Source organism: Ornithorhynchus anatinus, chromosome 1 (assembly GCF_004115215.2).
Source record: "Ornithorhynchus anatinus isolate Pmale09 chromosome 1, mOrnAna1.pri.v4, whole genome shotgun sequence".
Lineage (NCBI taxonomy): Eukaryota > Metazoa > Chordata > Mammalia > Monotremata > Ornithorhynchidae > Ornithorhynchus > Ornithorhynchus anatinus.
The window spans coordinates 177455330-177527418 of NC_041728.1; positions in this window are offsets into that span (position 1 = coordinate 177455330).

Genomic DNA, 72089 nt, shown 5'->3' on the forward strand with positions numbered 1-72089 from the left:
TCATCCGCTCAATTGTATATATTTTTTATTACCCTATTTATTTTGTTAATGAGATGTACATCCCCTTGATTCTATTTATTGCTATTGTTTTTGTCTGTCTCCCCCGATTAGACTGTAAGTCCATCAATGGGCAGGGACTGTATCTGTTGCCGATTTGTACATTCCAAGCACTTAGTACAGTGCTCTGCACATAGTAAGCCCTCAATAAATACTATTGAATGAATGAATTTGTTAAGCGATTAGTATGTGTCAGGCACTGTAGTAAGCCCTGGGGTGGATACAAGAAAATCAAGTTGGACACATTCCCTGTCCCATGAGGGGCTCACACTCTCAATCCACATTTTACAGATGAGGTAACTGAGGCACAGAAAAGTAAAGTGACTTACCCAAGGTCACACAGCAAGGAAGTGGCGGAGCCAGCATTAGAACTGATGATCTTCTGACTCTCAGGCTCGTGCTCTGTGCACCATACCATGCTGCTTTCCCGCTTCTCAAGATTCCTTGCAAGTGACTATTGTTTGCCTCCCCCTAGTCCCTTAGGCCAGGTGGACAAGGTGAGTTGTGATTAGAAATTAAAAGTCAAGTGAGACAAATGAGTCCCCCCAAACTTGACTGTAACAGCAGCAAATAGATTTGTTTTCCAGTGTTTACTGGGAAAGCATAAACTCAGGTGTTCAGGGATATTGATTTCCCCTCAGATCCTTTTAGGTACTACTCAAAGGCCAGTCTCAATTAAAGGTAACTCACCTGAACTTTCACCTCACTCAGAATGTGTACATTATAGAATTGAGAGAGAGCGAGGAGGAGAGTGAGAGAGAAAGAAAAACAGAGAAACACATGAAACACAGAGTCCGGCAATCAGAAGTGGAGTATTCTATTTGATTCTTGATTCTATTCATTCTATTATTCTATTATTTTATTTATTCTATTCCTTGATTCTATTTATTCTTGAGTCTATTTATTTGCTATTTTTTATTTGCTATTGTCTTAATGAGATGTTCATCCCCTTGAGTCTATTTATTGCTATTGTTCTTGTCTGTCCGTCTCCCCGATTAGACTGTCAGCCCGTCATAGGGCAGGGACTGTCTCTATCTGTTACTGATTTGTACATTCCAAGTGCTTAGTACAGTGCTCTACACATAGTAAGCGCTCAATAAATACTATTGAATGAATGAATGAATAACTCCTAAAGCAGAGGCTTTGAGAAAACCATGAAACAGAAATAAATATGGTGCCAGCCAGGAAAGGAAGCTAATTCTTTAAGAGTAATTATGATGGCATTTGTTAAGCGCTTACTATGTGCCAAGCACTGTTCTAAGTGCTGGAGAGGTACAAGGTAATCACTTTGTCCCACATGGGGCTCACAGTCTTCATCCCTATTTTACAGATGAGGTAACTTGAGGCACAGAGAAGTTAAGTCACACAGCTGATAAGTGGCAGAGCGGGGATTAGAACCCATGACCTCCGACTCTCAAGCCCATGCTCTTTCCACTGAGCCATGTTGCTTCTTTAGATCATGGTTTGAAGGAAGAGGGACATCTTGACTACCGCATCTACCTCCTCACTGACCCCCTGGCCTCCTGTCTCTCTGCACTCCAGTCCATACTTTATTTTGGTGCCCAGGTCATTTTTCAATAAAAATGCTCAAACCTTGTTTCTCCACTCTTCAATAACCTCTTAAGGATTGCCCAACCAACTCCTCACCACTGACCTTTAAGCAATCAGCTCACCTCATCCTATCTCACCTCAATAATCTCCTACTCCAGCCCAGCTCGCACACTCCACTCCTCTCGCATCATCTTACTCACTGTGCCCCCATCTCATCTATCTCACCGCCATCCCTTTTCCCACATCCTCCCCTTAGCCTGGAACTCCCCCCTCCTCCATATCCACCAGACCACCACTCCCTCTTCCTTCTAAGCATTTCTAAGGTCACATCTCCTCCAAGAGGCCCTTCCCGGATTAAGCCCCCGTTTCCCTGGCTCCCTCTCCCTTCTGCGTCATCTATGCAGACTTGGATTTGTGACCTTAGGGCATCGATATTCACCCCACCCCCAATCCCAGAGCACTTAGGTTCATATATTTATATATTATGACCTTTAAATGCTTACTCTATGCCAGATGCTGTACTGAACGATGAGATAGATATATAAAAGGATTGGATTTATACAGAGAAGCAGCATGGCTCAGTGGAAAGAGCACAGGCTTAGGAGTCAGAGGTCATGAGTTCTAATCCTGGCTCCGCCACCTGTCAGCTGTGTGACTTTGGGCAAGTCACTTAACTTCTCGGTGCCTCATTTACCTCAACTGTAAAATGGGAATAAAGACTGTGAGCCCCACGTGGGATAACCTGATGACCTTGTATCCTCCCCAGAGCTTAGAACAGTGCTTTGCACATAGTAAGCACTTAACAAATGTCATCATTATAATTACTATAATAATAATAGTGTTAGTATTAAGCACTTACTATGTGCCAAGCACTGTACTACTGTAGTCTCCCAAGCATTTCGTACAGTGCACACAATAAGTGCTCAATAAATATGACTGGGGTATTTGTTAAGCACTTACTATGCACTAGTTACACAATTCTCTCCCACCCCCCCCTCCCCCGAGTCATTTTTCTACGAAAACACTCTGCCCATATTTCCCCATTCCTCAAGAACCTCCAGGGGCTGCTCATCCACTTCCGCATTAAACAGAAACTCCTCGCCATCGCCTTTAAAGCAGTTCCTCACCTTGTCCCATCCTACCTCACCTCACTGCTCTCTATTACAACCCAGCCCGTGCTCTTTGCTCCTCTAATGCTAACTTTTTCAATACACCTCGATCTCATCTATCTTTCCGTCAACCTCTCGCCCACATCCTGCCGTCCTAAACTGCCCTCCTGCCTTATATTCGATAGGCAATTGCTCTCCCCACCTTCAAAACCTTATTGAAGGCACAGAGGCCTTCCCTGACTAAACTCTCTTTTCCTTTTCTTCAACTCCCTTCTTTGTCACATTGACTTGCTCCCTTTATTCATTCGCCCGTTGCAGCCCCACAGCACTTATGTCCATATCTGTCATTTATGTACTTATGTTTAATGTCTGTCACCCTCTCTAGACTGTATGCTCGTTGGGGGCAGGAATATGTCTGTTTATTGCTCTATTGTCCCCACCCAAGTACTTAGTAGAGTGCTCTGCTCACAGTAAGTGCTCAATAAATATGATGACTGACTGAAGTAGAGGGTCAGTCAGGATTCAAATTGTAACTCTCCATAAATTTTGGCAAATATGGCCCGGAGAATCAGCAAACACAACTAATAGTGGTTTGTGTTGCTAGGCATTTAAATCACCACGCACATGGGAAAATTCCAGGGGGGCTGGAAACCTTGGGGGCTAGTGGGACCCCTATGGGTGATGTCCCGCTCCAGGTGGTACCTCACTTAACTGTTCTCTGCCTCAGTTTCCTCATCTGGAAAATGGTGATACTAAGCACAGAGGTGAAGACCAGATAAACGGTTGGGACACACTCTCTGTCCCACATGGGGCTCCCACTCAATAGCAAAGAGGGAATAGATTTCATCTTCGTTTGTTACTGAGAAGAATTCACTCAAAAAGGATGGCAAGAGAAAATTCAGAATGAAATCCCCCACCAAAAAGCAAACCAGAAAAAGCAGAAATACAGCAGAAAGCCAGCCCTTTTATTGCTTTGATTAATTTTTCTCCCAAGGATCCAGTAGGTGGTAGAGAGGTTTCTTATCCCAGGTTGGTCTGATTCCAGGAGAAAAGTTGAAAACACCACTGTAGCTTCCCTCAGTAAAGTCTGGGCTGGAAAAAAAAAAAGCTCAAAGCTTAGTTCCACTCTCCAAGACAACTCTCTGAATTCAGCTCTAACCAGAACTGCTCTTTAACCACCCTGAAATGGGATTAATTAGCCTCTTTGCCTGCTGGGATGGAGTTTACAGTCTGGAGTCTGTCGGTCAACCTTATTCATTTATTTTTCTTCTCTGAAGCTGATTGGATGTTTGGAAGCTGACACCCTCCCTCCAAAGATGGTTTGCCAGAGTGCAGTACAACAGAGCCTAATAACGATGTAGTATTTGTTAAGCACTCACTATGTACCCAGCACTGTACTAAGTGCTAGGGTAGATACAAGACAATCAGGTCCCACATGAGGCTCACAGTCTAAATAGGAGGAAGGAAATGCACTGGATGCCTATTTTACAGATGAGGCAGCTGAGGCACAGAGAAGTTAAGTGACTTGCCCAAGGTCACACAACAGGGAAGTGGCAGAGCCGGAGTTAGAACCTAGGTCCTCTGATTCTCTGGGCTCTAACACTTCAGTTTTGAGTTCAAGTGATTCCCAAGGGAGAAATTTTGAGTGCCCTTATGAACATGACAAGAGTTTGTGAGAGCTTCACAGGTCGCTCTCCATCGATGGTCGTTTTATATAGGGGTGCTCGGTATCTTTTAAGATCACTGCGATAGCTTAATAGGGAAGAGTTTAGGAAAGGGAAGGGGTGGAAAAGTGAGAAGGAGGAGAAAGGAGGAAGCAGACAGTGAAGGTAAAGGTAAAGAGAAGCAGCATGGCCTAATGAATAGAGCAAGGGCCTGGGAGTCAGAAGGACCTGGCTTTTAATCCAGACTCTGCCACTTGTCTGCTGTGTGGTCTTGGGCAATTCTCTTGACTTCTCTGTGCTTTGCCTCATCTGCAAAATGTGGATTGAAACTGTGAGCCCCATGTGGGACAGGGACTGAATCCACTTAGTACAGTGCCTGGCACATAGTAAGCACTTAGCAAATGCCATAATTATTAAAGGGTGACTTGAGAAGAAGAGAGAAGAGAGATTTTCAAGAAGTGGTGAAGGGAAGAGTGGAAGAAAACAGGTCAAAGAATTAGCAGAAGTGAACAATGGGTGGGGAGATATTTATTTGTCCTTAAACATGATCAGGACCCTATTGGGGAAGAAATGTTAGAGATGCTAAGTGGGTCTATCAATAAGTGGTATTTATAACAATTTACAGTTTTCAGAGCACTTTATGAAATATCAAAATACTGTATCATATTCATAATAATGTCTGTCTCCACCACTAGACTGTAAGCTCATTATGGTCGGGGAACTTAACAGTTATATTGTTGTATTGTACTCTCCCAAGAATTTACTACAGTGCTCTGCACATAGTGATTGATTAACTGATTGATTACAATGCAAAATGGAGGTCAAGATGGGCAGCACTGTCATTCTTATTCCAACTGGCTGCCAAAGCCCCTATCATAGATAGGATAGCAGCCTAATAATATCTGCGGTGTTGATTAAACGTATTTTATGGGTCAAGCACTTCATTAAGGCTGGGATGGGCATAGGTCAGATACAGTTGAAGTTGGAGGAAAAACAGGTATTTGACCCTCATTTTGCAGATGAGAGAGCTCATTATGTGCAGAAAATACATTTGCTAATTCTGTTTTATTTTACTCACCAAACAGTACAGTACTCTGCACATAAATGCATAAATACTCTGCTCAATAAATACCACTGATTGATTGACTGAGGAAATTGAGGCACAGATAAATTAAGTGTATTTATTGAGCACTTACTGTATGCAGAGCACACTGTACTAAGCACTGGGAGAGTTCAGTACACCAATAAAATGTGTCATCTGAATCTCAGGCCCAGGCTCTGTCCAGTAGATCTCGCTTAATGATCCATTGTTCTAACTCCCCTGTCAGAATTGCCACAGTTTGATGTTCTTCCATAAAATTCAGCAAGAAAAAGTTAAAAAAAAAAAACTCTCAAATCCTTTACAAGTGTGCCTTATCCCTTGAGCCCACAGCTAACTTGTGTTGTTTATGTCAAATGGATTTCATTTACCTTGCAGCTTTGAAGCAAGGCAGCACAGCTGATGGAACTTGTCTCTAAGGTGCTGCCTCAGCACAAAACATTTTGAAATTTCCAAGTAATTTAATATAGCTTAAATGGGAAACTACCTCCCTTATACAGTATCTTTCATTCTGGACAGGAGAACAGTGGTAGGGCCCCATCCATGTTGTGGGATTTACTTTCATGGGCTGAATCTCTTGGGGTCTGGTCCGGGCTGCTGTGGGTAATGTCTAGCTCCCGGTAACTCCTCAATTAATTTCTTTCTGTCTCAGTTTCTTCATTTGTATAGTGGGAATTCAAAGACTATTTCTCCCCACCCAGCCTCCCTCCCACTACTTAGACTGTGAACCCCATGTGGGACAGGGACTCTGCCCAACCAGATTGCCCTGAATCTACCCCAGTGCAGAGCTTGGCAAACTGTAAGCTGCGAGTCTCAGTGGAAAGAACATGGGCTTGGGAGTCAGAGGTCATGGGTTCGAATCCCGGTTCTGCCACTTGTCAGCTGTGTGACTGTGGGCAAGTCACTTAACTCCTCTGTGCCTCAGTTACCTCATCTGTAAAATGGGGATTAAGACTGTGAGCCTCACGTGGGACAACCTAATTGCCCTGTATCTACCCCAGTGCTTAGAACAGTGCTCTGCACAGAGTAAGCGCTTAACAAATGCCAACATCATAATTAGTTATCCTTTTTTATGGTATTTGTTATGCGCTTACTCTATGCCAGTCACTGTACTTAGTGCTGGGCGAGATACAAGCAAATCAGGTTGGACACAGTTCATATCCCACATGGGACTCACAGTCTTAATCCCCATTTTACAGATGAGGTAACTGAGGCACAAAGGAGTGAAATGACTTGCCCAAGGTCATACAGCATTCTCGTGGCAGAGCCATCATTAGAACCCATGACCTTCAGACTCCCATCCTCTATCCATTAGGTCATGCTGTTTCACCAGTGCAGGCTGCTTCTTATTGTCAATGTTGTCTTTATTATGATGACCAGTTCACCTTTTGGAGCAAGTGAAAAACTGCTTTGAGACAGTTAGGTGAGTGGGGAATAGAAATGGAGGCATATCTGTTCCTCAAATTCTCCATCCTGTCCCCCAAACACCCAAACTCCTCTAGACTGCAAGCTCTTTGTATCTAGGGAATATGTCTGTTTATTACTATTTTGTACTCTCCCAAGCTACCCTCTCAGGATCACACCTGGAGAGTTTCCGGTAGTCTACCAGTGTCGGCTACTGGAGAGAAAGTCAAGAAGAGGCCTACCCACTCTATTCCTAGCTTGGTCAGTGGCTAGCAAGTGACAGGCAATCTGCTACAAATCAAAACTCACTTGTGCTGGGCAGCAGCGACACGGGAGAGAGTCGAGGGTGGAGAGTGGAGACTCAAATTTGCTACGCAGAAGGCGGAAATGGTAAACCACTTCTGTATTTTACCAAGGAAACTCTATGGATACACTACCAGGATGATTGCAGATGGAGAGCGGGGTCTTTTGGGAGAGTCCATGGAGTCTCTATGGGTTGGAAATGACTCACCAGCATAAGATGAGTCTCCCAAGCGCTTAGTACAGTGTTCCATACACACTAAGCACTCAGTAAATATGATTGACTGACAGGCTGAATTGTTTTCATTCTCAGTCTCCTTCATGGGCTCCTCCCCTGCCTCCCACCCCCTAACTGTGGGAGGTCCCTCAAGGTTCCGTTCTCAATCCTCTTCTTTTCTCCATTTGCACACACTCTCTTGGAGAACTCATCTGGTCCCAGTCAAATGTATTTATTGAGCACTTACGTAGTGCAGAACACTGTACTGAGCTCTTGGGACAGCCCAATACAACAGAAAAGAGACACATTCCCTGCCCACAGACAGCTTACATGGGATGCCACTCCATCCACGTTTCCCCACTCCTCAAGAAACTCCAGTGGTTGCCCATCCACCTCTGCATCAAATAAAAACTCCTCACCATTGGTTTTAAAGTCCTCATTCACCTTGCCTCCTCCTCCATCACCACACTACTCTCTTACTACACCCAACCTGCACACTTTGCCTCTATTATGCTAACCTTCTCACTATGCTCTGATCGCATCTATCTCACCATGGACTCCCCGCCCACATCTTTCTTCTGTCCTGGAATGCCCTCCCTCCTCAAATGCGACAGACAATTACTCTCCCCACCTTCAAAACTGTATTGAAGGCCCATCTCCTCCAAAAGGCCTTCCCTGACTAAGCCCTCCTTTCCTCTTCTCGAACTCCCTACTACATGGCCCTGACTTGCTCCCTGATCTCATCCCTCCTCCCAGCTCCAAAGCATTTAGGTACATACCTGTAATTTATTTATTTCCATTAATGTCTGTCTCCCTGTAATTGTTTTATTGCACTCTCCCGGTTACATAGTATAGTGCTCTGCACACAGTAAGCACTCCGTAAAGACGATCAAATGAATGTATAGGAACAATTTCAGAACCAGTCTGACACCTCCTACATGAATCTCAACTAAATCCTTCTTGCCACAGTCACCCACTTGCTAGTAATACCACCATCAATTTCTATGGAACAACTTGGTGTTCACCTCAAAGCCATTCAACTGAGGGATGGGTGACATTATTTCACAGGTGGCCATTGAGCTGACAGGCATAAGAACCCCACTTAGAAGTAGCGTGGCCTAGTGGATAAAGCAAGAACCTGGGAGTCAGAAGGACCTGGGTTCTAAACCCAGACCTGTCACTTGTTTGCTGTGTGACTTTGAGCAAATAAATTCACCTTTCTGGGCCTCAGGTACCTCAGTTATAATTATTTATACTAATATCCCTTAATGCCTTCTCCCCTTCTAGACTGTAAGATAGTTGTGGGCAGGGAATATGTCTGTATATTGTCATATCGTTCTCTCCCAAGCTTAGTACAGTGCTCTCTGCACACAGTAAGTGCTCAAGAAATATGATTGAATGAATGAATGAATGAATGAATGAATGAATGAATGAATGAATGAATGAATACCTCATCTGTAAAATGGGGACTGGGTAACATGGGAATTAAGGATGAGAGCCCCATGTGGAGTATGGACTGAGTCCAACTTGATTAGCTTGGTGGGAAGAGATATCCACTTGTATGGACCTTATTGCTTAGTACAATGTATAGCACAAATACAAATACCATTACCAAACAACAAGCAGACATTAATATAAATAAATAGATGATAGATCTGCATATAAGTGCTGTGGGGCTGGGCCGGGGAGAGAGAACAAAGGGACCAAGTCAGGGAGATATAGCAGTTTTCATCCTGAATTTACATATGAGGTAACTGAGACCCAGAGAAATGAAGTGATTTGCCCAAGGTCATAAAGCGGGCAAGCAATGGAGCTTGGATTAGAACCCAGGTTCTTCTGACTCCTACATCTGGGCTCTATCCACTAGGCCATCCTGTTTCTCTATGGGCAGGGAATGTTTCTGCTAATTCTTGTGGTATTGGGCTCTCACAAGAAATTACTACTGGCTCTTCACCAAGTAAGCACTCAATAAATATGATTGATTGATTGATACCTCTAAGGGTTAAGGGGAAGCCATTCACTTTTTAAAAAAATAAATGACATTTGTTAAACGTTTACTAAAAATGCTAGGCACTGTTTGAAGCACTGGGGTAGATACAACCTAACCATATGGACAATCATCATCCCCATTTTAATATGAGGTAACTGAGGCCCAGAGAAGTGAAGTGACTTACCCAAGGTCACACAGCAGACAAGTGGCAGGGCCTAACTTTTTAAAGCCCTGCATTTCTCAAATTCTAATGTCAGGAATTCATATCCTAATAAGTGAAAAACTATGGTGGCCTCTATAATCACAGTTGAGACCTCAAGGACACTGAGGCACTTAAAAAAGCTCTGCCAGAAAGATTCCTTTCAAGGAAGTGTTTTATTAATTGCTGTATCTGGAATTTAGCATATCTGCTAATATGCCCATGTAGATTTAGTTGTAAAGCACCAACAAAGAATACCATAGGAACATAAAGAAATAGTGCTGGCCCTGGGGCAAAGCAATACAAATTATCTCAGCATATAGTGTAGCTGGAGAATGTATGGATAGAGAGAAAATTAATAACAGAGGAGGAGAGGGCAATAAATACATAACGTTATTGCTAAAAGAATCCATTTGGATATTTAAATTAAACACTCTGGTGCTTTTCAGATTAAACGAGGCTATCGATCTTACCATTTTGTAAAACTACAATGGTATCAAGTAAATGTTTTTTCATGGTGGTAATGGACTTTTTGCAAATTTTGCACAAGCTTCTCTCTTGCCATTCTAATAAATTGTGGTGATACTCTTTGGGTCATTCTGTTTGACTAGAACAGGCTGGGGTCTATCAATCTTTGGAAAGGAGATATGTTTGGGTGGGTTTTTTTAGCATAAACAGAGAAGCAAACATTCAACTTGTCATAGAGGATGGAAATTAAACTGTTATTCATAAGGTCTCTCTGCAGCCACTTGAGTGGATGGAGAGACATGAAGATGGAGAAAGATAGAGTGGAGCATTCTTCGTTGCTTGGGCTAGAACTGTGGGAGCTTCTTGTCTCATGAAACTTAACTTGAATTGGACAATTTGTTTTATAGGTGAGAGTGAACCCCAGCTGCTCCAAGCTTTCACTGTGTTTGCCTCCTAAAAATAAAGTACAAAACGATGGCATTTCTTAAATATTATGTGGTGACTGTTAATATTTCACTGCACAGTGTGCCCGAGAAGATACAAGATAATCATATCAGACACTTCAATTGTATTTATTGAGCGCTTACTGTGTGCCGGGGACTGTACTACGCACTTGGGAGAGTACAATTTATTTGTTTTGATGTCTATTTGTATTGATGTCTGTCTCCTCACATCCCTAGGAATGGCTCCCCCAGCCCAGCCTGCACCCCAGCTAGACTGAGAGCTCATTGTGGGCAGGGATTGTCACTAATTGTTGTATTGAACTTTCCCAAACACTTAGTACAGTGCTCTGCACACAATAAGTGCTTAATAAACACGATTGAATTCATTGATTCAATCGTATTTATGAATCCCCTTTAGAATATGGGGACAGTGCCCGCTTCTGAATACAATATTCAATAGATATAACAGACACATTCTTGACCACAGTGAGGTCATGGTCTAGAGAGGGAGACAGACATTAATAGACTTAAATAAATGACAGATGTGTACATAAATGCTATGGGGCTGAGTGGAGATGAATAGAGGGAGCAAGGCAGGGTGATGCAAAAAGGAGACGGAAAGGAGGACTTAATCAGGAAAGACCTCTTGGAGGAGATAGGCCTTCAATAAGGCTTTGAAGGTGGGGAGAGTGATTGTCTGTTAGAATTGAGGAGGGAGGGCGTCCCAGGCCAGAGGGTGGGTGTGGGCGAGAGGTCAGCGGTGAGATAGACTAGATCAAGGTACGGTGAGAAGCTTAGCATTAGAGCAGCAAAGCGTGAGGACTGGGCTGTAATAGAAGAGTAGCAAGGTGAGGAAAGAGGGGGAAAGGGGACTGAGTGATGGAGGGAGGGTAGAAAACATATATCTTTTTTACAGATGAAGAAACAGAGGCCCATAGAACTCAAGTGACTAGCCCAGGGTCACAAGGCAGGCAAGCTGCCGGACTGGGATTACGACCAAGGTCCTCTGGTTCCCACGTATGGGCTGTTTCCAGCGGGCCAGGCTGCCACCCTTCCCCCTGCAATGGTCTCCTCCCCACATCCCAGACTGATTCAGACAAGTTGGTTCTTGTGTCACTTGACCAGGGGGTCTTCAATCAAATCAAAGGCAAGTTGCTTTCCTTCTTCTTGCAAAACCAGGATCAGAATCCAGGTCTTCTGCTTCCTGGAGCTGCGCTCTTTCCTCTAGGTCCACAGACTAGACCATTTTCATCTGGGGATGCTTTCATCTATCCACCAAGTCTGAAGCAGCCAGCCTAGTAGAGAGCACGGGCCTGGGAGTCAGAAAGACCTGGGTTCTACTCCCGATCCACCACCTATCTGCTGTGTGATTTTGGGCAAATCACTTCACTTCTCTGGGCCTCAGTTACCTCATCTGAAAAATGGGAATTAAGACTGAGTCCCATGTGGGACAGGGACTGTGTCCAATCTGATTACCTCGTACCTACTCTAGCACTTAAGAAGTGCCTAGGACATTGCAAGTGTTTAACAAATACCATAAAAGCAAAACAAACAAGTCTGGAGAAGCAGCATGGTGTAGTGGAAAGAGCTTGGGCCTGTGAGTCAGACGACGAGAGTTCTAATCTCTGCTCCACCACTTTTTCTCCTGTGTGTCGTGGGCAAGGTACATAACTTCTTTATGCCTCAGTTTCCTCATCTGTAAAATGGAGATTAAATACTTATTCTCCCTCCTACCTAGACTACGAGTTCCATGAGGGGCAGGACCTGAGTCCACCTGATGAACTTGTATCTCCTTCGATGCATAGGAGAACAGTGCTTGACACGCAGACAGCACTTAAATACCATAAAAAAAACTCAGATGTCAGTCACAACAATGTCTCTTCTCTGAGTCCCCCAGCTGTTAACTGCAAGGTGGCGTGGCCTAATGGATACAGCACTGGCCTGAGAGTCAGAAGGACCTGGATTCTAATCCCACTCTGCCACTTGTCTGCTGTGTGATTTTAGGCAAGTCACTTCACTTCTCTGTGCCTCAGCTCCGTAAAATGGGGATTAAGGCTTTGAACCCTGTGTGGGACAGGGACTGTTTCCAACCCAATTAGCTTGAATCTATCCCAGGGCTTAGACCAGTGCCTGGCACAAGGAAAGCAGCATGGCTTAGCGGAAAGAGCCCGGACTTGGGAATCAGACTTCATGGGTTCTAATGCTGGCTCCGTCGCTTCTCAGCTGTGTGACTTTGGGCAAGTCATTTAACATCTCTGTGCCTCAGTTACCTCATCTGTAAAATGGAGATTAAGACTGTGAGTCCCATTTGGGACAACCTGAGACAGTCCCTGCCCAATGACGGGCTTACAGTCTAATAGGGGGAGACAGACAGACAAAAACAGTAGCATTAAATGGAATCAAGGGGATGTACATCTCATTAACAAAATAAATAGGGTAATATGAGATATATGCAAATGAGCGGATGAGCACAGTGCTGAGGGGAGGGAAAGAGAAGGTGGAGGAGCAGAGGGAAGGGGGGGAAAGGGGCTTAGCTGAGGGGAGGTGGAGGGGGGGGCAGAGGGAGCAGAGGGAAAAGGGGAAGCTCAGTCTGGGAAGGCCTCTTGGAGGAGGTGAGCTCTCAGTAGGGCCTTGAAGAGGGGAAGAGAATTAGTTTGGCGGAGGGGAGGAGGGAGAGCATTCCAGGACAGCGGGAGGATGTGGGCCAGAGGTCAACGGCGGGATAGGCGAGAACGGGGCACGGTGAGGAGGTGGGCGGCAGAGGAGCGGAGCGTGCGGGGTGGGGAGTAGAAAGAGAGAAGGGAGGAGAGGTAGGAGGGGGCAAGGGGATGGAGAGCCTTGAAGCCTAGAGTGAGAAGTTTCTGTTTCATGCGGAGGTTGATAGGCAACCACTAGAGGTTTTTAAGAAGGGGAGTGACACGCCCAGAGTGTTTCTGCAGGAAGATAAGCTGGGCAGTGGAATGAAGAATAGACTGGAGTGGGGAGAAACAGGAGGAAGAGAGATCAGAGAGAAGGCTGATACAGTAATCCAGCCGGGATATTATGAGAGCCTGTACCAGTAAGAGAGCCGTTTGGGTGGAGACGAAAGGGTGGATCTTGGTGATATTATAAAGGTGAGGCCAGCAGATCTCGGTGACGGATTGGACGTGTGGGGTGAACGAGAGAACCGAGTCAAAGATGACACCGAGGTGTCAGGCTTGAGAGACGGGAAGGATGGTCGTACCATCCACAGTGACAGGGAAGTCAGGAAGAGGACAGGGCTTGGGAGGGAAGATGAGGAGCTCAGTTTTGGACATGTTGAGTTTTAGGTGGTGGGCAGACATCCAGGTAGAGGTTGTCTAGCTATATGTTGCCGATTTGTACATTCCAAGTGCTTAATACAGTGCTCTGCACATAGTAAGCGCTCAATAAATACTACTGAATGAATGAATGATTACTTTGTGTCTCCTGCAGCATTTAGAACAATGCTTAGAACAAAGCTTGGCACATAGTAAGCGCTTAATACCATAATTATTATTATTAACAAATACTACAATTATTATTATCATTATCATTCTGATTCCTCCATTTACCCATTTAATTGGTCAGAGTTGGTCATTTGTATAGAAATTTATATATATTTTGGCTTTGTTCCCCCATTTCCACATCTGCGCTTCCTTCATTAAATAATATAATCTGAGTGGTAACCTGGGGCCGAGCACTGTTCTAAGTATCAGAGGTGATAGGAGCAAAGAGACTAGCCATGGTCCCTAGACCACAAGGGCCTCGCAATACAAGAAGCAAAGAGAAAAGCCAGGAATTCTTCCCATTTTCCAGATGAGGAAACTGAGGCCCAAAAAGGTGACATGGCATGATCAAGGTCACAGAGCCAGTCTGTGACAGAGCTGGAGCTGGAAACCCGGTCTCCCGATTCCCCAGTCCAGGTTCACCCCACTTGGCCACACTGCTCATTTAATGAATAGGTTTATTCACCCTCTGTATTCCCCTTCAAACCCCCATCCGATATTTTCCAGGCACCCCTCAAGCCCATCGCTATAATTCCCGTCAGCTATTTCTCTCACAGTGAATGTGTCACACCAGCTGTCAAACCTTTCCATGCTCACTGGATTTCCCCTAAATTTTTTTTAATTGTATATATTCCATGGTATTCCCTCCATGGGAAGCTCCATCTTTCCCCAGAGTTTGCCAGTTCCTAAAGCTTCCTCTAGGCCGTCCCTCTCCGTACCACCCTCACGTCACCCACCGGTTGAGATTTTGGGGTTCTGGGGGGTATCGTCGGCCCCTTGCCTAGACACAGCAGCATTTCAGAAAGATGGGGCACTGAGGTCCTGGACCCCCGTTTTTGGCCTGCCTCCCTAAGGTTCCCCTCCTTCTGATGTTACCCTGTGCCCTGATAGAGCAATATTGCTCGTTCCTCTCCTACCCGCCATTCTCAGCCCATCTAACACATCTCATGAGATATATTCATAGAGAAGCAGCGTGGCTCAATGGAAAGAGCCCCGGCTTGGGACTCAGGGGTCATGGGTTCTGATCCCGGCTCCATCACTTGTCAGCTGTGTGACCTTGGGCAAGTCACTTCACTTCTCTGAGCCTCAGTTTCCTCATCTGTAAAATGGGGATGAAGACTGTGAGCCCCATGTTGGACAATCTGATCACCTTGTATCTCCCCAGCGCTTAGAACAGTGCTTTGCACATAGTAAGCACTTAACAAATGCCATCATTATTATTATTATATATTCACTCTTCACAGAGCTGACAAATCACTGTGTGGATTTTATAAATGCTCACACAACAGCTACTTGTCTACCATGTGCCCTTGGGCAAGTCACTTAACTTCTCTGGGCCTCAGGTTCCTCATCTGTAAAATGCATGGCTTAGTGGATAGAGCACAGGCCTGAGAGTCAGAAAGTCATGGGTTCTAATCCTGTGTGATTTGGGGCAAGTCACTTCAATTCTCTGTCCCTCAGTTTCCTCATTTGTAAAATGGGGATTGAGACTGTGAGCCCCATGTGGGACAAGGGCTGTGTCCAATATGCTTTGCTTGTATCCACCCCAGCACTTTGTCCCTCGGTCTCACCTATCCCGCCGTCGACCCCCGGGCCACATCCTCCCGCGGTCCCGGAACGCCCTCCCTCCTCACCTCCGCCAAACTGATTCTCTTCCCCTCTTCAAAACCCTACTTAAAACTCACCTCCTCCAAGAGGCCTTCCCAGACTGAGCTCCTCTTCTCCCTCTACTCCCTCTGCCACCCCCGCTTTACCTCTCCGCAGCTAAACCCTCTTTTTCCCCTTTTCCCTCTGCTCCTCCACCTCTCCCTTCCCTTCCCCACAGCACTGTACTCGTCCGCTCAACTGTATATATTTCCATTGCCCTATTTATTTTGTTAATGAAATGTACACCACCTTGATTCTATTTAGTTGCCATTGTTTTTACGAGATGTTCTTCCCCTCGACTCTATTTATTGCCATCGTTCTCGTCTGTCCGTCTCCCCCGATTAGACCGTAAGCCCGTCAAACGGCAGGACTGTCTCTATCTGTTGCCGACTTGCTCATTCCAAGCGCTTAGTACAGTGCTCTGCACATAGTAAGCGCTCAATAAATACTATTGAATGAATGAATACATTGTGTGGCACACAATAAGTGCTTAACAAATACCAGAATCATTATTATTATTATTGTTATGTGCCAGACTTCTCAGGACTAAGAACCAAGGTTTAGCACTTGATAGATTGTTAGTGCCTTGAAGGCACAGAGGGTATTTCAATTTTCAATTATGCCATCCTAAGAAATTAGTAATGTCAGTAAGTGGTATTTATTGGGCACTTATTGTGTTCAGGACACTGTACTAAGTCCTTGCTGAATCCTGTACGTAGTATATAGCAGGCATACAATATAAATTCCCAGTTTTCACTCCATGTTTTTTTTGTTTATTTTTTGAGGGGGGGTTATGATATTTGTTACTAAGGTACTTACAATGTGCCAGGAACTGTATTAATTGTTAGGGTAGATACAAACTAATCAGGTTGGACACAGTCCATGTCCCACATTAGGTTCACAACCTTAATCCCCATTTACAGATGAGGTAACTGTGGCACAGAGAAGTGAGTTGACTTGCTCAAGGTCACACAGCAGATGAGTTGTGAAGCCAGGATCAGAACCCAGGTTCTTCTGACTCCCAAGTCCATGATCTATCTACTAGGCCACACTGCTTCTCATGTTTTCATTAGAATACTGATTTGACATCACAGGTCGATTTGGTTGAGGGGTACCACGTTGTCTGGAGAGACTGTTTGGAAACACACGTGTCCTTCACATGGCTATGGGCACAGTGAATGCTATGGCACATGTTTACATACCATCTCACACCAATAATAACTATGGTATTTGTTAAGTGCTTACTCTGTTCCAGGCACTGTACTAAGCACTGGGGTAGTTACAAGGAAATCATGTTGAATAAAGTCCCTGTCCCACGTGGGGCTCACAGTTTCAATCCCCATTTTACAGATGAGGTAACTGAAGCACAGAGAAGTGAAAAGACTTGCCCAACGTCACACAGCAGACAAGTGGTGGGGCCGGAATTAGAATCCATGACCTTCTGACTTCAAGGCCTGAACTCTACCCCATATTTGGGGATTGTACGGTTGATTAACTGATTGACTGACTGATTCACCTCACCCCTTTGATAAACAATCAGCTTGCCTGGGATTGAATAAGTCACCGTCCCAATCAGGTAAAAATAACTCCAGACTATAAGTTTGTTTTGGGCAGGGAACGTGTCTTTTAATTCTGTTGTATTTTATTGTCCCAAGCGCTTGAGCTCTTCACATAGTAAGCGCTCAATAAATACAGTTGATTGATTGATTAAATAGTCACTGCAAATGATTGAATATTTGAGAAGTTAGTAGCCACGTAGATGATTACAACCATCAATATGGGTTTTTTTCAATATTTGTACTCAATTAAAAAGAAATTACTTTTTAAATCTACAGGCAGACATATGAGTGTACTGGTAATTGCAGGCTAATTGCATAGGGACTGATTATTAATAAACATGCGCTGATATTTCACAGTTACACAAAACAACAAAATGCCAAAACCTCTAGTAATGAAAATTAAGACACAGTTTGGAAACAATAACAGAAGTTTCTTGTAGCAACATCGAATTCATAATTGAATTTTAAATTCCACACTAAGAACTAGAAAGCTAAGGAAATTCTTTGGTGGCTCAGGGAATGTAGGAATTTCAATAGCGTTGATGGGATTGAATATTTCCATGGATCATCATAGCGTCCATCCAAACTGCAAACACACTGATCCAAACACCCATCCGACTCCTGCGTCTGTCTCCTCACTGTCCTCCTTGTGTCCTGTCTCTCCCCGTTCCAGTCCTTATTTCCTTCTGCTGCCCAGATCATTTTTCTGCAAAAGTGTTCAATCTATATCTCCCCTCTCCTCAAAAACCTCCAAGGTTGCTCATCCATCTCCATGCCAAACAGAAATTCCTTACCATCCACTTTAAGGCACTCAATCAGCTCTCTACTTCCAATTTAACCTGGTGGCTAATAATGATAATAATGTTGATGGCATTTGTTAAGAGATTACTATGTATCAAGCACTGCTCTAAGCACTGGGGTAGATACAAGGTTAACAGGTTGTCCCACGTGGAGCTCATAGTCAATCACATTTTACAGATGAGGTAACTGAGGCACAGAGAAGTGAAGTGATTTGTCCAAAGTCACACAGCTGACAAGTGGCAGAGCCAGAAGTAGGACCCACAACTTCTGACTCCCAGGCTTATGCTATTTCCACTAAGCCACACTGCTTACATTGATTTCCTACTACAGCCAAGGCCCCCACTTCTGCGCCTTTATAACCAACCTACTCTCCGTACCTCCATCTTGTCTATCTTGCTAAAGTTCCCTTGCACAATTCTCCCATGGGCCTGGAATTCTCTCCCCTTTCATATCTTGACAGATCTCCACTCACCCCACCTTCGAAACAATCTTAAAATCACGCCTCCACCAAGAAGTCTTCCTTGACTAAGGCCTTTATTTTCCCCATCTACCCTACCTGGGTATAGACTTAACATTTGGCTGCTTACTCCTTAACCACTTTGATATTCATCCATTCAATCATATTTATTGAGAGCTTATTATGTGCAAAGCACTGTACTAAGCACTTGGGAGAGTACTACATAATAGTAAACAGACCCATTCCCTGCCCAAAAGGAGCTTACAGTCTAGAGCGGGAGACAGATAGTAATTGAAATAAATAAATGACAGATATGGACATAAGTGGTGTGGGGTTGGAAGGGGGGGATGAATAACGGGAGCAAGTCAGGGTGACTCAGAAGGGAGTTGGACAAGAGGAAAGGAGGGCTTAGTCAAGGGAGGCCTCTTGGAGGAGATGGGCCTTCAATAAGGTTTTGAAGTGGGGAAGTCATTGTCCGATTTGAGGTGGGAGGGGTTTCTAGGCCAGAGGCAGGATGTGGGTGAGTGGTCGGCTGAGAGATAGATGAGATCGAAGTACAGAGAGAAGGTTAACACTAGAAGAGCAAAGAGTGCAAACCCCACAGCACTTATATTCATATATCCTCACACTCTGCCATTTCCCCGATTTGTAGTTTAACATCCTATCTCCCCGTTGAGACTGTAAGCTTCTTGTGGGCAGGGATCGCATTTACCAGCTCTGTTGTACTGCACTTTTCAAAATGCTTAGTTCGGTACTCTGCATAGACTAATTGCTCAATAAATACCGCTGATTGATTGACTGTGTCTTGAAATTATTTATCCATGCCTCCTGGAAATCCAATTCAAATCATTAGGAAAATAATTTCTATTTTTTTTTCCACAGGGGAGCTTGTCTGTGTGCAAGACACTGTACTGAGCCCTTGAAAGAGTACAACACAACAATATAACAGACACATTCCCAGCCCACGGTGAGCTTTCAGTCTGGGCTGGGGACCACGGGGCAATATTTTGGGGAATAACTTGACAAATCACTCACTACAGAAGATGAATAGATCCTTAATATTCTTTCTCGTCACATACCCTAAGCTCCACTGAATCAATCATTCCATCATATGAACTGAGCACTTACTGTGTGCAGAGCACTGTACTAAGCACTTGGGAGAGTACAATACAACTGAGTCGGGAGACACATTCCCCGGCTATTGAATCTTTGAAATGTCTTCCTGGAGCTTACCTGGAAAGGTTAAGCATTTCACTGGGCCTGCTGTCAGAGTCACCCTTCTGAACCTCCTTGCCCACTATTTGGGCCTTGGATTCTTTAGTGGAAAAAGAGGGAAATCACACATAAACACCGCACGAAGGTGGTGGGAAGGAGAAATGAAAATGGATGCAAATCATCTTTTAAATATCAAGAATAAGAGGCCTCCCCTGACTAAGTCCTTGTTTCCTCTTCCCCCATTCTCTTCTGCTTCACCCTGACTTGCTCCCTTTATTCACCCCCCTGCAACCTCAGGCCCACAAGCGCTTCATTCATTCATTCAGTGGCATTTATTGAGCGCTTACAGTGCGAAGAGCACTATACTACAAATCTGGAATTCATATATTTATATTAATGACTCCCCCTCTAGACTGTAAGCTCGTTGTGGGCAAGGCATATGTCTACCAACTCTGTTATATTGTTCTATTTTACTTTCCCAAGCACTTACTACAGCAAGCACTCAATACACACAATTGATTGATTGACTGATTGATTAAATACAGGGTGGCTATTAATCTAGTTTTATCCTGGATGATCTGGTTTCCATCTGGTCTTCTCCCACTCTGCTTTGGGTCTGGTATGGTAGGGCTTTGTGCCTGGTAGATTTATTCTTAGTGCCCTCTCCCAATAACCTGAGCTTGGCTCCGGCTTCTGAGTTTCATGACATGGCTGGTGGACCTGCAGTCAGAGGGATCTGGGGAGGGAGAATAAATTTTCCAGAGTGAGTGGGTGGGGGATTTTAGGAGTTTACCTGAGTAAATGGTCCATACTGAGGATGATCTTGGACAGCTTCCACAAAATGGCAGAAGCAGTGTGGCTTAGTGGAAAGAGCCCAGGTTTGGGAGTCAGAGGTCAGGGGTTCTAACCCCGGATCTGCCACCTGTCAGCTGGGTGACTCTGGGCAGGTCACTTCACCCAGCGTGGCTCAGTGGAAAGAACATGGGCTTGGGAGTCAGAGGTCAAGGGTTCGAATCCCTACTCTGCCCCTTGTCAGCTGTGTGACTGTGGGCAAATCACTTGACTTCTCTGTGCCTCAGTTCCCTCATCTGTAAAATGGGGATTAAGATTGTGAGCCTCACGTGGGACAATCTGATAACCCTGTATCTACCCCAGTACAGTGCTCTGCACATAGTAAGCGCTTAACAAATACCAACATTATTATTATTAGTGGAAATTGTCCAGGTCTGGGAGTCAAAGGACTGGAGTTCTAATCCCTCTTCTGCCACATGTCTACTTACCTTGGGTGAGTGACTTGACTCCTCTGTGTCTTAGTTACCTCATCTGTAAAAATGGGGATTAAGCTCTATGTGGGACAGGGACTTCCAATGCAATTATCTTATATCTACCCCAGCTCTTAATACAATGTCTGGAACATAGTAGGGAATAAATACCATTAAAAAAATGGCCCCTATGCCAACAGGACAAGACATAGTGGACCTAGGATAACTCAGAGAACATCATGCCCGTCTCTTTATCCGATAGTTTTTGGTGATGTTGGGGGCTGTCCTAGTTAAATACATCTGAAACTATCCTGAATTAGAATTTGGTTCTCTAATTCTGAAAAAGTAATAGAATTTACACCGTCACAAAATTAGTAATGAAAACTATGAACAGTTGCAACAGAATTTACTCATTTTAAACCTAATTTGAAGCCATGTGTAATAATGAATACTGCACTTCATTGCCTGAAATTGCTATCAGTTAATTCATTTTCTGAGTAAATATATTATTCTGCTTATGGATTTGGGGGGGGGGGGGGGCATAAGAATGTTTGTTGTTCTGTTTAGTAATTTAAAAATATCAAGTAATTAAATAAGTGCCAAAATTATTCACATTAAATTATATTTGGTAAGCATAGCAGAGACCATTATTTAATTCTTTGCTAGAACTGCAATTAAAAATACTTTCTACTTATGTGGTTCATCTGTCAAATAAACCTGGGCTCTTTTCCTTTACTATATATTACAAGATTTTACTAGTTTTCCATTCAGATGTCTCCAAATGCAAATTCACTGAAAGAAAATATCCAGGATTCTCAATAATGAAGCAGCGTGGCTTAGCTGTAATGAGTCCGGGCCAGGGAATCAGAAGACATGGGTTCTAATCCTAGCTCTGCCAGTTGTCTGAGGGGTGACCTTGGGTAAGTCACTTAACTTCTCTGTGTCTCAGTTGCCACCTCTTTCATTTCTTTATGGCATTTGTTTTAAGTGCTGGGGTAGATACAAGTTAATCAGGTTGAGTGCAGTTCCTCTCTTGCATGGGCCTCACAGTCTAAGTAGAAGGGAGACCAGGAGAACCGAGATATAGAGATATTAACTGACTTGTCCAAATCACACAGTTCAAATTTGGTAGAGCCGGGATTAGAATCCAAGCCCTCTGACCCCCAGACCCATGATCTTAGTTTTTTCGGGGCTTTTGCTGTTTGGGGAATGTGAACAATAATTAGCAGACACTATTGACTCCGAATACCTTTCCTGACAAATCTCTCAATTTTCCCACTCTATCCTCCCTCCCTTCCACCTATGCACTTGTGTTTGTAGCTCTTAAGCACTTTGATATTAACCCAGCCCCCACCCCAAATCCCACTAGGGCATAGAGCTTCTCAACTGGGGATAAAATACCCAGTGACAATAATAATAATAGTAATAATAATATTTGTTAAGCATTTACTATGCGCCGACCACTGTTTTAAGTGCTGGGGTAGATGCAAGTTAATCAGGTCGGACACAGTCCATGTCCTACATGCGGCTCACAATCTTAATCCCCATTTTACTGATGAGGTAACTGAGCCACAAAAAAGTAAAGTGATTTACCCAAGATCACAAAGCAGTCACGTCGCCGAGCTGGGATTAGAACCCAGGTCCTTCTGATTCCCAGGCCCGAGCTCTGTCCACTAAGCCAGGCTTCTCCCTCCCACTTTCATTGGAAACAACATATGGGACAGTGATTGTATCCAACCAGATTCACTTGTATCTACCCCAGTGCTTAGTACATAATAATGTTAGTATTTGTTAAGCACTTACTACGTGCAGAGCACTGTTCTAAGCGCTGGGGTATACAAGGGTAATCAGGTTGTCCCACATGAGGCTGATAGTCTTAATCCCCATTTTTACAGATGAAGTAACTGAGGCACAGAGAAGTTAAGTGACTTGCCCACAGTTACACAGCTGACAAGTGGCAAAACTGGGATTAGAACCCATGACCTCTAACTCCCAACCCCGTGCTCTTTCCATTGAGCCATACTGCTTCTCTAATACACACAAAGTTGAAAAGTTCCAGTATAATTCTCTAGTACATCAGCGTGGCTCAGTGGAAAGAGCCCGGGCTTGGGAGTCAGAGGTCATGGGTTTGAATCCCAGCTCTGCCACTTGTCAGCTGTGTGACTGTGGGCAAGTCACTTCACTTCTCTGTGCCTCAGTTCCCTCATCTGTAAAATGGGGATTAACTGTGAGCCTCACGAGGGACAACCTGATTACCCTGTATCTACCCCAGCGCTTAGAACAGTGCTCTGCACATAGTAAGCGCTTACCAAATACCAACATTATTATTATTACATACAGCACTGGGCAAACAGTAAGCGCTTACCACATACCAATAAATAAATAAATGTTATGTTTTGGTTTTGGTTTGGTTTGATTATGTTTTGGTTTTGGTGGTGAGATTACGGGATATGAACCAGGTTTTCAGCTTTTCTAATGAAGGTCCATCAGTCAATCAATGGAATTTATGGAGCACTTACTTTGTGCAGAGCAGTACTCTAAATGCTAGGGAGAGTATACGATGGAGTTGGGAGACATGATGCCACTCCTCAAGAAGCTTAAAATCGAGGGGGGAGAGAGTAAAATAAAGGGCAGACAGGTAAAGCTGCAGAGCTAAGGATTTTTTAAATGTGTCATGGGATTTGGGGGGCTGAGTTAATATTAAAGTGCATAAGGCGTATAGACACAAGTGTGAAGGTGAAAAGGAGGGAGGATAGGGTGGGAAAATGAGAGATTTGTCAGGACAGGCTTTTGGAGGCAATAGTGTCTGCTATTTGTTGGTTACATTCCCCAAATAGCAAAACAAAACAAAAAAAGAATCTTAATGTCTATTATCTTACAAAATGGTTGAGTGCAGGTTTGTTATTTAGAAGGGATAAGCCTAGACTCTCCTACTAATGATTAGTATTGTGTTTAGCACATTCCCAGGACAGGCGTCCTAAAATATGTTTACCTCTGCTCCTAAGAGCTTTCGGGTATGAAGAAACTTAAACATATGGCGGACATCGTTTCTGTCATTGTATGGAAGGATTGATAGGAAAGTTGACTTTAGTGCTCGTTCATGAGGACTTTTTAAATGTTGATAGCCATTTCCACTGGGAAGATCAGATGTGATTTAGAGGCTGTGATATTAGCCTAATTGGGAAGGTGATATCAAAGTTGACAGCTAGACTTCCCTGAATAAATCAAGGAAATAATCCAGTCGAGAAATTGTGTTCGTAGCCCATCCGATTTAAAGTGACCATTAAGATGTCCAGTAAAGATACTATGGCTTTTAGTGGCCAACCCTATGTCTCTTTCTCTTATAACTTTCAAATGGAAACCTTGCTTTGAAAAGCTATACTTTTATTGAACTTGGTGAATTCTTTTCTGTTACCTAATGTAATGAGTATGGATGACCATAAGCTAACTGAACTAAAGAGATACGGCTTGCTTGCAGCTTGCCTAAAGTATTTCACCTTAATGGTAAAAGTTGTTTTTTTTTTTAAAGTGTGTATTTACAATCCATAAGCAATATTAAATTCACTCACCGTGAAAGGCAGATACTACTGACTTTAAAAAAGTCGGGGATTTTTGGCAGACAAACTATACGATATAAAGAAGTTACAGAAAACCAATGTGACACCTCATAAAAGAGTTTAGAGAACTGAAATTCAATCATTTAGGACGTTTCAAGGTAAGCTACTTGTGGGTGGGGAACACGTCCACTAAATTTGTTACATTATACTCTCCATGTGCTTAGAGAAGCAGCATGGCTTAGTGGAAAGAGCAGGGGCTTGGGAGTCAGAGGACATGTGTTTTAACCACGTCTCCACCACTTGTCTTCTGTGTGACCTTGGGCAAGCCACTTCGCTGCTCTGTGCCTCATTCACCTCATCTGTAAAATGGGGATGAAGACAGAGCGCCCCACATGGGACAACCTAATTACCTTGACACTACTCCAAAGCTTAGAACAGTGCTTGGAACATAGTAAGGGCTTAACAAATACCATAATTATAATTATTATTATTAGAACAGTGCTCTGCTCAAAGTCAATACTAAATAATTACCTTTTTTATGATATTTGTCGAGTGCTTACTGTGTGTCAAACACTGGTCTAAGAACTGTGGTAGGTACAAGTTAACTAAGTCAAAGACAGTCCCTGTCCCGCATGGGGCTCACAGCCTAAGCAGGAACGAGAACAAGTATTTAATCCCCATTTTACAGTTGGGGAAACTGAGATACAGAGAAGTTAAGTGATTTGCCGAAGGACGTACAGCGAGCAATTGGCAGAACCACTATTAGACCCAATATCCTCTGACTTCCACTAGGCCATGCTGCTTCTCGATTGACTGACCCTATCACAATTCCCAGATCCAGTTTTCTTTTTAAATAGTATTTCTTAAGTAGTAACTCTGTGCCAGGCAATTACTGAGCACTAAGGTAGATGCAAGATAATCAGTTTGGACAATGTCCATGTCCCACATGGGGCTTACAGTCTTAATCCTCATTTTACAGATGAGGTAACTGAGGCATAGAGAGTTCAAGTAACTTGCCCAAGGTCACACGGTGGTCCCGTATTCTAATCCTAGATCCTCCACATGTCTGCAGTGTGACCTTGGGCATGTCACTTCACTTCTCTGGACCTCAGTAATCTCATCTGTAAAATGGGGATTAAGAGTGTGAGCCCCATGTGGGACAGGAACTGTGTCCAGCCTGATTAGCTTGTATCTACCCCCAGACAGTACAGTGTCTGGCACAGAGTACGCACTTAACAAGTACTATATTACTATTAAGTGGTGTAGTCAGGATTAGAACTCAGGACCTTCTGACACCCATCCACTAGTTCGCCCTTTTTGTGGCTCTCAATTTTTTCATCATTTCGAATATGCTGATATCTCAAAATGGGCACTGTCTGGTATTAGGTATCTGACCAATGTCACATAGAGTTGAAGGATTAATCCTACATGGTACAAGTTATACTCCTAGACACATCCTCGTATAAAGTTTGTTCTCCTACCTGAACGTTCAATTGTAGACTCATGCTCAAGCCGCTGTTTAGTTTATGAACTTTCAAATTAATGCAGTTATTACTCATCTTACAATTCTTTGGTTTTCTTCACTGTTCTTGTCTGAACTGAACTGTTACCTGTTCATTCAGATTTGGTTCAGATGGATTTCAATTCTACTTATTTTTTCTATGGCTCCAGGGTGGTAACTATCTCTCCCAGCTCTCTACCTGAAAAATGAATCAATATCAATCAACAGGAAGCAGCATGGTCTAGTGGAAAGAGCACAGACGTGGGAGTCAGAGGGCATGGGTTCTAATTACAGCTCTGCCACATGCCTGTTGGACAAGTCACAACTTCTCTGAGCCTCAGTTTCCTCAACTGAAAATGGGGATTAAGACTGTAAGCCTCATGTGGGACAACCTGATTATCCTGTATCTACCCCAGCACTTTGAACAGTGCTCTGCACATAGTAAGCACTTAACAAATACCAACATTATTATTAAGTTTGCTATGGGAAGGCAATATGTTTATTGTTATAGTGTATTATCCCTAGTGCTTACTACAGTGCTTTGCACACAGTAAGAGCTCAATAAATACCACTGAATGAGGGAATAAATGAATTAGACACTAAATATCAACTTGCTCAGTTAAAATTCTTCTGAAGTAACATGGCTACCTGAATAAGCTCTGTAACCCAAAATTCAGATCCTGGTAACGATTTCATTGATTAGCCAGGTTTCATCCTCTCCCCCTCTACAGTCAGTATTGTTCTGACCAACCATCCCATTTCTCTCCCAGTAGTCATTCTCAAGGATGGACCACCCCATGCTCAGCTCAGCGCTGCCCCCAATCCCAGAAACCTTGGGACCTGCCCCCAGGGAGGGCAAAGGCCACAGAGCAGAGGGAATTTGATTGACAACTCTGAAGATACCTTGAAGACCTCAGTATTCATTCAACTGTATTTATTGAGCACTTACTGTGTCTATAATATTGTACTAAGCTCTTGGGAGAGTACAATACAACAAGAAATCGATCCATTTCCTGCCCCAACAAGTCTAGCAGGGCCTGGGAGTCAGAGGACCTGGGTTCTAATCCTGGATCCTCCACTTATCTCTTGTGTGACCTTGGGTAAGTTGTTACACTTCGCTGGTCCTCTGTCCTCCTCTGTAAAATGGAGATTGGAGCATGAGCCCCTTGTGGGACTGGGACTGTGTCCAACCTGATTCACTCGTATCCACCTTAGGACTCAACCAATACCACAATTATTATTAGCATCATTATTATTGCTATACAAAGGTTGCCCTGGTGATTGCGTTGCTACAGAGCTGGAGGGGTGGAATCTAGCTCAGAACAGTGCTTGGCACATAGTAAGCACTTAAATAACATTATCATTATTATTATTAAACCTGGATCATCACATGAGCAGGGCACCCTCTGAACCTCAACTCACTCTCAACAGAACATCCCCTGAGAGGTCTGGGTAGGAAGAGGGTAGGATCCCAACCCATCTTGGCTCCTCCAGACTCAACCAGTAAGAGAGTGGAAGTCAGTTTCAACAAACCATAAAGACAATAAACAAACAACTCACTCTTTCTAGAGTGTAGAGTCTCTAGACTGTAAACTCCTTGTGGGCAGGGAACATGTTGTAGTAGAGGTAATATTAGTATTTATTCCTTTGCTTAGTGGGTAGACCACAGGCCTGGGAGTCAGAGGTCGTGGGTTCTAATACCGACTCCGCCACTGGTCAGTTGTATGACTTTGGACTAGTCACTTAACTTTTCTGGGCCTCAGTCACCTCATCTGTAAAATGGGGATTAAGACTGTGAACCCCACGTCGGACAACCTGATAACCTTGTATCTCCCCAAGCGCTTAGAACATTGCTTGGCACATAGTAAGCGCTTAATAGATACCATTATTATTGGTAGTAGTAGTATTCTTTGGGTCTCAGTTACTTCATCTGTAAAATGTGGATTAAGAGTGTGAGCCTCATGTGGGAAAAGGGACTGTGTCCAACCTGGTTGACTTGTACCTACTCCAATGCTTAGAACAGTGCTTGGCACATTCATTCATTCAATAGTATTTATTGAGCGTTTACTATGTGCAGAGCACTGTACTAAGTGCTTGGAATGTACAAATTGGCAACAGATAGAGACAGTCCCTGCCCTTTGACGGGTTTACAGTCTAACTGGGGGAGACAAGCAGATAGTAAGCACTTAACAAGTACCATAATAATAATTATTATTATTATCATGATGAGTGCAGACCACCGAACTAAGCAGTGGGGCAGAATCCACAGGGGGAATTAGACATGGTCCCTTTCTCTCAGGGGGCTGATAATCTAATCAGTCCGGCGTTTGTCTGGCCGGACTACAACCCAGACCGCACACTTTGCTCCTCTAATGCCAACCTACTCACTGCACCTCCATCTTTCTTGTCTCACCCCCAACCCCTCACCCAAGCCCTGCCAATGGCCAGGAACTCCCTTCCTCTTCGTATCCAATAGATGCTCTCTCTCCCCAATCTTCATAGCTTTATTAGCAGTAAATCTCCTCCAGGAGGCCTTCACCAACGAAGCCCTCATTTTCTCCTTTCTCACTCCCTTCTTTGTCACACTTACTCTTGAATTTGCACCCTTTAATAACCCCATAGCACTAATGTCCATATCCATAATAAATTTGTTTATACTAATGTCTGTCTCTCCTTCTAGACTATAAGCGCATTGTGGGCAGGGAATGTGTCTATCAACTCTGTTATATTGTATTCTAAGCCACTAAAGCAACACACAGAAGCAGAGTGGCTTAGTGGAAAGAACAGGGGCTTGGGAGTCAGAGGTCATGGGTTCTAATCCCTGTTCCGCCACTTGTCAGCTGTGTGACTTTGGGCAAATCACTTAACTTTTCTGTACCTCAGTTACCTCATCTGTAAAATGGGAATTAAGACTGTGAGCCCCATATGGGACAACCTGATTACCTTGTATCTCCCCAGCACTTAGAACAGTGCTTGGCACATAATAAGCACTTAACAAATGCCATTATTATTATTATAATTATTGAATTGCACTTTCCCATGTGGTTAGTGCAGGGCTCTGCACATAGTAAGGGCCCAATAAATACCATTGCTTGATTGACTTGAGGTTTTTTGATATGAGAGAAATACACAAAATTATATGCTAGGAAAGTAAGCCCCACTTTTCCTTATCTCCCACTCCCTTCTTCATCACCCTGACTTGCTCCCTTTGCTTTCCCCTCCCCATCCCAGCCTCATAGCAGTTATGTCCATATCTCTGTTATTTATTTGTTCTGATGTCTGTGTCTCCATATCTAGACTGTAAGCTTTCCGTGGGCAGGGAATGCCACTGTTTATTGTTGTGTTTTTTTTCCCAAGTGCTTAGAACTGTGCTCTGCACACAGTAAGTGCTCAAGAAATATGATTGAATGAATAACAGCCACAGAACACAACCATTAAATCTGAGGATAAGCCAAAAGTAACTTCAGTGTAAAAAACTGACCAAATAATTACTGAACTTCCTATCTTTCTATCCACAGGCATACCCATGGATAAAAAAAGTGAATAGAGCATTACAGAGTATGTAATTCTGGCTTCATACATAGAGACTATGTAGAGAGAGAGATGAATATATGAAGATATGTATTCAGCTCTCTCTCTATGTGTGTGTCTTTAAATATATATATGTATATGGAGAAAAAGGGACACAGAGAGAGAGAGAGAGAGAGAGAGAGAAGCATTGTGGCTAGTGGCAAGAGCACAGGCTTGGGAGTCAGAGGCCGTGGGTTCTAATGCTGGCTCAGGCACCTGTCTGCTGTGTGTCCTTGGGCAAGTCATTTAACTTCTCTGCGTCTTAGTTACCTCATCAATCAAATTAGGATTGAAGCTGTGAACCCCATGTGGATCAGGGACTGTCCAACGCGATTACCTTGTATCTATCCCAGCACTTAAAACAGTGCTTGGCACATAGTAAGCACTTAAATACAATAATTATTATTATTATATGAAGAAATCACTGACCTGTGAGTATGTGTGTGGCTGTAAAGGTCAATGAAGTATTTACAGTCCCAGCTGCAATGGGATCACCAAATGGTTGTTCTGTTCTCTTTTTTTCTCCTTGTAATTCATTTCACATAAAGTTTTTTTTAATCATTCCTTCCTGGATTGCACTGCTTGTTACAGTGGTTCTTTCTTTTTCTTTTTTCCTGTAATTGTATTTAAGTACTTGCTATGTGCCCCTTTCTAAAGGCTGGGATAGATACCAATTAATCAGGTCAAAGCCAGTCTCTGTCCCCTGTGGAACTCTTACATGTAGGAGGATTTCTCCTCAGCAGCTGACTTCCAGTTCTCAGCTGGGAGGCAGCATTTTCTGAGGCTTTGTTTTACCATCTCCTTAAAATCTTGCCTCTACACTCCTTGTTATCAATTTCCCAATTTCAACTCTCCATCTGGGTCTCCTGCTGTCACTCATTCTCCTCACCTGTTCCATTTAGCATGGCTTTGTTAAGGTGAGTGTAGCTCCAGTGCTAAGAGACTGATGATGTTCCAAAACTTCATTGTTTGTGTTCTTTTCTTGCCATTTGATTTTTGAGTCTTATCCATAAGTGACCCTAGCGTAAGTGCTCCAGAAACCAGATATGGAATTTGAGTGGAGCCCAGTTCTCACAGCCTTAGAGGTTTGGATAGCATTCAATCAATCAATCGACTCCTACTCTATCCTAATCTTCCTTGACCTCTCAGCTGCCTTTGACACTGTAGACCATCCCTATCTCTTCCACACCTTATCTCACCTTGGCTTCACGGACTCCATCCTCTCCTGGTTCTCCTCTTATCTTTCTGGCCGTTCATTCTCGGTCTTCTTTGCAGGCTCCTCCTCCCCCTCTCATCCTCTAACTGTAGGAGTTCCTCCAGGGTCAGTTCTTGGCCCTCTTCTGTTCTCCATCTACATTCACTCCCTTGGTGAACTCATTCGCTCTCACGGCTTCAACTATCATCTCTATGCAGATGACACCCAAATCTACATCTCTGCCCCTGTTCTCTCCCCTTCCCTTCAGGCTTGTATCTCCTCCTGCCTCCAGGACGTCTCTACCTGGATGTCTGCCCACCACCTAAAACTCAACATGTCCAAAACTGGGCTCCTCATCTTCCCTCCCAAGCCCTGTCCTCTTCCTGACTTCCCTATCACTGTGGATGGTACGACCATCCTTCCTGTCTCTCAAGCCCACAACCTTGGTGTTATCCTTGACTCAGCTCTCTCATTCACCCCACACATCCAATCCGTCACCAAGACCTGCCGATCTCACCTTTATAATATCGCCAAGATACGCCCTTTCCTCTCCACCCAAATGGCTATCTTACTGGTACAGGCTCTCATAATATCCCGGCTGTATTACTGTGTCAGCCTTCTCTCTGATCTCCCTTCCACCTGTCTCTTCCCGCTCCAGTCTATTCTTCATTCCCCTGCCCGGATCATCTTCAAGCAGAAACACTCTGGGCATGTCATCCCCTCTTTAAAAACCTCCAGTGGTTGCCTATCAACCTCCACATGAAACAAAAACTTCTCACTCTAGGCTACAAAGCTCTCCATCACCTTGTCCCCTTCCTACCTCTCCTCCCTTCTCTCTTTCTACTGCCCACCCCGCATGCTTCGCTCCTCTCCTCTGCCGCCCACCTCCTCACTGTCCCCCATTCTCGCCTATCCCACTGTCGACCCCTGGCCCACGTCCTACCACTGTCCTGGAATGCCCTCCCTCCTCACCTCCGCCAAACTAATACTTCCCCTCTTCAAAGCCCTACTGAGAGCTCACCTCCTCCAAGAGGCCTTCCCCGACTGAGCTTCCCCTTTTCCCTCTGCTCCCTCTTCTGCCTCTCTGCCCCCCTTCACCTCCCCTCAGCTAAGTCCCCTCCCCCCCCCTTCCCTCTGCTCCTCCCCTTCTCCCTCCCCCTCCCCTCAGCACTGTGCTTGTCCACTCATTTGTACATATTTTTATTACCCTATTTATTTTATTAATATGTACATCCCCTTGATTCTCTTTATTGCTCTTGTTCTTGTCTGTCTCCCCCAGTTAGACTTTAAGCCCATCAATGGGTAGGGATTGTCTCTATCTGTTGCCAAACTGTACACTCCAAGTGCTTAGTATAGTGCTCTGCACATAGTAAGTGCTCAATAAATACTACTGAATGAATGAATATTTGAGCACTTATTGTGTACTTGGGAGAGTCCAATACAATAGAGTTGCTACATATGTTTCCTGCCCAAAATGAACTTGGAGTCATTGCTTAGTGGATGGAATATGGGTCTGGGAGTCAGTGGATAGAACTCAGGTCCTCATCCTGGCTCTGCCACTTGTGTGCCATGTGACTTTGGGAAGTCACCTCACTCCTCTGGGCCTCCATTACCTCATCTGTAAAATGGGGAGTGAGTGTGAGCCCCATGTGAGACAGGGACTGTGTCCTGCATAACCTGATTAACTCGTAACTACCCCAGCACTTAGAACACTGTTGGGCACATAGTAAGTGCTTAACAAGTCCCATAATAATAATAATAGAAAGGAGAGAGACAATATAAATGAATACATTACAGATATGTACATGAGTGCTTGTGAGGCTGAGGGACAGGTGAATAAAAGCTGTAAATGCAATTATCAGTTGATGAAGAATGGCGTAGGAAATGTGGAAGGCCTAGTTGAGGAAGGCTTCTTGGAGCCTTCATTAAGGCTTTGAAGGTGAGGAGAGAGATTGTCAGTCGAAAATAAAGAGGGAGGGTGTTTCAGGCCAGAGGAAGGAAGCGTGTGAGGGGTCAGTGGTAAGACAGATGAGATTGATTCGAGTGAGTAGATTGGCATTAGAGGAGCAAAGTGTGGAGCCTGGGTTGAAGTAAGAAAGCAGTGAGGACTGGTAGGAAGGGACTAGGTGATTGAGTGCTAAGAACTCCAGTTCTGTATTCCTTGGGTCTGAAGCCCTGATACCATGCAGTTTCCACACTACGTTTGACAGCCTATGAAAGGGTATCTTGGCCTCCTTGCCTGCCATTATGTCCTTGGTCAGTAACAATAATAATGATAATGTTGGTATTTGTTAAGCACTTACTATGTGCAGAGCACCGTTCTAAGCGCTGGGGTAGATACAGGGTAATCAGGTTGTCCCTTGTGAGGCTCATAGTCTTAATCCTCATTTTACAGGTGAGGTAACTGAGGTACAGAGAAGTTAAGTGACTTGCCCACAGTCCCACAGCTAAGTGGCAGAGCCAGGATTCAAACCCATGACCTCTGACTCCCAAGCCTGTGCTCTTTCCACTGAGCCACGCTGCTTCCCTGCTGAGGTAACAGAATTCTGTCCCAACGTTTAGCCTTGTTTTCAATACAAATTTTTGGTTGAGTGGAAACTTCTCTGTTGCAGACTGATTCATCACCTCAGTTTTCTTCACACTTATCTTGCACTCATATCACCTGGATGATGCAGTAAAGCAGTTTACAAGCATTTACCTAGTTTCTTGACTGTCTGCCTCAAAAACCGAATCACCGGGATACACTTCCATTCAGCAGTTCTTGAATGAATTGTCAGAGGGCGGTTGTCTCCAAGTGAATTTATAAATAAAAGCTTTGCATGAAAGGAAAGGTATCTCTGCCACTTCTATCTTCCTCAAGACCAAAGACAAACTGTAAATTCCCCATGATCCAGTATCTGTGCTGAGTTCTTAACTGCCTTATGGTATGTTGTCTGTTTAATCTCCAGACCATTTATCAGGGAGGAGAAGTTCAGGCCTTATCGAAGAGCAGAGGGAACAAAGGGTGATGGTTGGTGGTGAGTACAGGGGAGAGGGAGAGCGGAGAGATGTTTGAGAAAGAAAAGGTCAGATAGAACATTTAGATGCCACAAGTGGGGAATTGAAGCAAGCTGCATTTCTAAGTGTGGGGTCTTCAACACACCGAAAATCCTCAGGGAGCAAGATTTTTCTATAGCCTCAATAGTTCATTTGACATTTACAGTACAGAATTTACGGTGAGATTTTATATGTCTGAGTCTCTGGGGCTGCTGTGATGCTAGAAAGGATTTCTAGGTCTAGTGGATTTCTATGTCCTTTGAAACAACACAACTGAGGGTTGAGGGTGAGTTCAGTCTCTTCCCTCCCTCTGTGAATCAATCAAAGAGTTGGTAGAAATGTTCCCTCCCTCTCTGGTTCACGCCTGGAAAGTTTCCAGTCCTCTACCAGTCAAGACCACAGGAGGGAGAAGCAAGCAGAGCTCCGCCACTTGTCAGTTGTGTGACTGGGCAAGTCACTTAACTTCTCTGTGCCTCAGTTATCTCATCTGTAAAATGGGGATTAAGACTGTGAGCCCCAAGTGGGACAACCTAATTACCCTGTATTTACCCCAGCGCTTAGAACAGTGGTCTGCACATAGTAAGCGCCTAACAAATACTAACATCATTGTTATTATTATAACTATTCCATTCCTACCCTGGGCAGTGACTAGTGAGTGGAAGGGAATCTGCTACAACTCTAAACTCACCTGTGCTGAGCCGCAGCGGCATGGGAGAGAGTCGAGGGCAGAGACTCATTTACTGCACGGAAGGAGGCACTGGTGAACCATTTTTACCAAGAGAATTCTACGGATCCACTACCAGAACCATTTCAGATGGAAGTGGGGCGTTCTGGGAGAGATGTGTCTATGGCATCTCTGTGGTTCAGAAATGGCTTGACAGCAACAGGCAACAGCAACAGAAATGTTCCCTGCCCACAGTCAATCATATTTATTGAGCATGTACTGGGTGCAGACCACTGTTGTGAGTGCTTGGGTGAATACGATATAACAATGTAACTGAAACAGTCTGATTCATTCCATGCCCCCAAGGAGCTTACAGTCTAGAGAAAGCACAAAGCAAGGTACAGAAGACACGAGAGGAATATTGCAAAGTTGGAATAGATATGTAGGTAGGATTTGGCTCTTAACGATTTTATGGATTTCTGTGAGGCAATACTTTTGTAGGATCCTTTGTGGGATAGTAATAATAGTAATAAATTAATAAAAACTATGATAAATATCCTTCCTTCATTCCATCATATTTATTAATCGCTTACCCTGTGCAGAGCACTGTACTGAGCACTTGGGAATAATAATAATAATAATGATAAGCACTTACCATGTGCTAAACACTGGGTTGAGTGCTGAGGTAAATGCGAGATATTCAGACTGGACATAATTCCTGTCCCACATGGGGCTCAGTAAGCTCACTGTGATCAGGGAATGTGCCTGTTTTTCGTTCTATTTTATTCTCCCAGTAAGCACTCAATAAATACGATTGACTAAGGGGGTGGGGATTCAATCCCCATTGAACAGAAGAAAAAAATCTAGGCACATAGAAATTAAGTTGCTATTTGTTAAGTGCTTACTATGTGGAAAGCACTGTTCTAAGCGCTGGGGTAGATACAGGGTAATCAGGTTGTCCCACGTGAGGCTCACAGTTAATCCCCATTTTACAGATGAGGTAACTGAGACACAGAGAAGTTAAGCGACTTGCCCAGAGTCACACAGCTGACAAGTGGCAGAGCTGGGAGTCGAACCCATGACCTCTGACTCCGAAGCCCAGGCTCTTTCCACTGAGCCACGCTGCTTCCCAAGTTCTTAAGTGTCTTGCCCAAGTTCACCCAGCAACAAGGGAATGAAGCAGGAGTAGAACCAAGGCCTTCTGGCTCCCAGCCCTGTGCTATTTCCACGTAGCTTCTCAAGAAAATGGGTGATGAGTCAGTATCAACTAAGCAGATTGTTGTTGGCCCACACCTCTCCAGTCTGCCTGGCAACAATTTTCTAAGCCTCCGGCATTTGAGTTGAGTGAAAACGTCAACTAGGGCCTTTGCTTAAGTCCCGGGGGGAGTCAGGGTAGATATGTGAAAAGGTAGGGGTTTTTCCAAGTAATTGAGTAGCATGCAAAAAAAGTAATCTTCAAAAGAAAGATCTTTGTTATAATAATTTTGTTATTATTATTACTGTTATTCATTCGATCATATTTCTTGAGCACTGTGTGCAGAGCACTGTACTGATGGTTGGGAGAGTACAAAATACCAATGAAAAGACACATTCCCTACCCCCAGTGAGCTTACAGTCTAGTAATAGGAGACAGATATTAATACAAATAAATGCCAGATATGGACATAAGTGCTGTGGGGATGGGGAGAGGGGATGAATAAAGGGAGCAAGTCAGGGTGAAGGGAGTGGGAACAGAGGAAAGGAGGGCTTAGCCAGGGAAGGCCTCTTGGAGGAGATGTGTCTTCAGTAAGGCTTTTGAAGGTGGGGAGAGTCATTGTCTGTCAGATTTGAGGAAGGAGGGAGTTCCAGGTCAGAGATGGGACCCAGGCGAGGGGTCGGGGGTGAGATAGACAGGATCGAGGTACAGTGAGAAGATTTTCATTAGATGAGCCAAGTGTGCATTAATATTATTGTCATCATGATTACACTATTTGCTTCTGATAATTGATCTTTCTTGTAATTATTGCTTTTATGATTATTAATATTATCATCATTATTAACCAAGTGTTTGTGGAGATGCTGGATATATGTAACAGACGCAGTGCCTGCCAGGCCCCGTGCTTGTAATCTCAGAAAGCCAGAGCAGATTTCAGCATATCCACATTTTACAGACTCATTCATTCAATTGTATTTATTGAGAGCTTACTGTGTGCAGAGCACTGTACTAAGCGCTTGGGTAAGTACAATACATTGATAAACAGTGGCATTCCCTGCCCTACAGATGAGAAAATTGAGGCACGAAGAAGTAAAAATGATTTACGTTAGGTCACACAGCAGGGAGTGGCTTAGCTGGGTTTAGACTGTGAGCCTATGGGGCAGGGATTTTCTCTATCTGTTGCCGAATTGTACATCCCAAGCGCTTAGTACAGTGCTCTGCACATCCTAAGAGCTCAATAAATACTATTGAATGAACTAGATCTGTCAACTCCAGATGGGACAGGGAATGGGCCTAATGTAATATTTACCCCAGTCCTCAGTACAGTGCTTCACACATAGCATTTAAACAAATACCAGTATCATTACTATTTTTATCATCATTGTTCTATATCTTCCTTCTGGCCTGGCACTCTACCCTTTCCTTCCCCTCCATATACACCAGACCACCATTCTCCCCACCTTCAAACCCATATTAAGGCCTCCTCCAGAATAAGCCCTGTTTTCCCTACCTCCTTCTCCCTCCTGTGGTGTCTGGGTACTTGGATCTGCACCCTTGGGCCATTTGGTATTTACCCCACCCACAGCCCCACAGCTCAGCCATCAATTATCTATTTTTATTAATGTCTGTCTCCCCCTCTAGACTGTAAGCTTGTTGTGGGCAGGGAACGTGCCCACCACTTCTATGGCACTGTACACTCCCAAGCACTTAGTACCGTATTCTGCACACAGTAAGCACTCAAATACAATTTATTATTATTACTATCATTATCTTCTGACTCCCAGGCTCATTCTCTATCAGGCCAGGCTGCTGGCCTTGACTGGCTCCTCCTCTTGTCCCTGTAATGGACCATCACATACCCTTTATTACCAACCCCCCTCTCCTAGATTCTTCAGTGCCTGCCATTTGGAAGACAAAGAGCCAGATAAGTGGCAATGGTCTAGTTATTCCATGGTAAGGAGCGTTAGAAAGCTACGTGTGTTCTTTGAGGCCAAAGTGGAGGCAGGATTAGTTACTTCAAGCAGTATTACAATAGAGTATAATTCAGAATTGTTGCAGTACAATAGAATTAGAAAGGCACATTCCCTGTGCTCTAGGAGTTTCAAGTCTGAAGGGGAATATGACTGTGAATGTTTTTTAGACACTCTGAAGTCTGCAACATTTGAGTAGTAATCTTGTTGGGGGAAGTTTACATGTGGCTATACATGTAACATGTAAATGGCCATTATGAAAAGGTCCAGTTAATCAATGGAGAGAAATATTAGCAATAGTAGTAGTAATAATAATGGTATTTGTTAAGCGCTTACTATGTGCCAAACACTGTTAATAATAATAATGTTGGTATTTGTTAAGCGCTTACTATGCGCAGAGTACTGTTCTAAGCGCTGGGGTAGACACAGGGGAATCAGGTTGTCCCGCGTGGGGCTCACAGTCTTAATCCCCATTTTACAGATGAGGGAATTGAGGCACAGAGAAGTTAAGTGACTTGCCCACAGTCACACAGCTGACAAGTCGCAGAGCTGCGATTCGAACTCATGAGCCCTGACTCCAAAGCCCGTGCTCTTTCCACTGCGCCACGCACTGTTCTAAGGGCTGGGGTAGATACAAGGTAATCAGGTTGTCCCACTTGGGGCTCACAGCCTCAATCCTTATTTTCCAGATGAGGTAACTGAGGCCCAGAGAAGTTAAGTGATCTGCCCAAAGTCACACAGCTGATAAGTGGTGAAGTAGACATTAGAACCCAAGACCTCTGACTCCCAAGCCAGTGTCTTTCCACTAAGCCACACCGCTTCAGTAGTAGAACTTTTGAGCCTGTGAATCAAATACAACTCAGTGGTATCTGATAATAATAATAATATTAATTGTGGTATTTGTTAAGCACTTACTATGTGCCAAATACTCCACTAAGCACTGGGGTAGACACGAGATAATCAGGTCCCACATGAAGTCATAGCGTAAGTAGGACCTAGCATGGGTATTGAATCCCCATTTCGCAGATGGGGGAAACTGAGGCCCAGAAAAGTGAAGTGACTCGCCAAAGATCACACAGCAGGTAAGAGGTAGAGCTGGGATTAACACCCAAGTCCTCTGACTCCCAGGCCCATGTTCTTTCCACTAGGCCACCCTGATTCTTTGTTACTATGATTGCATTTGTTACATGCTTATTAGACACCAAGCACTGAATGAAGCACTGGGGTGGTTAAAGTTAAGCAGTTCCTTATTTGGTGCAATACAGTGTACTAAGCTAGACAAGCAGGGTGGCCTATTGAATAGAGCATGGATCTGGGAGTCACAAGGACATGGGTTCTAATTCTGTCTCCTCCACTTGTCTGTTGTAGATTATAATAATTATGGTATTTATTAATAATTACGGCTTTAGTTAAGCATTTAGTTTGTGCGGAGGTCTGTTTTAAGTGTTGGGGTAGATACAAGATTACCAAATTGCCCTACTAGGGCTCACAGTCTTAATCCACGAGATTAAGCCACGAGAAGCAGCGTGGCTCAGTGGAAAGAGCATGGGCTTTGGAGTCAGGGCTCATGAGTTCGAATCCCAGCTCTGCCACTTGTCGGCTGTGTGACTGTGGGCAAGTCACTTAACTTCTCTGTGCCTCAGTTCCCTCATCTGTAAAATGGGGATTGAAACTGTGAGCCCCACGTGGGACAACCTGATTCCCCTATGTCTACCCCAGCGCTTAGAACAGTGCTCGGCACATAGTAAGCGCTTAACAAATACCAACATTATTATGGGAAGCAGCGTGGCTCACTGGAAAGAGCACGGGCTTTGGAGTCAGAGGTCATGGGTTCGAACCCCGGCTCTACCACTTGTCAGCTGTGTGACTTTGGGCAAGTCACTTAACTTAGAGAAGCAGCGTGGCGCCTTGGAACGAGCACGGGCTTTGGAGTCAGGGCTCATGAGTTCGAATCCCAGCTCTGCCACTTGTCAGCTGTGTGACTGTGGGCAAGTCACTTAACTTCTCTGTGCCTCAGTTCCCTCATCTGTAAAATGGGGATTAAGACTGTGAGCCCCATGTGGGACAACCTGATTCCCCCTTGTCTACCCCAGCGCTTCAAACAGTGCTCTGCACATAGTAAGCGCTTAACAAATGCCAACAAATGCCAACATTATTATTATTCTCAGTGCCTCAGTTACCTCATCTGTAAAATGGGGATTAAGACTGTGAGCCCCACGTGGGACAACCTGATTCCCCTGTGTCTACCCCAGCGCTTAGAACAGTGCTCGGCACATAGTAAGCGCTTAACAAATACCAACATTATTATTATTATTATTATTATTAATCCCCATTTTACAAATGAGGCAACTGAGGCACAGAGAAGTGAAGTGGATTGCCCAAAGCCAAGCAGCAAGCAAGTGGCAGAGCTGGGATTAGAACCCATGTCTAACTCCAAGCCTGTGTCTGCATGACGGTGAGAGAGTCACTTCAGTTCTCTGTGCCTCAGTTACCTCATTTGTAAAATGGAGATTATCTCTTCTGCCTCCCACTGACTTTTCATTCATTCTATAGTATTTGAGCGCTTACTATGTGCAGAGCACTGTACTAAGCGCTTGGAATGTACAAAATGGTAACAGATACAGTCCCTGCCCTTTGACGGGCTTACAGTCTAATCGGGGGAGATGGACAAAAACAATAGCAATAAATAGAATCAAGGGGATGAGCATCTCATTAAAACAATAGCAAATAAATAGAATCAAGGCAATGTACATCTCATTAACAAAATGAATAGGGTAATGAAAATATATACAGTCGAGTGGACGAGTACAATGCTGAGGGGAGGGAAAGGGAGAGGGGGAGGAGCAGAAGGAAAGGGGGGAAAAGAGGGCTTAGCTGAGGAGAGGTGAGAGGGGGTTAGAGGGAGAGCACAGGGAGCAGAGGGAAAAGGGGAGCTCAGTCTAGGAAGGCCTCTTGGAGGAGGTGAACTCTCAGTAGGGCTTTGAAGAGGGGAAGAGAATTAGTTTGGCAGAGGTGAGGAGGGAGGGCATTCCAGGACCGCAGGAGGACATGGCCCAGGGGTCGATGGCGGGATGGGACGGTGAGGAGGTGTGCGGCAGAGGAGCGGAGCGTGCGGCGTGGGGAGTAGAAAGAGAGAAGGGAAGAGAGGTAGGAAGGGGCAAGGTGATGGAGAGCCTTGAAACCTAGAGTGAGGAGTTTTTGTTTTGTGTGGAGGTTGATAGGCCACCACTGGAGGTTTTTAAGAAGGGCAGTGACATGCCCTGAGCATTTCTGCAGGAAGATGAGCCGGGCAGCGGAGTGAAGAATAGACTGGAGTGGGGAGAGAGAGGAGGAAGGGAGATCAGAGAGAAGGCTGACACAGTAATCTAGCCGGGATATTATGAGAGCCTGTAACAGTAAGATAGCCGTTTGGGTGGAGAGGAAAAAGCGGATCTTGGTGATATTATAAAGGTGAGACCGGCAGGTCTCAGTGACGGATCGGATGTGTGGGGTGAATGAGAGAGCCGAGTCAAAGATGACACTGAGGTTGCAGGCCTGAGAGACGGAAAGGATGGTCGTACCGATCACAGTGATAGGGAAGTCAGGAAGAGGACAGAGCTTGGGAGGGAAGATGAGGAGCTCAGTTTTGGCCATGTTGAGTCTTAGGTGGTGGCTAGACATCCAGGTCAAGGAGTCCTGGAGGCAGGAGGAGATATGAGCCTGAAGGGAGGGGGAGAGGACGGGGCGTAGATCTAGATCTGTGTGTCATCTGCATAGAGATGATAGTTGAAGCCGTGAGAGTGAATGAGTTCACGGAGGGAGTGAGTTTATATGTAGAACAGAAGAGGGCCAAGAACCTTGGGGAACCCCAACAATTAGAGGATGGGAGGGGAAGGAGGAGCCTGCGAAGGAGACCGAGAATGAATGGCCAGAGAGATAAGAGGAGAACCAGGAGAGGACGGAGTCCGTGAAGCCAAAGTGAGATAAGGTGTGGAGGAAAAGGGGATGGTCAACGGTGTCAAAGGCAGCCGAGAGGTCAAGGAGGATTAGGATAGAGTAGGAGTCATTGGATTTGGCAAGAAGGAGGTCACGGGTGACCTTAGAGAGAGCAGTCTAGGTAGAGTGGAGGGGACAGAAGCCAGATCGGAGGGGGTCCAGGAGAGAATGGGAGTTAAGGAATTCTAGGCAGCAAGTGTAGACGACTCGTTCTAGGAGCTTGGAAAGGAAGGGTAGTAGGGAGATAGGGCGACAACTGGAAGGGAAAATGGGGTCTGTGGCCTAAAATGTTCTCCCTCTTTTACATCCAATAGACATTCACTCTCTCCGCCTTCAAAGCCTTAGTGCAGGCACATCTCCTCCAAGAGGCCTTCCCTGACTAAGCCCTCATTTCCTCTTCTACCACTCCTGTGTCACCCTTCCACTTGGATTTGCTCCCTTTACTCACCTCTCCTTCAGTCCCACAACACATACACTTATTCGTAATTTATTTATCCATATTATCTGTTTCCTTCTCTAGAATGGAAAACCACTGTGGGCAGGGAACATGTCTACCACCTTTGTCATAGTGTACTCTCCCAAGTGCTTCATTCATTCAATAGTATTGATTGAGCGCTTACTAAGTGCATAGCACTGAACTAAGTGCTTGGAATGTACAATTTGAGAACAGATAGCGACAATCCCTGCCCAATGATGGGCTCACAGCTCCACACATAGTAAGCACTCAATAAATTTGATTGATTGGTTGATTGATTGAGGATTAAGATTATGAGCCCCATGGGGGACAGAGACTTTATCCAATCTGATTAGCTTGTATTTACCCAAGCGCTTAGTCTACTGCCTGGCACATACACTTAAATACTATAAGAAAAACAAGTGGATGTCCACAAGGCATTCATTTTGCCCACTTTAATGAAATAATTTATCATTGTTGATTATTTTTTCCCTTTCTCTTTACCATATTATTAATAATGATATTTGCTATCGCCAAGATCCGCCCTTTCCTCTCCACCCAAACGGCTACCTTACTATTACGGGCTCTCGTTATATCCCGGCTAGACTACCGTGTCAGCCTTCTCTCTGACCTCCCTTCCTCCTCTCTCGCCCCGCTCCGGTCTATTCTTCACTCCGCTGCCCGGCTCATCTTCCTGCAGAAACGATCTGGGCCTGTCACTCCCCTTCTTAAACAACTCCAGTGGTTGCCTATCGACCTCCGCTCCAAACAAAAACTCCTCACTCTAGGCTTCAAGGCTCTCCGTCACCTTGCCCCTTCCTACCTCTCCTCCCTTCTCTCTTTCTACCGCCCACCCCGCACGCTCCGCTCCTCTGCCGCCCACCTCCTCGCCGTCCCTCGGTCTCGCCTATCCCGCCGTCGACCCCTGGGTCACGTCCTCCCGCGGTCCTGGAACGCCCTCCCTCCTCACCTCCGCCAAACTGATTCTCTTTCCCTCTTCAAAACCTTACTTAAAAATCACCTCCTCCAAGAGGCCTTCCCAGACTGAGCTCCTCTTCCCCCTCTACTCCCTCTGCCATCCCCCCTTTACCTCTCCGCAGCTAAACCCTCATTTTCCCCTTTTCCCTCTGCTCCTCCACCTCTCCCTTCCCATCCCCACAGCACTGTACCCGTCCGCTCAACTGTATATATTTTCGTTACCCTATTTATTTTGTTAATGAATTGTACATCGCCTTGATTCTATTTAGTTGCCATTGTTTTTATGAGATGTTCTTCCCCTTGACGCTGTTTAGTGCCATTGTTCTTGTCTGTCCGTCTCCCCCGATTAGACTGTAAGCCCGTCAAACGGCAGGGACTGTCTCTATCTGTTGCCGACTTGTTCATCCCAAGTGCTTAGTACAGTGCTCTGCACATAGTAAGCGCTCAATAAATACTATTGAATGAATGCTAAACACTTCATTCAATCTGATTGAGCATTTACTGTGTGCAGAGCACTGTGTGCCAGGCACTGTACTAAGCACTGAGGTGGATACAAGGTAGTCAGGTTGGACACAGTCCCTGTCCCATATGGGATGCACAGTCTCAATCGCCATTTTGCGTCTGAGGTAACTGAGGCCCAAGGTCACATAACAGACAAGTGACAAAGCTGGGATTAGAACCCATGACCTTCTGACTCCTGGGCCTGAGATCTATCCATTACTCCACGTTGCTTTTTTTTTTTTATTAAGGAGCACCAAATTATTGGTAGATCTAAATGCCTGAAGCACAGCTCATGTAAAGCTAAGCAAATAGCCTGCATTTCATCGGAGTTTATGGATTCTGAAACTTCTTCCATCCCATTACCCCCCATACCCTTTTTTCCACTATTAAAATGATTCAAATACCAGAGAGTTGAAAGAGTACTGAAAAGAAGAATGGGCTTATTCAATCCTTCCCCACATCTTTTGTTCCAAAAAAAAAGAGCTTTCTGAGTGGGATTAAACAACAATATGTCATTGTATTATTTGTGGCCCCTTAAAACGTACGTGTAGATATATATAGGGATAGGAACAGAATTTTTATATTTATCATCAGAATTGGCCATAAGACTTGAGCTGCAGTGACCAAATGGCACACTGATTTCAAAAGTAAGCTTTCTGTATAATATGCTTTTACCTTGGGCCAGACCGGAATAGAGAGGGGAAAATAAATGAATATTTCTCTGAAGCCCTGGTTTGCCATCTCTTTGCTGGTCCTGCCCACTACAGGCAACTTTGGGCATTCTGGGCAACTAGCCCATTTGGTTAGTTTGGCAGAGCTTTACCTTCCTGTCTGGAGGAAAATATTTGCTCATCTGAAACAGCTGGCAAAATGACAGTCGGAAGCATCTGTGGAGCAGGCAGAGGTCCTGACATTTAATTTCCCTCTTCAGCGGGTCCAGTGATGTGGAAAAACCATAAAATGCAACAGAGAATTCACCGCTGCTCTTTTTGGACTTCTCTTGTGTGGTGATTTGCCATCCTATCTAATTGAGTTGAGCTGCCTGGAGTTAGTTTCAAGGGCAAGGATGAATATCTGATTCCCCTTGTTCTTTGAGGTGAACTCAGCTGGAGTTCCCCTTGGTAACAAGACACTGCCCCCCTACTTCAACCCACCTAATTAATGTTGGTATTTGTTAAGCGCTTACTATGTGCCGAGCACTGTTCTAAGTGCTGGGGTAGACATAGGGGAATCAGGTTGTCCCACATGGGGCTCACAGTCTTAATCCCCATTTTACAGATGAGGGAACTGAGGCACAGAGAAGTTAAGTGACTTGCCCACAGTCACACAGCCGACAAGTGGCAGAACTGGGATTCGAACTCATGAGCCCTGACTCCAAAGCCCATGCTCTTTCCATTGAGCCACGCTGCTTCTCCAATATTTCTCTTGACCTGTCTGTCCATTCTCATCTAGTGTCAGGGACTTCCTAGTAGATGAGTAGGAAGACAGAGAGCCTTTTCTTTGAAGAATCTGCCTATGTCAAAATGGAAGGTGTGGAAAGAACATGGGAATGAGAGGCAGGAGACCTACTCTGCTACGCCCCTGCTGTGTGAACTCTGACTCACTGAATCTCTTTGGGCCTCAGTTTTCTCATCTGTAAGGTGGGGAGAAGGTACCTGCTCTTTCCCATTCTTAGCCCAGACGTTCTGAGTGGGACAAAGTTTGGTCTGATCTGATTGTCTTATACCTATTACAGTGCTTGGCATGGAATAAAGTGTTTAGTGAATATCATCTGGATTATTTTAGCCCAATAACATTAGGTGGATTGAATGCTATCACTGTGGGTTGGGGTTCAGCAAGGTTCATGCTGAGATCATGCCATCAGCGTATTTTTTTTTTTTCTGGGCAATAGAGCAAACCTTATTATGTGCACCAGGGGTCCACATGATCATCAGTGACTAGTCCCCTACACCTGCCCAACCTCTCCCTTTCCCCAGTAGCCAGCCTGCCTGGACCTCTGGCTGTGCTACCACTCGCCTTGTAAATCACTAGCAGCTTTAATGGGGGTTGAGGAGGGCAAGAAGGGAAATGTATATTCCCTGGCTCTGGTGGCAATTCTTACTCTTTATTTCACGCTATCAAATGCCCCAGACGATGCCATTTCTCAGTGCCCTCGGCTTTCAGCTTTGAGCATTCATTTATTCATTCAATTGTATTTAATAAATGATTACTCTATGCAGAGAACTATACTAAGTGCTTGGAAGAGTACAATATAATGATCACGTCTGCCTCGCCACTGACCCCTAGCCCACATCCTGCCTCTGGTCTGGAATGACCTCCCTCTTCAAATGTGACAGATGGTTACTCTCCTCCCCTTCAAAGCCTTATTTAAGGCCCATCTTCTCCAAGAGGCCTTCCCAATCTAAGCCCTCCTTTCCTCTTCTCCCACTCCTTTCTGCTTCACCCTGACTTGCTCCTTTGGCTCTTCCCCACTCCTAACCCCACACCACTTATGTACATATCTCTAATATTTATTTGCATTGATATCTGTCTCCCCTGTACCAGACTAAACTCACTGTGGGCAGGATATTCATTCAATAGTATTTATTGAGCACTTACTATGTGCAGAACACTGTACTAAGCGCTTGGAATGTACCGTATGTCACTGTTTACTGTTGTATTTACACAAGTGCTTAGTACAGTGCTCTGTGCAAAGTAAGCACTCAAATGATTGAATGAACAATAAACAGAGACATTCCCTGCCCAATGAGAGCTTGCAGTCTAGAAGGAGACAGGCATTGATATAATTGTAGAAATAATAATAATGGTATTTGTTAAGCACTAAATGCCAAGCACCGTACTAAGTTCTGGGGTGGGTAGAAGCAAATTGGGTTGGACACTGTCCCTGTCCCATTGGCTCACAGTCTCAATCCCCATTTTAAAGATGAGGTAACTGAGGCCCAGAGAAATGAAGTGACTTGTCCAAGGCCACACAGCAGACAAGTGGCAGAGCTGGAATTAGAACCCAGCTCCTTCTGACTCCCAGGCCTGATTTCTATCCACTAGGCCAAGCTGCCTCTCAGAGACCATACTACTTCTCATCTGCTTGTACTCTAAGCTGCTTAAGTGTATCTTTTGAGGCACAGATAGGAGAAATTGCAATAAAACCACCGGAAAATAGGAAGCCTTTACCATTAACAAGAAGAAGCTTTAGAATAATTATTTTCATTGACATTACTTGATCTTCAAAAATGTCTTCCTCAAAGCTAGCAATCAGTGTCAAGAGAAGAAATTCATATTACAAGAATAAAGATCAGAAAAGGGCACTTGTAACAATATTGGAAAACCTTGTCTGTCTGGATAGACATTTCATTCATCATTCTAAAAGAAATTAGTATCTACAATGTGGGTTATTTTTTATAATTTTCTGCCCAGATTTTCAACTGTTCCATTGGCAAGGAAATGGAGAAACCCTTTGGAGAAATACTTTTTCCTTGAAAACTTTCAGTTTTCCTTTTGATACCCTAGGCCTTCCCATCATTCATCACTCACTCACTCAATCAGTACTATTGATTGAGTGATTATTGTGTGCTGGCTATAATAAGTGCTGGCTGTTGTTTTCTTATGCTGTTGGATTGGGTCCAACCCACAGTGACACCATGGAAACATCTCTCCCAAACGCCCCACTTCCATCTGCAATCATTCTGGTAACGGATCCATAGAGTTTTCTTGGTAAAAATCTGGAAGTGGTTTACCATTGACTTTTCCCTCGCAGTAAACAAATCTCTGCCCTTGATTCTCTCCCATGCCGCTGCTGTCCAGCACTGGTGAGTTTTGACTTGTAGCCTTGGGGGAGTACAATACAATGGAGTTAGGCATGATCCTTGGCCATGACAAGCTTATAGTCTAAAGGGCTTTTGTACTTTACAAACAGTAGTTCAAGAAGTAATTTCCTACAGGCAATTGTTTTCAAAAAACAATAAAAATCATGATTGCAGTATTTGCTAAGCACTTAAAGGCAAACAATTGTAATGGACCAGATAGGAGATAGGTCGGGAAGAGTCACATCTGTAGTAGTGGTAGGAAGAAGAGGAATTTCTAGCTGATAGCTAGATTTGATAGCTGAAGAAATGGAAGCATAATAATGATATCTGTTAAGCACTTTGTTCCAGGCACTGTACTAAGCACAGGCATAGAACTGTTAAAGGTCACACAGCAGATATGTGCGAGAGATGGGACTAGAACCAGGTCTCCCTGACTCCCAGGCCTGAGCCCCCTTTGCCTCTGCTCTTCCTCCCCTCCCCATTGCCCCGAGTCCCTCCCTCTGCTCTACCCACCTCTGGGCTCCACAGCACTTGTGTGTATATGTACATATTTATTATTCTATCAATGATTTTTTTTATATTGATGTCTGTTTACTTGTTTTGATGTCTGTCTCCCCCCTACTAGGCTGTGAGTCCATTGTTGGGTAGGGACTGTCTCTGTTGCTGAATTGTACTTTCCAAGCACTTAGTACAGTGCTCTGCACACAGTAAGTGCTCAATAAATGATTGAATTGGACCACACTTCCCTACTCCTATCTCACCCCCCTTCAACTCCTACTTCAAGCTGGCTATAAAGCACTCAATCACATTGCCGACTCCCACCTCACCTTGCTTCTCTCCTACTCTAAGGCAGCCCACACACTTTGTTCCTCAACTGCTAACCTTTTCATTGTACCTTGATCTCATCTATCTCTGACTCCTTGCCCACATCCCGCCTCTGGGTCGGAACGCTCTCCCTCTTCATATCCACCAAACAATTTCTTTCCCACTCTTCAAACCCTTTTCGAAGACACATTTCCTCCAAGAAGCCTTCCCTGATTAAGGCCTCCTTTCCTTTTCTCTAACCCTCTTCTGTGTCACCATAACGTCCTCCTTATATTCATCACCCCTCCTACAGCACTTATAAATATATCTGTAATTGATTCACATTAATGTCTGTCTTCCTCTCTAGACTGGAAGCTCGTTGTGGGCAAGGAATGTTTGTTATATTGTACTTTCCCAAGGATTTAGTATTTTCAATAGTATTTATTGAGCACTTACTATGTGCAGAGTACTGTACTAAGTGCTTGGAATGTACAAATCAGCAACAGATAGACACAGTCCCTGCCCCTTGATGGGCTTACAGTCTAATGGGGGGAGACAGACAAAAAACAATAAAGTACTTAGTACTCTGCCCAAAGTAAGCACTCAGTAACTACAGACTGACTTACTGTTTCCAGGACTGGAACAAAAATCTTCCAGACAGCAATCCTCCTCCCCTTTAAAGCCCACCTATAATTTCTCCTTCACTAAGAAGTCTTACAGGATTAATTACCAAATTCCTTTTATCAACCCAGCAGGCTCCCTAGCACTTTAGAAGTGTTCCCCACAATTCTTGTCTTGTCCTTCAAGTTATCTATGCAGCAACAACTGCTTCCACATATTTTTTATGTCTTTCTCCCCCATTAGTGCCTGAGGTCTGTGGTCAAGGAACATGATCTGTGCTTCTGCCGTATTTTCCCCAATGCTGAGAATAGTGCATCAAACTCAGTGAACACTCAATAAATACCATTCCTACTAGGACTATAGCTGTCTCTAGGCCAACATGGCAAAGAGGAAAAGCAGCATCGTCTAATGGATAGAACACTGGTCTGGGCATCAGAAGGACCTGGGTTCTAATCCCAGCTCCACCACTTCTCTTCTATGTAACCTTGGGAAAGTCAATTCCCGCCCCCTTCGCCTCGGTTACCTCATCTGTAAAATGAGGATTAAGATGGTGAACCCCACATGAGACATCTACTGTGTCTTCCCTAAGTGGCTTATAAGTACCCCAGCGCTTAGTACAGTGTCTGGCAAATATTAAGTGCTTAACAAACACCATTAAAAAAAAGTTAATGGAGTAGAGATGGGAGCAAACTACCCCACTTCTTCTCAACCTGCCACCTGCCAGGCATCTTTCCTTGAGGCAAAAGCTTTGACAAACTGAAAACAATACAAGCCTTTGCTAGCTTTCTATAGATCCTAACCAAATATCAGCATAGTCTAATGGAAAGAGCAGATGTGGGAACCAGAGGACCTAGATGTCGCAAGCCCCCACTTCATACCAACTAGGACCTTCCTAGCCTCGGGAGACTTGGTGACACATAATAAAATCAAACCACACCTCTGATCATCAAGGTTACTATGTAAAGTTTTTTCCTTAGTTTTACCAGCGTGCAGGGAGTAACACATACAAACTCTCACTCACTCCACCAAGGCTCCAGTACCAGTCTGCTGGTCAAAGTAGCCCATTTTGCCAATGCTTCTTCTTTCTGCTTCCATGTGCTGCTGCCTTCTGCTCTCAATACTTGCTTCTCTACATGCCTCTCCTCCAGGCGCTTTCTTCTGGCCTATTTCAGCATGCCTCTGTTCAAAATGACCATCTTTTGTCTGTCTTAGGTGTCACAGCTGTGGTTCTAAGTGGCTCACTGATTGGTCCAGGCTCGTTACCAGGTAGAGCAGGGAAAGAAAGCCCCATCTTTCTCCATGCTCTGCCCCCACAGGTCTGCAATCACCTGACTCAGGTAGAGCCCATCAGTGCCTTCATCAGTCTCTTCCTTCTTGTTGTTCGCAGGACCACAAACAGTCACTTATAAGGCAGCCTGTTGTAGGCTCACCACACTGGGTTTTAATCCTAGTTTTGCCACTTGATTAATGTGTAATCTTGAGCAAGTCATTTGACTTCTCTGTGCCTCAGTTCCCTCATCTACAAAATGAGGATTCAATAACTGTTCTCCCTTCGACTTAGACTGTGAACCCCATGAGCCTATCTTGTATCTACATTGGCGCTTAGTACAATGCTTAACACATAGTGAGTGCTTAACAAGTACCATTATTCTCTGGGCCTCAGTTGCCTCATCTATACAGTGGAATTCAACGCCTGTTTTCTTTCCCCCAAAGATGGTGAGCTCTAGGTGGGACAGTGACTGTGTCTAAGCTGATTATCTTGGATACACCTAAGGTGTGGTGAATAGTAAATGTATAGGAAAAAAGCACTTTCCACATTCCATTTTCCCTCCCTAACCTCCGTCTTCAACTGCTTGCTCCACAATGGCACCTCTCCCACTGCCTTCAAACATGTCCATGTCTCCCCTATCCTAAACAAACCCTACCTTGACCCCATGGCTCCCTCCAGGTATCGCCCCATCTCCCTCCCACTATTCCTCTCCAAACTCCTTGAGCGAGTTGTCTACACCCGCTGTCTCAAGTTCCTCTCCTCCAATTCTCTCCTTGACTGACCCACTGCCAGCTTGGCTTCTGTCCCCTTCACTACACAGAAACCACCTCTTTCAAAGGTCACCAGTGACCTCCTTCTTGCTAAGTCCAACGGCCTCTACTCCTTCCTAATCCTCCTTGACCTCTCAGCTGCCTTCCACACTTTGGACAACCCCCTTCTCCTGGAAACATTATCCGACTGTTGCTTCACTGACACTGTTCTCTTCTGGTTCTCTTTCTACCTCTCCTATCTCTCTGTTCACTCTCAATCTCTTTCACAGGCCCCTCCTCTGTCTCCTATCCTCTAACTGGGGGAGTCTCTCAAGGTTCACTTCTGGTTCCCCTTCTATTCTCCAGCTACACACACTCCCTTGGAGAAATCATTCGCTTCTGTGGCTTCAACTACCACCTCTATGCAGATGATACCCAAGTCTATGTCTTCAGTTCTGATCTCTCTCCCTCCTTGCAGTCCCGCATTTTGTCTTGCCTTCAAAACATCTCTACTTGGATGTCCTGCAGTCACCTCAAACCTAACGAGTTAGAAACCAAACTTCTGATCTTCCCACCCAAACCCTGTCTTTCCCTTGACTTTCCTGTGACTATAGACAGCACCACCATCCATCCATTCTCATGAGCCCATAACCTCGGTGTTATCTTTGACTCCCTTCTCTCACTCAACCCACGTATTCAATTCATCAATGAATTGTGTTGGTTCCACCTTCATAACATCACTAAAATCCACCCTTTCCTCTCCATCCAAACTGCTACCAGGTTAATTCAAGCATTTATCCCATCCCACCTTGATTACTGTTTCAGTCTCCATGCTCACCGCCCTACTTCCTGTCTCTTTCCAGCCCAGGCCATATTTCACTCTGCTGTCTGGATCATTTTTCTGTAAAAACATTCAATCTGTGTTTCCCCACTTCTCAAGAACCTCCAGGGTTTAGCCATCCACCTCCAATTCAAACAGTCTCCAGTCGATACTTCATTCTGCTGCCTGAATTATTTTTCTCCAAAAACATTTGCTATGTTTCCCCATTCCTCAAGAACCTCCAATGGCTTCCCATCCACCTCTGCAGCAAATCGAAACTCATGACCATTGGCTTTAAATCAATCACCTTGCCCCATCCTACCTTATCCCCCTACTCTCCTACTACAAAGCAGCCCACACACTTTACTTCCCTAATGCCAACCTACTTGCTGTACTTCCATCTCACCTATCTCACCACCGTCTTCTCTCTCATTTCCTAACTCTGGTGTGGAATGTTCTCCCTCTTTATATCCAACAGACAATTACTCTCCTCACTTCATAACATTACTGAAGACACACATCCAAGAAGCCTTCCCTGACCAAGCTCTCTTTTCTTTTCCTCCCACAACCTCGTGGATTGTTTTATTCATTCCCCTTTCCAGCCCCACATAATTTATGTATGTATCTGTAATTTATTTATTGGTATCAATGTCTGTCTCCCCTCTAGACTCTAAGCTCATTGTGGGCAGGGAATGTGTGTTTCTTGTTATATTGTACTCTCCCAACTGCTTAATACAGTGCTCTGCACACAGCAAGCGCTCAATAAATAAAACTGATTAGCCATCTTGAGAGAGGCAGATTTTATATTAGACCACTTTATGTTGTAACTCAGTACTGATGGACTCCTAAACACCGAACTGATGGGCCACCTGGCTTAGACTGAAACAGGGAGAGACTGGAGGATGGGAGATCAGAGAGGAGGCTGATGCAATAATCCAGTTGGGATATTATGAGAGATTGTACCAGCAAGGTAGCAGTTTGGATGGAGAGAAAAGGGCGGATCTTGACGATGTTGTGGAAGTGAGACCGGCAGGCTTTGGTGATGGATTGGATGTGTGTGGTGAAAGAGACAGCAGCGTCAAGGATTACACCGAGGTTGAGGGCTTGTGAGACGGGAAGGATGGCAGTGCCGAACACAGTGACGGGAAAGCCAGGGAGAGGATAGGGTTTGGGAGGGAAGATAAGGAGTTCACTCTTGGACATGTTGAGTTTTAGGTGGCGGGCAGACATCCAGGTGGAGATGTCCTGAAAGCAGGAGGAGATAGGAGCCTGGAGGGAGGGAGAGGGAACAGGGGAGGAGATGTAGATTTTGGTGTCATCTGTGTAGAGATGATAGTTGAAGCCATGGGAGTGAATGAGTTCACCAAGGGAGTGAGAATAGATGGAGAACAGATGGGGACCAATTGAATGTTTACTCTGCATAAAGCACTGTTTGAAGCTCTTGGGAGAGTACAAGTTTTGGTAGGTAGCATTTCTGACCTGAAGGAATGTAAAATCTAGTCCTGGATGCAGATATTAACATAGATTATAAATATTTATAATTATGTTATAAATAGAGGAAATGTCAGAGCATAAGGATGTGTACATAATTAGTATGGGGCTAGGGGTGGGAAGAGAATCAAAGTGCTTTAAGGGGTACAATCCCAAGTGCATAGGAGACACAGAAGGGAGAGCATAGTAAGGCAGCATTGCATAATGGATAGAACGTGGGCTATCCAGGATAACATATATTTTAAAGTCAACTATGTATTAAAAAGCAGCATGACCTAGCAGATAGATCATGTTCCTGGGAGTCAGAAGGTCATGGGTTCTAGTCCTGCTCCACCACTTGTCTGCTCCATGACCTTGGGCAAGTTACTTCACTTCTCTGTACCTGTTTCCTCATCCGTAAAATGGGGATTGAGACTGTGAGCCTTCGGTGCTCCAGGGATTGTGTTCAACCCTATTTGCTAGTACATACCCCAACACTTTATACAGTGCCTGCCTGGCACATAGTAAGAGCTTAACAAATACCACAATAAACATTCTTATTAAGGGTTTAAACTAGGAAGGCCCCTTGGAGGAGATATCATTTCAATAGAGTTTTGAAAGTTGGGAAGCTGGTAGTCTGTCCAGTACAAAGAGAGATGGAGTTTCCAGGCCAGATGGAGAACTTGGGCATGGGGTAAGTGGTGAGGCTTTAGTGTCTTTGAGAAATGGATTTTCTTTATAGAAATTTTTTGTTGTTGTTGATTTCCAAATGGCATGTGTTAAATGCTTACTCTGTGCCAGGCTCTGAACTAAGTACTGGGGTAGATAAATAATAATCAAGTTGAATGCAATCCCTGTCCCACATTAGGCTCACAGCTTTAATCCCCATTATACAGATGTGGTAAGTTGAGGCACAGAAAAGTGAAGTGACTTACACAGAGTAACACAGCAGACAAATGGCAAAGCTGGAATTAGAACCCAGATCCTTCTGACTCCCAGGAACATGATCTATCTGCTAGGTCATGCTGCTTTTTAATGCATAGTTGACTTTAAAATATATGTTATCCTGACATTATTAAGAAATTATTTCCCATTCTTTATTCTTCATTATTTTTGAAGTATTAGCCAAGGATCCTTAAAGTGTTAGCATTTTTATGACCCTAAATTAATGGATAGACATTAAATATTTTGCATGACAATTATTGTGCAGTATTCAAATATTTATTTGACTTTGAAAGATCAAGCTAAATGAGACTAAAATACCAATAATGTCAAATAGTTGCAAACAGTATAAGAAAAATATAAAATGGGATTGTAATCTTGTGAATATCTTAACATTTAAGGAACATTCAGCCGTGGAATTGGCCTTCAGCAAAACAGAATGCATCGTACAGGCACTAATTGACCAACAAAATCATATTTGGGTTTTACTTGGTAGTCAGTTTAACAAAATGTAAACCCAATTACGGCTCTAACCAGTGACAAAACCTGATGAAAACCAGTCGGTCAGTCAGTGAAAATTACAGATCTAGATGTGCTGGCAGGCTTAGATCAGTCACTTGCATTTATTGAGCACTCACTGTGTGCAGAGCACTCTACTAAGCATTTGGGAGAGTGCAGTGGAGCAATATAACAAACACATTCCCAGCCCCCAACAAGCTTACCGTATAGAGGAGGAGACAGACATTGTTATAAATAAGTCAATTTCATATAGAGTAAATAAATTACAGGTGTGATAAATAAATTACAGTTATAAGCAGTTTGGGAAATGGCCAATCTTGACAACCAAGAGATCTCACAACTGGGTCCACCTGGGTGGTTAGAATGGAGGAGATTTTGATTGCATCCCAGGTGGTCCGAATGGAACATGAGGGAAGAGCAAACAACAGCCCATTGTTGGGTAGGGATTGTCTCTGTTGCTGAATTGTACTTTCCCATGCTTAGTACACTGCTCTGCACACAGTAAGCTCTCAATTAATATGACTGAACAGTAAGGTATGCCTATTTAATAATAATAATGATAATGTTGGTATTGTTAAACACTTACTATGTGCAAAGCACTGTTTTAAGAGCTGAGGGGAAACAAGGTGATGACGTTTTCCCTCATGGGGCTCATAGTCTTCATCCCCATTTTGCAGATGAGGTAACTGAGGCCCAGAGAAGTTAAGTGACTTGCCCAAATTGACACAGCTGACAAGTGGCAGAGTTGGGATTAGAACCCATGACCTCTGACTTCCAAGCCTGGGTTATTTCATTCATTCATTCAATAGTATTTATTGAGCGCTTACTATGTGCAGAGCACTGTACTAAGCGCTTGGGATGAACAAGTCGGCGACAGAGACAGTCCCTGCCGTTTGACGGGCTTACAGTCTAATCGGGGGAGACGGACAGACAAGAACAATGGCAATAAATAGAGTCGAGGGGAAGAACATCTCGTAAAAACAATGGCAACTAAATAGAATCAAGGCGATGTACAATTCATTAACAAAATAAATAGGGTAATGGAAATATATACAGTTGAGCGGATGAGTACAGTGCTGTGGGGGTGGGAAGGGAGAGGTGGAGGAGCAGAGGGAAAGGGGGAAAAGAGGGCTTAGCTGCGGAGAGGCAAAGGGGGGGTGGCAGAGGGAGTAGAGGGAGAAAAGGAACTCAGTCTGGGAAGGCCTCTTGGAGGAGGTGAGTTTTAAGTAGGGTTTTGAAGAGGGGAAGAGAATCAGTTTGGCAGAGGTGAGGAGGGAGGGCGTTCCAGGACCGCGGGAGGACGTGGCCCGGGGGTCGACGGCGGGATAGTCGAGACCGAGGGACGGTGAGGAGGTGGGCGGCAGAGGAGCGGAGCGTGCGGGGTGGGTGGTAGAAAGAGAGAAGGGAGGAGAGGTAGGAAGGGGCGAGGTGATATAGAGCCTCGAAGCCTAGAGTGAGGAGTTTTTGTTTGGAGCGGAGGTTGATAGGCAACCACTGGAGTTGTTTAAGAAGGGGAGTGACATGCCCAGATCCACACTGCTTGCAAAGTAGGAAGACCATAAAGACCATAGTAGAAAAAGAAGTGGGGTGAAGAAGCAACCCTCAAGTCGGGTGACAGTCGCCAATAGACGGGAGTAGCAGAAGGACCTGCCTCTCATATGCAGGAATTCAGATTGTGTTGGCCAATTAATCTACCACATTTAATGAGGGCTTACTATGTGCAGAGCACTCTACTAAGCATTTGGGAGAGGACAAAATAACAGAATTAGCTGACCCGTTCCATGGCTTAGTAGATAGATCTCAAGCCTAGGAGTCAGAAGGACCTCATTTCTAATCCTGGCTCTGCCACCTGTCTGCTGTGTGACCTTGGGCAATTTACTTAACTTCACTGGGCCTCACTTGACTTTTCTGTTAAATGAAGATTAAGAGGGTGAACCCCATGGGGGACATGGACTGTGTCCAACCTGATTAACTTATACTTACCCCAGTGCTTAGAAAATTTCTTGGCACATAGTAAGTGCTTAACAAGTACCATAATTTTCTTATTACTGACCATAGCGAGCTTACAGCGCAGGGGGGAGACAGACTTCAACTACATGTTTAGTCTTATTAATATATGTTCCATGCGTCGTGGGCCCATTAGAGCAGTGTGGCTCAGTGGAAAGAGCTCGGGCTTGAGAGTCAGAAGTCATGGGTTTGAATCCCGGCTCTGCCCCTTGTCAACTGTGTGACTATGGGCAAGTTACTTAACTTCTCTGTGCCTCAGTTACCTCATCTGTAAAATGGGGATTAAGACTGTGAGCCCCATGTGGGACAACCTGATTACCCTGTATCTACTCCGGCGCTCAGAACAGTGCTATGCACATAGTAAGTGCTTAACAAATACCAACATTATTATTAGAGGAGAAATTTTGGGAACCACCATGATATCAAGAGACAGAGTTCAAGATAGTACCAAGAAATGCAAAATGACTAACACAAGTGTAAAACAAAGGGAACCAGAAAGGCTCCTCAAGGGCACGAACTGAGTTTAAGTCTTTTTTATTCTCCCAAGTCATACACAATAGACTATAAACTCCTCAAGAGCCAGAAATATGTCTACTCCCTCCGTTATTCTTTCCCAAGTGCTTAGAACAGTGCTCGGCACACAGTAAGCACTCAATAACTGTGATTCAGTCTAGCACCAAGTCCCATTACTTCAACTTTCACGACATTGCTAAAATCCTAGCTCTGTCACTTGACTGCTTTGTGACCTTAGGCAAGTCACTTCACTTCCCTATGCCTCTGTTACCTCATCTGTAAAGAGGAGAATGAGACTGTAAGACCTATGTGGGACAGGGATTATGTCCAACTTAATTTGCTTCTATCCACCCCACCCCTTGATGGGTATAGGATAAAAATAAAAATAAACTGTGGTATTTCTCAAGTGCTTACTATGTGCAAAGCACTGGGGGATAGAAGGTGATCAGGTTGTCCCACGTGGGGCTCACAGTTTTAATGCCCATTTGACAGATGAGGTAACTGAGGCACAGAGAAGTTAAGTGACTTTCCCAAGGTCACACAGCTGACTAGCGGCAGATCCGGGATTAGAACCCATGACCTCTGACTTCCAAGCCCACGCTCTTTCCACTGAGCCACGCTGCTTCTTTGGGTAGGTGGGTGGAGTACTTCACTATTTAGAGGTGGAGGACTCAAGTGCATGGGAGACACAGTAAGATGGAGGGGAAAGGAGGAGACAGGAGAGATTAGTAAGAGAAGGCTTCCTGGAGAAGATGAGGAAGGAATAGGACAAAATGAAAATCAGGTTTAACAGTGCTTGATAACGGTACTTGTGTCTATCTCTATGATTCTATTTATCTTGATGATGTTTTGTTTTCTTTTGCTTTGCTGTCTCTCTCCCCGTTGAGACTGTGAGCCTGTTATTGGGCAGGGGTTGTCTCTATCTGTTCCTGAATTGTGCATTCCAAGCGCTTAGTACAGTGCTCTGCCCATAGTAAGTGCTCAATAAATACTATTGAATGAATGAATGAACGAAATCCCCTTCAACTCCTTGGTCTAGTGGTTAGAGCATGGGCCTAGGACTCTGAGGACCTGTGCCTCAGTTACCTCATCTGTAGAAGCAGCGTGGCTTAGAGGAAAGAGCATGGGTTTGGGAGTCAGAGATCATGGGTACTAATCCATGGAGAAGCAGCGTGGCTCAGTGGAAAGAGCACGGGCTTTGGAGTCAGAGGTCATGGGTTTGAATCCCGGCTCTGCCACTTGGCAGTTGTGTGACTGTGGGCAAGTCACTTCACTTCTCTGTGCCTCAGTTACCTCATCTGTAAAATGGGGATTAAGACTGTGAGCCCCAAGTGGGGCAACCTGATTCCCCTATGTCTACCCCAGCGCTTGGAACAGTGCTCTGCACATAGTAAGTGCTTAACAAATACCAACATTATTAATCCCAGCTATGATACTCATCTGGTGTGTGACCTTGGGCAAATCACTTTCCTACCCAGCACTTAGAACAGTGACCAGCGCTTAGAACAGTGCTTGGCACATTGTAAGTGCTTAACAAATACCAACATTATTATTACTCTGGGCTGTAGTTTCCTCATCTTGTCAAATGGGGATTAAGACTGAGCGCCAAGTGGGACAACCTGATTACCTTGTATCTACCCCAGTGCTTAGAACAGTGCTTGGAACATAGTAAGCACTTAACAAGTACAATAATAATAATAATAAGGATAAAACAGGGATTAAAACTGTGAGCCTCATCTGGGACAGGGACTGTGTCCAACCTGATTAGTTTGTATTCAGCCTACCATTTAATACAGTGCCTTGCACATTCTAAGCGCTTAATAAATAATATAAAAACAAATAAAAAAACCTCTTGGCTTGGCATCTTATTCCCCTTTTTCCAGATGAACTTCACAGCCATTTCTAATTTCAGGGGAAGCAAGCGTTTTCTAGAAAGGCAGTGAATTGTAGCAGATGGGATATGCAAATGACCTCTATAAGTCCATGGGTGAATGCAAATTGATTAGGCTAAATACTTAATGAGCCTGCTCTGTACTATCCAGATAACAAAATTGCCCGAGGTCTCTAACATTTCCAATGGAAAATCGACTGGTATCTGTGACCTCTAATGACCTCATAGAATGAAGTTAAATTTCAAAAGTATGCTCCCCAGCAGAGCTGTGAGTTTCATCAGGTTTGCCTGGGTAGGCTGGTCTACATAATTAGACCCTAAAAGAGATATTAATATTATTGTTAATGAAAACAATAATAATAATGATGGTATTTGTTAAGCACTTACTATGTGCCAGGAAATGTACTAAGCACAGGGGTGGAAGCAAGCAAATCTAGTCGGACCCAGTCCCTGTCCCATATGGGGCTCACGGTCTCAATCCCCATTTTCCAGATGAGGTAACTGAGGCATAGAGGATAAAAATGATAATAATTGTTGTTTGTCTTCCCCTTTTAAACTGTGAGTCAACTCTTGGGCAGGGATTGTCTCTATCTGTTGCTGAATTGTACATTCTAAGAGCTTAGTACAGTGCTCTGCACACAGTAAGTGCTCAATAAATATGATTGAATGCATGAATGATGGTATTTGTTAAGTGCTTAGTATATGCCAAGCACTGTTCTAAGCACTGGGGTAGATATGAGGTTATTAAGTTGTTCATTCAATAGTATTTATTGAGCGCTTACTATGTGCAGAGTACTGTACTAAGCGCTTGGAATGAACAAGTCGGCAACAGATAGAGACGGTCCCTGCCGTTTGACGGGTTTACAGTCTAATCAACGGGTTTACAGTCTTCCCACAGGAGGCTCACAATCTTAATCCCCATTTTCCAGATGAGGTAACTGAGGCCCAGAGAAGTGAATAATAATAATAACGTTGGTATTTGTTAAGTGCTTACTATGTGCCGAGCACTGTTCTAAGCGCTGGGGTAGACATAGGGGAATCAGGTTGTCCCACGTGGGGCTCACAGTCTTAATCCCCATTTTACAGATGAAGGAATTTAGGCACAGAGAAGTTAAGTGACTTGTCCACAGTCACACAGCCGACAAGTGGCAGAGCTGGGATTTGAACTCATGAGCCCTGACTCCAAAGCCCGTGCTCTTTCCACTGAGCCATGCTGCTTCTCAAAGTCACACAGCTGACAAGTGGTGGGGCCGGGATTAGAACCCACAACCTCTGACTCCCAAGCCAATACTCTTTCCACTAAACCTCACTGCTTCTCACTGGGATTAGAATCCATAATCTTCTGATTCCCAGTCCAGTGCTCTACCCACTACATCATCCTGCTAATAATGATATGTATTAGATGCCCCCCACTTGTACAGGGTCCAGTGGGAATTTGCTGTACAGTCCTGAGGTTTTTTCACTAACACTCTGGCAGGTGTCTAGGATTTTTAATCGTATTAGTTAAGTGATTACTATGTGCCAAAACCCATCCAAAGAGCTGTGATAGAGACAAGATCATCAGACCCACTTGGGACTCAAAATCTAGGTAGGAGGCAGAACCAGAATTAAATCCCCAGTGCAAGGATGAGGGAACTGAGGCACAGAGAAATCAAGTGACTTGACCACATACCTAGGTAGGTGGCAGAGTAGCCTGGATTAGAACCCAGGTCCCCTGACTCCCATGGTCAAGCTCTTGCTACTGGGCCATGCTGTTTCTCTACTTCTAGAAAGATCTAGAAAGTGGAACAGGAAGGAGTTCTGGAGGAAATGGAGTGTCTCCCCTCTAATTTCAGCGGGAATCTGTACCTGAAGGTGTGGGGAAGAAACGTGTCTCAATTTGCTTGCCGCAGGTACAATCCTACATTCTCTAAGCCTTTTTTTAAAAATGATATTTGGTAAGCACTTTCTGTGTCCCAGGCACTGTCCTAAGCACTAGGGTCAATACAAACTAATCAGCTTGGACACAAGTCCATGTACTACATAGGGCTCTCGGTCTTAATCCTCACTTTGCCGATGAGGGAACTGAGGCATAGAGCAGTTGAGTGACTTGACCCGGGTCATACAGCAGACAACTGGTAGAACTGCCATTAGAACCCAGATCCTTCTGACTTCTAGCCCCGTGTTCTATTAGGCCACACTGCTCCTCTTGAGAAAAGGCAAATGATAGAAGAGAAAGAGTGTGGCATAGAGGAGAAAACTTTCTATTAGTAGAGTGGCTGGAGACAAAGCCTGTTGGGATTACTTGCAATGTGTATTTATCTGTTTAAAGGCTGCCCTAGAATACTAGAATTCCACTTATCCCCTAAACATTTGATATGTACTCTACCCTCTGCCCCTCAGCACTTTTATATGCTCCACTGAGTGGTCTGTCTGTGACTCATCTTAATGTGCGTTTCCCCCTCTAGACTGTAAACCCCTTGTGGGCTGGAATCCTGTCCACGAACTATTCAGTGTTCCGCATACAGTAAGCACTCAATAAATATAATTGATTTATTGAGCTATCCATTTTCCGCTTATAGGTATGTATCATTTTTCTGTAAGTGTGCAGTCAATCTCTCAATGGTTTTTATTAAGTGCTTACTATGCACATTTCCACAGAATTTGCTCCCTTTTCCAAATTTAAAGGTTTAATGCCCTTAAAAATAAGGGATGAGGACAATGTAACTACATTCATATTCGTTATTTCCTTCCACCGCATTGAGGAATAATAATGAGAATGTGTCCGAGTAGAGGTGAAGAATCCTTGACTCCACATTGTCTGGTAAAATCCAGTGAAGCTTCTCCCTGAAGAGTTTTCCATGTCATTTTATGTCCTTTATGAGCCTTCGTATATCGGATTTCTATAATAACATTATGAAAAGATTTTCCTAATCAGCAGCCCAGTCCATGGAAATAAGATGGGAGACATTTGAAACTCAATAAAAAAGGAGAACCCAGGACCTCATAACTCGATATTTAACTGCAATTGGTTTCTGACCAGCATGGCAGAATCAAAAATCTTAAGATGAAAAAAAGTTAACTCGGTCGACTGAAATTTGGTTCCCCTCGGCTGGAAAGAAGAGAAACGGAGTTCATATAGAAATGAGAGCAGGGGACGTGTCTACCAACTCTGATAATAAAAATACTAATGATAATAATAATAATAGTATTTGTTAGGTGCTCGCTATGTGCCAAGCACTCTACTAAGCACTGGGATAGATGCAAGATAAACAGTTTGGACACAGTTCCTTTCCTACATAGGGCTCACAGCCTTAATCCCCCTTTTACAGAAGAGGGAACTGAGGCCCAGAGATGGGAAGTGACTTGCCCAAGGTCACACAGCAGAAAAGCATCAGAGCTGGAATTAGAAACCAGGTCCTACCTACTTCCCAGCCAGTGCTCTATCTCCTAGGCCATGTATTGTAACAGCAGCACCGGAGGAGAACGGATTCAGCCCTTGAGGCTCGGGAAAGAAGAAGCAGAACAGGAACAGGGAAGCCAAGGGATGGGGTGTGGGGGAGCTGCCCACTTCTATATCCCCCCCGCTCTAGACCGTAAGCTCCCTATGGGTAGGGAATGTGTCTGTTCCTTCTTCATTCATTCATTCAACCGTATTTATTGAACGCTTACTGTGTGCAGAGCACTGTACTAAGTGCTTAGAAAGTACAATTCAGCAACAGAGACAGTCCCTGCCCACAACAGGCTCACAGACTAGAAGAGGGGAGACAGACATCAAAAACAAGTAAACAAACATTAATAACGTCAATATAAATAAATAGCATTAGAAGTGTATGTACACATCACAACAAGTAAAAAGGGCATTAATATGCTCTGCACACAGTAAGCACTCAATAAATATGGTCAATTCTCCCAAGTTCTTAGTACAGTGCTCTGCACACAGTAAGGAGAGTATTTAATTTCATCAACTTAATAGTAGTATTTTTTCATTCCTTCAATCATATTTTATTGAGCACTTTGTGCAGAGCACTGTACTAAGCGCTCGGGAAAGTACAATACAATAATAAACAGTGACATGCCCACAATGAGTTTACAGTCTAGAGTGGGGGAGACAGACAACAATACAAATAAATAAAATGACAGATATGTACCTAAGTGCTGTGGGGCTGAGAGGTGGAGAGAGCAAAGGGAGACAGGGCGACGCAGAAGGGAATGGAAGATGAGGAAAAGTGGGACCTAGTCTGGGAAGGCCTCTTGGAGGAGGTGCACCTTCAATAAGCCTTTTAAAGGGGGGAAGTGTTGGATTTGAGGAGTGAGGACAATCCAGTCCAGAGGCAGGATATGGGCTAGGGTTCGGTAGTGAGGCAGAAGAGATAGAGGCACAGTGAAAAGGTTAGCATTAGAGGAGCGAAGAGTTCGGGCTGGGTTGTAGAAGGAGAGAAGTAAGATGAGGTAGGAGGGGGCAAGATTAAGTGCTTATTGCCAGGCACTGTACTAGCCCTGGGGTGGATACGAGCAAATCGGGTTGGACAGTCCCTGTCCCACATAGGGCTGATGCTCTTAATCCCCATTTCACAGATGAGGGAACAGAGGTCCGGAGAAGTGACGTGATTTACCCAAGTTCAGACAGCAGACAAGTGGCACAACCGGAATTAGAACCCGGGGAAGAGCCGCATCTGTGTAGTGGATAGACCACAGGCCTGGGAGTCAGAAGGTCATGGTTTCTAACTCTGGCTCCCCCGCATGTCTTCTGTATGACCTTGGGCAAGTCCAGTCACTTCTCTTGGTCTCAGTTATCTCATCTGTAAAATGAGAATTTGAGACTGTGATCCCCACATGGAACAGGAACTGTGTCTAGCCCGATTTTCTTGTTTCCACCCCAGTACTTAGTACAGTGCCTGGTACATAATAAGTGCTTAACCATACCATAATTATTATTATGGTATGACCGGTCTCTCCTAGCAATCAATTTAATTTGTTGGAAATTAAAGTGCCTGCTGTGCCTGAAGACAGACTTTGGCCCAAAGACACTGTGACTTCTTCCGTTCCTTCTTCCTGTCAGGGGTCTGCAGACAGCCTGTCATTCGGCAAGCACCGTCTTTTCTGGGGTCTTATCACTTTCTCTTGACAGGTCCCAGCTGGGGCCTGACAAAACAGTTGAGTATATTTAAAAAGAAAAACAAAATAAAAAAAAAATAAAATAAAGAGGAGTTGGCCTTTGGAGAGAGCAGGGCATGAATAGGGAATGATCTTTTGGCCCCCATTGTAGCACTCCTAGCTTTATTGTCTGGCTCCCCCTCTAGATTGTAAACTCCTTGTGGGCAGGGAATGTGTCTGTTATACTGTTATATTGTCCTCTCCCAAGAACCTAATACAGTGTTCTGCTCACAGTAAGCACTCAATAAATACATTTGACTGACTGACTACCTCAAGGACAGGGATCATGTCTACTAACTCCATTATGCTCTCCCAAGCGCTTACTTCAGTGCCAAGTCCATTATGATCTCCCAAGAGCTTAGTTCAGTACTCTTAATAGTGGAAACGTTAAACTCCTTGACAGCTGGGATCGTATTTCTTGACTCCTGTGTTCTCTCCTGAGTACTTAGTACAGCACTACGCACACTGTACATGCTCAATCAGTCAATCAATCTTATTTACTGAATGTTCACTGTGTACAGAGCACTGTACTAAACACTTTGGATAGTTTAACAGAGATTGTAGATACTACCTCTCCCCACAAGGAACTTACAGCCTAGAGGGGGAGACAGATACGAGAAGCACCATGGCCTAGTGGAAAAACATGGTCCTGGGAGTCAGAGGACCTGGGTTCTAATCCCTCCCCTGTCTACTGCTTTCGGTGTGACCTTGGGCAAATCACTTTTAACTTCTCTGTGCCTGTTTGCTCAACTGTAAAATGGGGATTCAATTCTCCTCCCTCCTACTTAGATTGGGAGGCCCATGAAGGCCCCGGAATGTGTCCAACCTGACAAAATTTTGTCCAACCCAGAATTTAGGACAGTGCTTGACACATAGTAAGAGCTTAATACCAACATTAAAAAAAAATTACAAATATGTAAATAAGTGTTGTGCAGCTGAGGATAGGGTGAATACCAAATGCTTAAAATTTACAAATCGAAATGTAAGGGCAACATAGAAGGGAGAGGGAGATGGGGAAATGAGGACTTAGCTGATAAAACTCTAGAACATGAGCCGATTGTGGGCAGGGATTGCTTCTCTTTATGGCTGTACTGTACTTTCCAAGCACTTAGTACAGTGCTCTGCACAGAGTAAGTGCTCAATAAATACAACTGAACTGAATTGAATTGAATGAAAGATCTCTAGGAGGAGATGTGATTTTAATACAGCTGTGAAGTTGGGAAAGTGATGATCCATCAGAAGTGAAGAGGAAGGGAGTTCCAGACCAGAGGCAGAATGTGGGCCAGGAGTTGGCAGAGAAATAAATGAGACTGAGGTACAGTGGGAAGCAGCATGGCTTAGTGGAAAGAGCCTGGGCTTCGGAGTCAGAGGTCATGGGTTTGACTCCCAGCTCTGCCACTTGTCAGCTGTGTGACCGTGGGCAAATCACTTCTCTGTGCCTCAGTGACCTCATCTGTCAAATGGGGATTAACTGTGAGCCTCACGTGGGACAACCTGATTGCCCTGTATCTCCCCCAGCGCTTAGAACAGTGCCTGGCACATAGTAAGTGCTTAATAAATACCAACATTATTATTATTGTTATTATGTTGGCATTAGAGGAACAAGGTTTGTAGCCTGGGTTGTAGAAGGAGAGGAGTGAGGTGAGGTAGGAGGGGGCAAAGAGATTAAGTGCTTTAAAGCCAATGGCGAGGAGTTTCTGTTTGATGTGGAGGTGGATGGGCAACCACTGGAGGTTCTTGAGGAGTGGGGAAATATGCGCCGAATGGTTTTGTAGAAAACTGATCTGGGCGTGAGCAGGGAATCATAATGTCTGTTAAGTTGTTGCACTGTACTCTCCCAAGTGCTTAGTACAGAGTTCTGCAAAGAGTAAACACTCTGTAAATGCAATTGACTGACCAGGGAAAGACAGGAGGCTGGGAGGTCAGAGAGGAGGCTGAGGCAATAGCCAAAGCCTGAGAGGACAAGTGCTTGGATCAGTGTCATAGCAGTTTAGATGGAGAGGAAAGGGCAGATTTTATTCCAGTGTTCTCTAGAACACTGGAGAAGCAGCACGGCTCAGTGGACAGAGCACAGTCTGGGGAGTCAGGGGTCATGGGCTCAAATCCCGGCTCTGCCGCTGATCAGCTGTGTGACTGTGGGCAAGTCACTTAACTTCTCTGTGCCTCAGTTACCTCAACTGTAAAATGGGGATTAAGACTGTGAGCCCCACGTGGGACAACCGGATCACCTTGCATCCTCCCAGGGCTTAGAACAGTGCTTTGCACATAGTAAGCGCTTAACAAATGCCATCATTTATTTATTTATTTTAGACTGTAGGCTCCCAAAAGGGCAGAGAGCCCATCTGCTAATTATATTGTATTGTAAGCCCCCAAGCACTTAGCACAGTGCTGTGCATATTGTAAGCGCTCAATAAATACAATTGATTGATGTTGTGAAGATAGAACCAACACGATTTGGTGGCAGATTGAATATGTGGATTTAATGAAAGAGATGTGTGGAGAATAAAGCCATGATTATGAGTTCATGAGACAGGGAGGATGGTGGTTCTGTCTACAGTGATGGAAAAGTCAGGGATAGGACAGGGTTTGGGTGGGAAGATGAGGAGTTCCATTTTGGACCTGTTTAGTTGGAAGAGTCCGCAGGGCATCCAGGTATCGATGTCCTTAAGAGAGGCGGAAATCTGAAACTCCTGAGGGGAGAGATCAGGGCTGGAGATGAAGATCTGGGGAAGTAGCATGGCCTCATGGATAGAGTACTGGTCTGGGAATCCGAAGGACCTGAGTTCTAATCCTGGGTCCTCCACTCGTCTGCTGGGTGACCTTGGACGAGTCACTTCATTTCTCTGTGCCTCAGTTCCCTCATCTGTAAAATGGGGATGGAGACTGTGAGTCCCACATGGGGCAGGGACTGCATCCAACCTGCTCTGATTGTATCCACTCCAGCACTTAATACAGTGCCTGACACGTAGTAAGTGCTTAACAAATACTGCAATTATGAACAAATACTGCTGTACAATTTCTATCTCAAAAATGTAAACTCCTCACTCCATCCTTCCCAATGCCTGTGCAAATCCTTTCTGAGATCATCTCACCATTCAGAACCAGGCAATAATAATAATAACAATAGCATTTGTTAAGCGCTTACTATGTGCCAGGTACTCTACTAAGTGCTGAGGTGGATACAAGCAAATCCAGTTGGACGCAGTCTCTGTCCCACGTGGGGCTCACAGTCTCAATCCCCATTTTACAGATGAGGGAATTGAGGCACAGGGAAATGAAGAGACTTGCCCAAGGTCACACAGCAGACAAGTGGAAGAGCCGGAATTAGAACTCATGACCTCCTAACTCCCAGGTTTTATCAACTATGTGACACCTCTTCGCTAATTTGAAGCACTTTGAAGCTGCTCCCTGTAACAGACGTTTATCACAAGGGGTTTTAATCCTGTCTCTGTCCCATTGCTTGTTTGCAAGATAGGCGGTTGAGGCATGGAAGACACATCAGTAGCTGACAAACTTTATAGTAACACAGCTTGTCAGTTTTTATTTTCAAATCCACCTATGTTTATACTAAACAGCTAATGGAGTGTATAAAGTTGCTTATCTGCGGTACCTGAGGAGAATATGAATGTGGAAGGAAGAGAATTACCCAGAACTTAGATGAACTTTAGAAACAATATGGCCTAGTGGATAGAGCCCGGGCCTGGAAGTGCAAAGGACCTGGGTTCTAATCCCGGCTCTGTCACTTATCCGCTCTGTGTCCTTAGACAAGTCATTACGAGAAGCAGCGTGGCTCAGTGGAAAGAACACGGGCTTGGGAGTCAGAGGTCAGGGGTTCGAATCCCGGCTCCGCAACTTGTCGGCTGTGTGACTGTGGGCAAGTCACTTAACTTCTCTGTGCCTCAGTTACCTCATCTGTAAAATGGGGATTAAGACTGTGAGCCTCAGATGGGACAACCTGATTATCCTGTATCTACTTCAGCACTTAGAACAGTGCTCTGCACATAGTAAGCGTTTAACAATACCAGCATCATCATCATCGTTTATCTTCTCTGTGACTCAGTTCCCCCATCTGGAAAATGGAGATTAAGAAAGAGATAGGGACTGTGTCCAACCTGATTAACTTGTATCTACCCCAAAGCTAAGTAGAGTGCCTGGCACAAAGTAAGCATTTTAAACTAAGCATTTAACAAGCACCATAAAAAACTATTTTACAATGATTGAGAAAATCACTACTATGATGAGCATCTGGAAGGAATCACTAGACCGAGAACTTTGTCCACAACCTTTTCGGTATTTTCTAGGCCTCAGCCATTCCTTTATTTTCTCCTCCCTTGACCCCTACTCTCTCCACCCCCATCTCATCTTCCCTGTCTCCTGTCACTGGTGGAATCACCACTGGTTGACTTTTTTTTTTAAATCTGGTGCTTCAGACTTTTATGCGTGCTCAGGCAGATGGTATTGAGCCTTTTCCGAGTTTATTTTCCTTAATGCTAATCGTAGTGCTAATGATGCTGATAATTTTTACTTTTCTAAGTGAGCTTCCTCTGAAGAACTCAAGATTGATCTCACCCCAAGTTATGAAAGGAGGGATTAAAATGGAAATGATGCTTAAATACATTTAATTGCCCTGAGAAGCTGGCCTGTGTCTAAGCTACTTAAGCATTTAAGGACTCACAGTGGCATACAGAGTCAAATGTGTACATTTTCTATGGTATAATATTTCCTCTTCTCTGCAATGGATTTAAAAGTCTGTCTCCCCACTGGATTATAAAAATCTTTGAGGACAGAGAGCAAAGATACTAATTCTATTGGAGTCTGAAGATCTGGATTCTAATCCTGCAGAAATGATCTGGGCATGTCACTCCCCTTCTTAAACAACTCCAGTGGTTGCCTATCAACCTCCGCTCCAAACAAAAACTCCTCACTCTAGGCTTCGAGGCTCTCCATCACCTCGCCCCTTCCTACCTCTCCTCCCTTCTCTCTTTCCACCGCCCACCCCGCACGCTCCGCTCCTCCGCCGCCCACCTCCTCACCGTCCCTCGGTCTCGCCCATCCCGCCGTCGACCCCCGGGCCACGTCCTCCCGCGGTCCCGAAACGCCCTCCCTCCTCACCTCCGCCAAACTGATTCTCTTCCCCTCTTCAAAACCCTACTTAAAACTCACCTCCTCCAAGAAGCCTTCCCAGACTGAGCTCCTCTTCTCTCTCTACTCCCTCTACCACCCCCCCTTCACCTCTCCACAGCTAAACCCTCTTTTTCCCCTTTCCCTCTTTTCCTCCCCCTCTCCCTTCCCATCCCCTCAGCACCGTACTCGTCCACTCAACTGTATATATTTCCATTACCCTATTTATTTCATTAATGAATTGTACATTGCCTCGATTCTATTTAGTTGCCATTGTTTTTACGAGATGTTCTTCCCCTCGACTCTATTTATTGCCATCGTTCTCGTCTGTCCGTCTCCCCCGATTAGACCGTAAGCCCGTCAAACGGCAGGGACTGTCTCTATCTGTTGCCGACTTGTTCATTCCAAGCGCTTAGTACAGTGCTCTGCACATAGTAAGCGCTCAATAAATACTATTGAATGAATGAATAAATGAATTCTGGCTCCTTCATACCTAGACTGTGAGCCCCATTTGGGACAGGGACTGTGTCCAACTTGATGATCTTGTATCTACCCCAGTGCTAAAAACGGTGCTTGGCACATAGCAAGGGCCTAACAAATACCACAGTAGCTACAATTGCTAATGGGTTCTTCCAAGAAGCAGCATGGCGTAGTGGATACAGCACGGACTGGGGAGTCAGAAGGTCATGGGTTCTAATCCCGACTCCGTCACCTGTCTGCTGTGTGACGTTGGGCAAGTGATTCCCCTTCGCTGGGGCTCATTGGCCTCATCTGTAAAAGGGGGATTAAGAGTCTGAGCCCCATGTGGGACAGGGACTGTGTCCCATCTGATTAATTAGTATCTACCCCGATGTTTAGAACAGTGCTTAGCACGTAGTAAGCATTTAACAAGCATTATTCTTGTAGTAAGTGCTCAATAAATACTCCACCGATCAATTACCCACATCATCCCTTAGCACTTCTGAACATTTCTTAGGCTCGCTATCAATAAATGGCATAAATTGAATATTAATGTTGGCAGAGCACCATACTTAGCCCTTAACCTAGTAAAATACAACAGAGTTGGTAGACACAGTCTATTATTTCTTTATATTCCCCTCTACCTTCTGTGTCACCTATGAACTTGGATCTGAACCCTTTAATCTCTTGATGGTCACCCTACCCTCAGCCCAAAGCCCTCGAGTACATATCCATACTTAATTTTAATGTTTGTCTCCTTCTCTAGACTGAAAGCTCCTTGTGGATAGGAAACAAGTTTACTAACTCAGTTATACTGTACTCTTCCAAGTGCTTAGTACAGCGCTCCGCAATGATCATTAAATAATAATGTTGGTATTTGTTAAGCGCTTACTATTCATTCATTCAATAGTATTTATTGAGCGCTTACTATGTGCAGAGCACTGTACTAAGCGCTTGGCATGAGCAAGTCGGCAACAGATAGAGACAGTCCCTGCCGTTTGACGGGCTTACAGTCTAATCGGGGGAGACGGACAGACAAGAACAATGGCAATAAATAGAGTCAAAGGGAAGAACATCTCGTAAAAACAATGGCAACTATGTACTGAGCACTGTTCTAAGCGCTGGGGTAGACACAAGGGAATCAGGTTGTCCCACGTGGGGCTCACAGTCTTAATCCCCTTTTTACAGATGAGGTAACTGAGGCACCGAGAAGTAAAGTGACTTGTCCAAAGTCACACAGCTGACAAATGGCCGAGCCGGGATTTGAGCCCATGATCTCTGACTCCAAAGCCCATGCTCTTTCCACTGGACCATTGATGGATTTAATTTCATGTCTGTGAGTCATTTCAAATGACTGAATTCAACCTTCTGAAATTGACTTTCATGTCTGTCTCCCCTATAGGGATCACGTCATCTAATAATAAAAATAATAATAAGTTTGGTATTTGTTAAGCACTTACTATGTGCAGAGCACTGTTCTAAGCACTGGGGTAGATACAGGGTAATCAGGTTGTCCCACGTGAGGCTCACAGTTAATCCCCATTTTACAGATGAGGTAACTGAGGCACAGAGAAGTTAAGTGACTTGCCCATAGTCACACAGCTGCCAAGTGACAGAGCTGGGATTCGAAACCATGACCTCTGACTTCCAAGTCTGGTCTCTTTCCACTGAGCCCCGCTGCTTCTCTGCTTCTAATTCTACTGTTCTCTGTCAAGTACTTAGTAGAGTGCTCTTTCCTCAGAGATCTTCACTTTTGACTGGAGGTCCAAAGTGGGACAAGAACTGTGTCTGATCTGATTAAAATCTACTTAGCCCCATGCTGAGTACAGGGACTGGGACCAAATAAGCACCTAATAAATATCACTTGTCAATCAGTCGGTCGTATTTATTGAGCACTTACTGTGGGCAGAGTACTGTACTAAAGCACTTGGGAGAGTACAATATGACAATAATCAGACACATTCCCTGCCCACATTGAGCTTCTAGTCTGCAGGACGACAGAGGATCACTATAATAATAATAGTATTTTTGAAGCATTTACTACACACCAAGCACTGTTCTAAGCTCTGGGGTATATACAAGATCATCAGGTTGTCCCACATAGGGCTCACAGTCTTAATCCCCCTTTTATATGAGGTAACTGAGGCCCAGAGAAGTTAAGTGGCTGGCCCAAGGTCACACAGCAGACAATTGGTGAAGCTGGGATTAGAAGCCATGTCCTCTCACTCCCAAGCCTGTGCTCTTTCTGCAAAGTCAAGCTGTTTCTCTATCATTGTTACTGCAGTAGGTGCTCATTAAATGAGACTGCTTCTTATGACACAGTTGGGATTCAGCTGGGACAGAGCAGCCGGAAATGGATCATTCTGGCCCAAAACTATTGGCCCTGGCTCGGCTTTACTAAAATAGAGATTTAGAGATGT